Source organism: Aquarana catesbeiana, linkage group LG01 (genome assembly GCF_042186555.1).
Source record: "Aquarana catesbeiana isolate 2022-GZ linkage group LG01, ASM4218655v1, whole genome shotgun sequence".
NCBI lineage: Eukaryota > Metazoa > Chordata > Amphibia > Anura > Ranidae > Aquarana > Aquarana catesbeiana.
The window spans coordinates 20,776,065-20,848,153 of record NC_133324.1 but is presented as its reverse complement, the minus strand read 5'-3'; the positions used below and the strand labels follow the sequence as shown (position 1 = coordinate 20,848,153).

Genomic DNA, 72,089 nt, shown 5'->3' with positions numbered 1-72,089 from the left:
CCCTCCACTGCCAGAATAGGGCTGTATTTTGTTTGTTTTTTCGCATTAAAAAAGTGCCCCCCTGCACTTCATTTACCTAGGCCAGTGATGGCGAACCTTGGCACCCCAAATGTTTTGGAACTACATTTCCCATGATGCTTGTGCACTCTGCAGCGTAGTCGAGCATCATGGCAAATGTAGTTCCAAAACATCTGGGGTGCCAAGTTTCGCCATCACTGGCCTAGGCAAATGACATACATTATCCTCTCTTATACCTACTAGGATATATGATGTTCATATTCCAGGAGGCATAACGCTTCATTCAGAAAGAAGAAGGGGTGCCTGCCTAATGCTGCATTATCAGGTGGTGTGCCAGCTGAACCAGGAAGAACCAGCCTGCCTCTTAATGATGTCACAATCAACATGGCGGCGTGGGGCCAAGAGCTGGCAGAATACAAGTGGATCTCAGTGGGACAAGGCTGGACCTCTGGGTGGCTGAGCATCAGAAATATTCCACCCGGACCACCCAGACCAAAGATCTGCTTTAAAGCTGGGGTCCACCTATCTATCGTTTTTTTTTTTTTTGAGTTCATTCACAAACTTTTCTTCTCAGCATTACATACTCACATATTGTGTGTAATATGTCCGCCTGTGTCAGATTTCGTCGGAAAGAATAACTTATATTATTCACTGCAGGCGGTTTCCATCTTCATTGTGGCCATTTGAAGCCCACAAGCATTTATTTCCTGGATGTGGTGAATGCTGTGCTCCCAGCATTCACCGCTCGTTCCTGCACATGCTCAGTGGCATCCTGGGAAGCCTGAGACTAGCTCCCAGGAGTCTGGGAGAGGCTAGAAACACGCCTACTCCCACGGGAGGAGAACCAGGAAGTGCAAAGAAGAATAGAAAAATAAAAGGTAATTACGGCGATTTAAATTTTTTTAAACGGCATGTCAGCATCTAGGCAAGGAAGAGAATACATACAGATATTGTTCAAAATTTGGGTGGAACCCCGCTTTAACTTCCTATACTGAAAACACAATACGAAGTAAGAAAAAATCTCTCCAAGGAGAAGGAAATGCCCTGTAGGACAGGTGTCCCCACTGGAAGATTTCCCTTCTATTCCTGTTTTGGTGACAATCTCAAAAATCTGAATTATCCATTACTTTCAGTATTTCAGGCAAAATAATGTCAACATCACAACTCAATTGCAAGTTACAGTAGGAGACTGTTTAATGCATTTAACTTTTCATTGTATAGGCTTTAGAGCAGGAGGCCACACATGGTACATCTACTATCCATGATAAAAAAGTACAACAACTAAAGAACATCAATGGCTAGAAAAATATCTATGGCTAGAAACCTATTGAGTGGTCATATGAATCCTCATTCCAATAGAATCAATATGGAAGTACAGTTAACATACGATATAATGTCTTTGAAACTATACATAGAAGAATATATTTGTCCCATAACCATGGACAGTTGTACAATGTCCTGATACCTCTCAGCATGCCCTGGTAGAGTAACTCCCATGATGTTTATCAGCTATTAAAACCAAAGGTGATCAATATGGTGCTGTACGGTGGTTTAAAAAGCTTTCTGGCTGCTAAAAGTATATGTTTAAAAAGAATATGTGATTTATCTCTGAACAGGAATGTCATACTGGTAAAACAAAGTTCTGAAGTCAATGAATTTTGCAAATGTAAATGGTGCATAGGCAGTGGTGGTTCTTCTGAAGCCCATCTTTAGATATAACTTTGAGGCATCGTACTGAGATAAGGAGGTGCTTAACACCACTGCACTACTGCCTCTCTTCCGGGCATAGTCGATGACCGTGCTACACAAGGCCTTAGCGATCCCCTTCCCTCTGTGTTTCGTGGGAACAGACAATCTCTTAAGCTCCACTTGGTTTTCTCCAGTGGGAGAATTTGGAGGAATGGCAGCAACCATTCCCACAACTTCCCCTGCCAGCTCTGCCACCCAGAAGCAGTAACCATCCCGTTGTAGGTAATATTTACAGATATTCATCATGTCCGTGGCTAGGCTATCTGCAACATAAGTACCATACACATGCCTGTTTGTGAGCCATAGTCCTGCTACACTGAGAGATACCACCATGGTGGAGAGGAGGTAAGACCCCGTGGTCTGTAGCAGTGCCAAGAACACAGCCAGCAGCAAAGCCCAGATGTGAGGGAGACTGAGAGTATGAAAGAAAGCAGTCTTGGTGTGTTCTTTAATGCCTCGGGAAAAGATATCTCGGACCACCTCATAATCGGAGTCCTTGTACAGCCGAATAACGTAGTCAGGCATGGTCTCCTCCTGGAAAACAAAGTTTATACGTAAACTTCATAAAACTTCTAATCAAGACATGGAATGTTCATAGTCAAGGACTACACACTAAGAATAAAGACTATTAGCATGTTGATGAAGGAACCAGGGAAGGCAAAATATAAACGTATTAAACTTCAGTTTTAAATAATAATAGGACTGCATGCTATGAAAATTTGTATTGTGTAATTTTTGGTTGGCATCCTTTGCATCTACCAGCACAGTAGGGAAATTGAAACACATAGATATTGATAAAGGACAGGAAGATGTACACTTTTACATCCTGCCTCGTTCACACCTCAGCGATGTCACACTTTTTCACACTTATTTTGAGCGGTTTTTGTGGCGCACTTTTGGAGTGGCACCATTGACTGACTTTGAAGAGGCCTCCCTCCACTCTAAAACGTGCCAAACAAGCTCATGTACCGGGTTTTGGCACAAAGACAGTCGTGTTTGGCGTTGCATGTTGTGCTGTGATTTTTGCCCGTTTTGTCATGTGACAATCACAGCAAAATTGCACCGCATTTGGAGTCCCATTAAGAAATAATGGCACCACAAGCGCCTTGCATGTTCTCCTGTGATTCCAATATGTTCAAGTGTGAACGGGGCCTTATAGAGTTCTCAACAGCCTCTCATTTCTTCATTCCTGTATATAATCTAGATCTCTCAGATTACCTTTCTGGCATATGGAGTGAAAGATCCAGTTAAAGCTGTTGAGGGTAAACCCCAAGCAGATAAAGCCTTCTGCACATCAGTACCAATTGGTTCCCTTTTACCTAGCAGGACCCTGTGCCCTGCTCCCTACAATACACCTCTTGGTGTATGGGCAGCCAATAGAAAAGGCTGTGGTGCCTGGCTGCCCAAGCGTGTGCTGTGCCTTGACAGGGGCGAGGGTCTTTAGCATTGTGTAAGTTCTAACCCAGAGCCAACCTGGAACTTGTTGAGGGGTTCCATTGGGTGAATGTAGTAATGCAGGGAGAGATGGAGGTAAGTATAACGATCAAAGCGTGCCTGCTATCCAGCCCTGCCTATTATATTTCCCCAAATAGGCAAAATACAGGTACACTTTAAAGTGAGTCTATACCCCATTAAAACGTTTTTTAAAAAACAATTAAGGGGTAAAAGAATCCTTCTCTTACTCTTATTACCCAGAAAAGCCTCTTTTGTGCCCCTCTCTAATTAACATTTTTTATTAAAGAGAAAGAAAATTACATAGTCGAAAGATCATAGATGCAATGTTGTACAAAATATGGATAACCGTTGCAAATCGGTCCACAATGGACCAAGATTTTAACCTTATATCAAAAGCATATCGGACTATATGGAGTATTAAAAGGTGTAATCTTTTAGCAGAGATTATTGCATATGAAATAGGAAACAAAACCATACAGTAAAATAGAATGAAACAATAGTAGAGAACAATCAGTGAGGATTCTTGGTGAGGGTGTCTAAGGTCAGAACAGTCCAGCAGTGCCACTGCAGGACTCAACGCGTTTAAGTGGAACGTAGAACAGTTGGTAGGGGGAGTAGTCGGTCAATGATTTAACCATCTGCAAATGGGAAGACACAGCAACCAGTAGAGCGGGGGGGGGGGGGGGGGTTTCACCCAGTGTCTAATTGTATATAATAGTCAAATTACCAGAAAACCAGCCAGGGAGACCACATTTTATAGAATTTTTCAGAGGATTCCCTAGCAATGGCCACCGTTTCCTCTATATTGTAGATATCTTCTATGAAGCGTAACCTTTCAGGGATCGTGGGGGCACATTTCGATTTCCAGTGTCTGGGGATTAAAATTTTTGCTGCATTTAGCAAATGTCTGGTTAGGGACTTCTTGTACAATTTCATGGAACAATCTGCAATGTGCCGGATGCAGCAAGTAGGAGTAAGAGAAATTTTTGTTTCTGTAATATGTGTAATTAGTTTGCGTACTTTGTTCCAGAAAGACATTCGTTGAGGGCAATCCCACCATATGTGCAATAGGGTACCCCTTGCTTGTTCGCATCTCCAACACGAATACAAGGACAGTGGGTACCACTTTTTGATTTTGTCTGGTGTGGCGTACCAGTGGGTTAGGAGTTTGTAGGACATTTCCTGTATTCTTGTACCAGTTGAACATGTTTTAACAAAAATTTAAGCTTGCTTCCATTGTTCATCAGTAAAACTTGTTTTGAGTGTTTTTTTCCACTGTGCTCGGGCTCGGTGGGGTTCTTCACATATTGCCCCCTGAAGCCAAGAATACATAAGTGAAGTAGATTTGGTTATTGTGGTTCCCAAAAGGCAGATGGATTCAAAGGGAGTCATAGGTCTGAAAAATTTGCATTTCATCGTGAGAGGTATACACATAATTGTGTAGCAGGCAGTAAGTCCAGAAGGAAGGGGGTCGCTGGGGACCCAGGTCCAACTTTAAGGAGTCATAAGATTTCAGCTTGTTGTTGGCGATACAGTGTGTCATTAAGAGGGGCGAGTGTTGGTCTCTGGGCGAAGTAAGGTGGATATCCATACCTGGGAGAAAATCCAGATTTTGGGTAATAGGAGTGAGCAGACTGGGGAACGAGGATAGGTCATAACGTATAATCATATTATGAAATGCTCCCAGAGTCGCTCCCAGTAGTGGATGCTGTTGTATACTGCGTGGAATTTTCTTTCAAGGGATCCATGGGAGGAATTTAAGGGGCAGATTCAATAGGGCCCCTTCCAGGGAGACCCAGTCTTTCTCCTCACTGTGACAGTTCCTGTCTAGGATTCTAGCTAGGTGTACCCCGTAGAGGTAAAGTTCAAAAGATGAAAGGCCAATGCCCCCCCCCCCCCCCACTCATTTTGTTTGGTGAGAATGCTAAGCTTAATACGTGGTTTCTGACCCACCCAAATAAAGATGCGAATGATTGCATAATATTTTTGAAAACTTTGTGGGGTAGTGGAATAGGCAATGTATGGAAGTGATATAAAATTCTGGGCAATATAACCATTTTGAGTATGGACGCCCTACCAAACCACGAAAGGGGCCTAGTCGTCCATCTTTTCAAGTCTTGTTGTATATTATTTAACAGGGGTTGGAAATTGGCGTGGTAGATGTTTGCGAGTTTGGCGGTCAGTCTAGTTCCTAGGTAAGTAAGGTAAGTGCCAAAGTTTCCCATTGAAATGAGCAAGAGGAGCATGCCCTAGATAACGAATTAGGGGACAGGGTTTGGTTAAGGGCTTCTGATTTAGTGTAATTAATTTTCGTGTTGGATATGTATCCAAAAAGCCGAAAAGCTTTGACCAGGTTTGGGATGGAAGTATGTGGCTGTGTAAGGAAAAAGAGGAGATCATCTGCGTAGGCCCCTATTTTGTATGTGTTAGGACCTAACTGGAAACCCCCTATGTCTGGATTAGAATTAATCGAGGAGAAAGGGGAGCCTTGCCTTGTACCGTTATTTATATATACCGTTTCAGAGAGGTTGCCGTTTATTTTTTAAGTTGGGCCTGTGGCTTATGGTATAAGGCTGCAATCCAAGAGAGCATATGCGTCTCCAGGCGTATGAAAGCGGCAAATAGGTAGCCCCAGACCACACAATCAAAGGCCTTTTCCGTATCAGTGGACAGGAGAAGGCCTTCGAATTTGTGAGCACAATGAATCAGGTTGAGGGCTTGTATGACATCATCAGGAGCATAAACCCCACCTGTTCGAGACCAATGAGTTTGGGTAGAAAGGCCGACAGTCTAGTGGCCAAGATTTTTGCCAAGATCTTTAAATCTAGATTCAGTAGCAAAATTGGCCTGTAGCTAGCACAATCTGTAGGATCTTTAGTCGGCTTGGGGATAAGAGCTATATGAGCCATCGTAAAGGCCTCAGGTATAGGTTGGTGAGACTTTAGATGGTTAAGGGCACCTAAAAAGGGTGTCTTTAGAGTGTCAGCGAAGGCTTTGTAATAATGTGCCGTAAACCCATCAGGGCCTGGGCTTTTACCTGGCTTTAGAGTCCTAATTGCCAACATAACTTCTTCCTCAGTAATGGGGGGCCTCAAGAGATTCAATTTCAGTAGTTGTTAAGGTAGGCACTCTCTGTTAGATAGTTACGAAGGATTTGATCCCTATCCCCCCGGAAGTCTGATGGTTTATAGGGCAAGGGCAGATTATAAAGCTTTGTGTAAAACGCGTGAAACTTCGACGCAATCTGTTCTGTTTTGTGCAAAGGTTTACCATCTGCATCCTTGATAGACAGAATTGTTTTGGTTGTAGGTTAGTGTTTTAAGGGCTTTTGCAAGGAATTTGCCACACTTATCCCCATGTTCATAATAAAAGCCATTTTTAAAGTAAAGGATGCACTTTCGCTTTGAGATTGAGCAATGATGGTAATTTTTCCATGTGTCTCCAACAATTCCACGGAAATGGCTAGCAATTTTCTCTGCTAATGTCATGAAGATTTTATTGGCTTCTTTTTTCTTTTGAGCCCCGAAACGGATACGTTCGCCACATATGGCACATTTGTGCACCTCCCAAACCATTATGGGAGACATGCCATCTGTATTATTAAGTTGAATCGTATGACTTAATTGCAGGGGCGGACTGACTATTCGGGCACTCGGGCACTGCCCGAGGCCCCCATGCCACTAAGCGGCCCCATCAGGGTTGCTAGCCTCAATAAAACCAGGGAAAGTATGTAAAAATCTGTGTTTTTTAAAAAAAACCCCAGCTATGGAAGCGTGAGGACGCACCGCCGGGAGCTCTGCACTGGAACGGGCTGAGAACCACCCGCAGAACCGAACAGTCAGGCCAGTTTCACATGCCAGGGGGCCACAAACACCCACCGGCCACCGAGGAACGGAGGGGACCCGAAATCACCCATTATTCCCTGAGGCAACAGCCGATTTCCTCACCGGCCGGACGGAACAAGATGGCGCCGCCGCGAGTCTCCACGGCGCACACTGCTGTTACAAGTAAGAGGGGTACACAGCCAGCTATCCCCGCAGCTGAGGAGGACTTTCCACCTTTACCTCACAGGGCACCCTCGCCCATACAGTCTCCCGCCATCCCGTTTGCGGACGCTCCATCAACATCAGAGGGCACAGGGGATGGCTGCGGCCTGGTGGAGGGCTCACTGATGGACATAGTGTCGGGTCTACCCTCTAAACAGGACCTAAATGCAATGGCCACTTCAATTGTTAACGCCCTCACTAGGGAACTGCATGATTTAAAGCAGCAAGTGGACACAGTGGAGGAGCGGGTAACTGTTATTGAGTCCTCCCATGCAGACACCGAGGCCCGCATTACATCCCTGGAGTCTGAGCACAGGGCCTTTCGCCGCCATCTTGTGGATGTCCACCTGCGACTCGACGACGGCGAGAACAGGAGTAGGCGGAATAATCTACGCCTCAGAGGTATCCCAGAGGCTACGATGGGCCCCGATCTCCGGTCCACTGTCACTGCTATCTTAAACCAGGTCCTGGGGAAACCACCCACCGCAGACCTGGAGTTAGACAGGGTGCACCATATACCGGGCCCCAGGGCCCCTTCCTCTGCACAGAGTATACCAGCTGACACTGATCTCCCCCGGGATGTTTTGTGCAGAGTGCACTTTTTTACAATAAAGGAGGACATTCTACGTCTAGCATGGGAGAGGGGCCCGATAGACTTTGACGGAGCCACCATTCGGGTTTTCCCAGACATATCTAAGCTAACACGTGTCATGCGAGGGATGATGAGACCCCTGCTGGATGTAATTCGTGAGGCAGACGCCACTTACCGCTGGGGACACCCCTTTCATCTAATAGTCAAGAAAGAAGGATCTGAATTTCACCTTCGCACGCCGGATCAGCTCCCCGCATTGTTCCACTTCATTGCTAGACCGGCGATGGATATACCTAGCTGGTTTGATTATTTGCTTTCACAGGACACACCTAACACATCTGTACCCCGGCAACAGAGGGTCCGACGCTCCCGATCTCGCCAGCCTAACCGAGAAGCCATCAGATCTCATCCGACATCCTCCGAGGACTAGCCACTCCCTAACATACAGGAACTCCATGTCTTCAACACATGTCTTCAACACCCTTTGTTTTCTCCTGATTTGGCGACCCACCCAGGATTATTCAAGTTGACAGCTCAAGAACTTGACTATACCTAGGAGACGTGTTCACACGGGCTCATTACCACTACACTTTTTGTGGCACCGCCTGACCCAGCATGTCTCCTCACTTGTTATTCTCAAATTTTTGTTTTTATCTTTCCATTTGGAGCTGTGCGGGTGGGGGTGGGGCTGCATTGAATACTTTGCCTCGTGGGGTCACAGCGGGGGTTTGGCACGTGTGGGTCTGCGCGTTGCTCCCTTAATCTAGTTCTACTTGGGACTGATGGGGGCGCGGGCTGATCCACATGGATCTCGCCATCATGGGGTCTACTTACCTGGGGCACAGTCTCAGGCCGCAAGGATGTCTTTATGTTTTTTGTTCTCCCTCTTGGGAGGGGGGGGGATCTTTGTGAGTACATCACTCCCTTTCGCATTTTCTTTTGCCCATGTTACAGCGGGGTTGTGTTCATGATTATATTGATATGGTGTCTGTGTCCCTATTTCTCCTTGCCCGTTCCTGGCAAATGTCCCATAGGCTTGGAAACTGCTGTCTTGGCTTTGTTGCACTGGGAGACGGGACATAGGGGACCCTGCGCATGCATGGCTCATGAACGCAAGTGGCCTGTGCAGATCCCCCTTGTCCACAGGTCGCCTCAGCGGTGCATCAATACCGGGCGGCCCTAAGAAAACAGGTATCATTATGTTCCACATGATTAGCAGAAACACACTGGAGCTACGATTTTTTATTTTTTAAGCTGGTTAGACTGTTATTTGTATAATCATTTTTTATGGTTCTCATTGTGCTCATCTAGTGCACCTCCCCCAAGCAGAGTAGTTTTCGTATTCACCTGTAAGATTGTATACATACTTTACAGAACAGTGATCCTCGCTGCACCGTCCACCCCCATATAGGGCGGCCTCCCGATTGCTATATTGTTGGTTAATCGGGGGTTCATAGAGTAATTTTACTACAGCCTAGTTTTCCCTTTCCTATTTTCCCTACCCCTTACTTACTCTTGACTTACCCCCTGTTCCCTCTGTCTCTTGCTCTGTTTCCTTCTCCTCTTTTCTCTTCTTGGTGGTCCTGCCCCCCGGTTGGGTGGCGACGTGGCTTAGAAGTGTTTGCCCTTTTCATCCTCCTAACAGCGTCTGTCGTGGTGATAGACGACGGGATGGGTCTCCTAAAGGTTACCTCACTCAATGTCCGTGGCCTTAATATCCCGGAGAAGCGATCCCAACTTTTAGCGGACTTACGTAGAGGCAAAACCCAAGTTGCCTATCTACAAGAAACTCACTTTCATGGTGACCGTATCCCCAAATTGACTAACAGTTCCTTTCCGACGGCATACCACAGTGTTTCGCCCATCTCCAAATCTAAGGGGGTCAGCATTCTAATAGCAAAATCTGTACCATGGACGTTTGAGGCACAGCGAGTAGACCCTCAGGGCCGCTTCCTCCTGCTCAAGGGAAGGGTCTTCGACGTGCAGGTCACCTTTGCCAATGTTTACTTCCCCAATGTAGATCATGTAAAATTCCTGTGTGGGCTGGTACCTCAGCTTTTGGAGTTCTCAGAAGGGATGCTCATCTTTGGGGGGGATATGAATTTTGCGTTGGACCCACTGCTAGACACCTCACGGGGTGCCTCACACCTCTCCTATTCCCGCCTTAAACGGTTGAAGGCGGACCTTCACACCCTACGCCTAACAGACCCATGGCGCTTACTGCACCCCCAAGACAGAGACTACTCTTATTTCTCGCAAGTCCATCACTCGTATTCACGACTGGACTATCTGCTATTGTCCCATAAAGACCTAGCAAGGGTGGTGGCATCTTCTATTGATGTCATCTCCTTCTCGGACCATGCACCAATACACCTAACACTTCAACTGGGACCAATGACTAAATCCCCACCCTCGTGGAGACTAAATGAGGCCCTGCTACAGTCTGAGGAGATCCGTGCAGAGGTATTGGCCAAGCTACAGGAGTATTTCTCTCTAAACGCGACCTCGGTCTCAAACCCCTTAGTGATGTGGGAGGCACATAAGACGGTCATTAGGGGCTCTCTAATCAGTATAGGGGCTCGCCTTAAGAGGGAGAGAACTCGCCGAACTGAGGAACTTCTCCTCCAGATTCAGACCTTAGAGCGCTCCCATAAGGCTAGTCTAGCTCGCTCCACTTACCAGGAGCTGCTCAAAGCTCGTGAAGAACTTCGCTCACTCTTATTACACAAAACAAAAGAGAAATTGGCTTGGACACGACGTACAATGTATGAGTTCTCTAATAAACCTGGCTCCCTCCTCGCGAGAGCACTAAGAGGCCCTCGCACTAAAACTCACATCTCTCACATTGTGTCCTCATCAGGACGTAAGGTGTTTACATCCGCCGACATGGTAGAGGAGTTCCGATCATTTTACAGGGATCTCTATAACCTAGACAGGCCTCCACCAGATGATCCTAACTCACCCGGGGGTTTCACCCCATGCACTTATTTAGCCTCTTCAGGCATGCCCTCCCTACCGGCGGAAGCCCAGAAGGAGATGGAGGAACCCATCACAGTGGAGGAGCTGGGTATAGCATTGGCAAATTCAAAGCCTAAGAAAGCCCCAGGTCCTGATGGCCTTACACCAGCCTACTACAAAACCTTTTTCGAGACGCTTTCTGTACCATTTGTGTCTGCGCTTAACTCGATTACGAAAGGAAACTCTTTCCCCTTGGACACTCTTAGAGCTTATATATCACTCATCCCAAAGGAAGGGAAGGATTTGCAGCGCTGTGGGAGCTATCGGCCGATAGCCCTACTGAATACTGATTTAAAATTATTCGCCAAGATACTGGCGAACAGGCTGCTTCCACATATACCGAGCCTAATTCACAAAGACCAAGCAGGTTTTGTGCCACAATGGGAACCCCGTGACAACACCATTAGGGTAGTCAACCTGATCCACGCAGCCAGGACTTCACGGCGACCCCTTCTCCTGCTGTCAACAGACGCGGAGAAGGCCTTCGACCGGGTGGATTGGACTTTCATTAGAGCCACTCTAGAACATATTGGCCTTCGCACCTCGATGCTCAATTGGATATTGTCACTCTACTCCGATCACACAGCTACGGTGAAGGTTAACGAGACGAGGTCGGGTTATTTCAATATACGGAACGGTACCCGGCAGGGCTGTCCCCTGTCCCCGTTGATCTTTATACTTGCCCTGGAACCCCTACTCTGTAGGATACGGGCAAATCCAAATATTGTAGGCTTCCGTAAGTCCTCTGGGGCTCACAAGGTCGCCGCCTTCGCGGATGACCTTATTTTCTTCCTGGCGGACCCACTTGCTTCGCTCCCTATTCTGCTTCATTCTCTTCAGGAATATGGGGCCCTATCCCTTTTTCAAATAAACATGACCAAGTCCTCCCTGCTTAACATTACGCTTGGCTCAGACACGGTGCGTCAATTGCGTTCAGGGTACCAATTCCATTGGGCAACCAATACTATTTCCTATTTAGGAGTGGCGATTACACCTGATCCCGCAGATCTGTATCAAGCCAATTTCACCCCAATGCTTCAGAGTCTCAAAACGGATCTACAACACTGGCACTCCCTCACCCTAACATGGTTTGGTCGATGTAATGCCATCAAGATGACCGCATTGCCAAGGATTCTTTACCTGTTACAGGCTCTCCCCATTCGTCTCCCATCACCCTTCTTCAAGCGAATTGACGCACTGTTCCGAGAGTTCGTCTGGTCGCACCGAAAGCCACGCATCAAATTGCAATTACTCCATATGGCAAAGCGTAGGGGGGGGGTTGGACTCCCGGACATGAAGGCATATTATAGGGCAACGCATCTTACCAGGCTAATCGACTGGTACTGCCATGCAGAGGCAAAACAATGGGTAGCGATGGAGTTGGAGGATTCAGATGGCACAGCCAAGAGCTGGCCCTGGATTACCACCCCTATACCAAAGGTCATTACCGATCACCCCACCCTAGGCAGCACATTACAGGTTGCTAGAGAAACCTTCCACAAATCTTCGGTGTCCCCCATACCCTCTCCCATGGTGCCAGTTCTGGGTAACCCGGACCTCCCACCTGGCTGCCAGGGTCCGATCTACAGGTCCCTGTCAGCGGAGGGGAGGTGGCCACACCTGCATGACTTCCTAGGACCAAATGGACAGCTTAATGCAGCTGCCGGATTGGCAGGATCCAACCCACCTCTGGACTTCTTGAGCGGTCTCCAATTGCGTAATTATTTACGCCGATGCGCACGGACTTTGGGCAGTCCACGTCCGCTCACTGAGCTGGAACAAATATGCCACAGAAGGGAACCTACGCGCCACTCCTTGTCCTCAATCTATTCCTCCCTAATCGCCCCGGTGGAGGGATTTATTCCCCCTTTTATTTCTAAATGGGAGGATGACCTAGGAGTTCACTTTGATGACTCCCAGAGGGAGAAGATTCTACATTTCGCCCAAAAATCATCCTTAGCCACCAGGGTTCAGGAGACCTGTTACAAAATTGTAACTAGATGGTACAGAGTGCCATCCACTCTGCATCGGTATTTTCCACAGGTACCAAGTCTATGCTGGCGTTGTGGGTCGGGGGAGGGAACAATGTTCCATATTTTTGGGGATTGCCCTAAAATTAAACCCTATTGGCGGGAGGTGACACACACGATCGAATCTCTGACTGGTGCTAAGTTGGGGGGAGACCCTGGAGTGTCTGTTGCACCTCTCTAGACGTCCAATTAAGAAATTTAAAGCCTCCCTAACTATACAGTTACTGAACGCAGCCAAGGCCTGCATTCCCTTATTTTGGAGATCGGAAACCCCGCCAACTAAAATTCAGTGGTATGCCAAGGTTAATGAGTTGCGCGATATGGAGGATCTTACTGCCACTTTATACGGTAGGGAGGAGGCCTTTAGCGAGACGTGGCGTCCCTGGCAGCACTTCATATACTCTGAGGTGTACCTTCGTGAGGTAGCACTGAATGAATGACCCCAGGGCTGGGGGCGCTGCATGATCGGGGGGCCCGGCCGCCGCCCTTAACCTTCTGCTGTACCTCCTCCTTCTTCTCCTTTCCTCTCCCCCTCTCATCTCCCTTACACGCCCTACCTCTATTTCCCCCTCTCTCTACCCTTTACTTCTCCTTCCTCTTTTGTTATTTTATCCCATTCTTTATGTTTCTTCAGTGATAGGAAGGTCTACCCAGATATGTTGTATATCATGGTGTGCAGTGCACTTTGGCAGTATCCCATGGCTGAACCCTATTGACTTTTTTAGGGAGTCTTCACTCCTGGTCTGAGGAGTGTTTTTCTTTCATTATTTGAATATGAAAGGTGCACGATTTAATAAAAATCAGGGTTACTCTCAGGGAACCTCCACGGTTGTGTAGTCGGTCAATTACCTAGTATGACCCTTTTCATTTTTCTTTCTTTGTTTCATATATGTTTCATAGATCGTGCAAGCAGGAGAAATGTTACTATACAGTTTCGAAATGACAAATAACTCTGTTAATGACTTATCTCTACTATGGTTTTTATTGTAAACCCATAAGTTGTATGACATTCTATGCTTTGTCAACTGAGCTGTAACATTTATTTTTGGAAAATAAAGGAATTACAAAAAAAAAAAAAAAAATCCCAAGATTATAGCTGCCCCGCCTCTCCAGTACCTTTTCAGTGTGTATGTGTATTCTGTGTGTGTATAGTGTGTGTGTATATTGTGTGTCTGTGTGTGTATACCGTGTGGCCCCATAATCTATTGCCTGGGGGCCCCATAATCTCCTATTGCCTAGGGGCCCCAGAATCTCCTATTCCCCGGGGGCCCCATAATCTTCTCCTATTGCCCGGGGGCCCCATAATGTCCTATTGCCCGGGGGCCCCATGAGTTGTCAGTCCACCCCTACTTAATTGCTATAGCTGTTTGTTGGGAAATATTGGGGTCTGTCAGCAGGGTAGGATTCAGCCGCCAGCTGCACATTTAATGAGGCACATCTGTCAGATTTAAAGAGATTGAAACTGGACAGTGATCAGAGAGGGTTTGTATTGCTATGTGGGCAGAATGGAGTAGAGGCAGGTCACGTTGAGTAATAAACACATAATCAATACGTGAATGTTTTTTATCCAATGCAGAATAATAACTAAAATCTCTACCTGTGGAGTGGACCAGGCGCCATGCATGCACTAGGGACAATGAATTCAATAGGGTTTTGATCTTTTTCAGAATGGAGTATGAGATGCTATACTTGCCGTTGGAGGTGTCCTAGAGAGGGTGCAGAGGAATATTAAAGTCGCCCCCCCAAAAGGACACATCCAGTAGCAAAACCCTTTAACTCAGTCATCAATAATTCAACGTCACAATGCAAGATGTCCAGAATTAGGGAAGTATACATTGGCCAAAGTCAGTGGCCTGTTTTGCCATTTTCCCTTTAGGAATAAAAATCTACCTCGAGGGTCCACGTATTGATGGGTTAATTCAAAATTTGCATGTTTATGTATCAAAATGGACACTCCTTTAGATTTTTGGTTTGGATTCCGCGCCTGGTACACCTCAGGGGGAAATGTCTATCAAACAGTTTCTAGTCAGACCGATCCTGAAAGTGCGTCTCTTGTAAATATACTGACATGGACTTTCACTGTATTGTTCATTTAAGCACAAGAGACTCCATTTTGTTCACACTGTTGAAATGTTTTCTGTAACCTTCACTTAATAAACAGACACAAGTTCTGCTAGAAGCTCTCTCTGTCTCTACTCCCCCCTCCCCTCAAGGTTTTATTTTTGCAACTGTTCTATTCGCTAGCTTTTAATAACATCTCACACCACCCCTTTCTTATCTATGTATAAAATAATATGTAATGATACATTTTTTCATGAACGGACATTTTAAACACAGTGATTGCGTCCAGTGAGGCCCTGGAACAGAAAGAAAAGAAGAAAGTAGTGCAGGACCTGGCATGACAGGGTGCAGGGGAAACAACAAAGGATTAACAAAAGGTGAAACAAGAACGTGTAACAGGAAGGGGTTGGAACGGTTTGAGAAAGACTGAGGGGGTGGAACATTATTTAAGGAGGAGGCGGGAACTTCTGGGCAGCAGAGGAAGGGACAGAGAGGAGGCTGCTGTCCTCAGACATTATGGCCAACATTGACATCATCCTGGCGCAATCGCGGGCGGCTGCCGCGACTCAGGGACCGGAATGACTGCATAGCCAGGTGTCTTCCCTCATAGAGGATCAGGCATCAGGATCATCGGCGGGAGGTGAGGTGTCTAGGTCTAGGCCTCTGGAGCGTTTCTCACCAGGGCCCCCCACTAGAGCTGCGCGCCACACCAGGAGCCCCCCACCCCGGGACCCGTCGGGCCCCGGGCTAAGCGAACACCTGCCTCCGCCGGTGCGGGGCCTCGGTCAGAATCCACTGCGCTGGCAGAGCTCGATGGGCGGGGCTACAGGCCGCCACCTTCCCTGCAGGGTACAGGATCTCGCGGTCTGCCCACCCCTGGTGGTTCCCACGCAGGAGGAGACTCGGTGGGGGAGAAATTCAGCCAGGGGTGCAGATCAGACAAGGGGGAAGGCCTTGCCAGGGCTCCACAAGACGGGGCATGCGCAGTAGCAAAGCAGCAAACAGGTCCGGTGCTGGTGGGAGGTCACATTCATGGCAGGGATCCACGGCCTCCAGGCTCTCCTCACCTGGGGGGGCTGCAGAGTTCATCGCCACAGGTTTCTGAAGTACGGTCCGAAGGGGAGCTGTCCGGTTAGGAGGAAGAGGAGTCTCAGAGGCTCGCGGCAACGATGGAGGTGGGAGCGTCGACTGCGGGTGTCATTCCTGGTCAGACCCGGTAAGTTACCTGTTTTACATACTTCTTTAAATGCTGCACTTTGTGGTTTGTTGGGATTAGAAGAGGGGGCCGGCAGGGACTGACAGAGCAGACACACAGCCACCTGCAGCCACGGCAGCTGCCCCTAGGGTGGTGGGCATGTCGCCCGCCAGTTCAGGGTCAGAAGCACAGTTGCTAGACTTGCTGGGGGGGTTGCGGGATCTGATCCAACATTTTGTGGGGGGCCAGGGTCAGCCCCCACAGGTGTCACCATGGGTACAACCAGTGGTGGGGGGCAATGCGGGGGGGATAGCCTGGGATGGGGCCACAACTACACCGTCCCTGGTCACGGGGGTCCCCACAGGCCCCTCCCTCGGAAGCTACAGCAGCAGTGAGTTCCAAAGCTGGGGAAGAAGTGGGAGCGACGCAGGAGGGCACGGGTAGGAAGGATGTGATGAGGATCGCAGATGCTGCAAAATGAGAAGTGTATGTGTGCTTTGAGGGGCCATTAGGGGCACATTTGAAGCAAGAAGTCCGGGACAAAGACATCAGCCTGTGGATGCGGCTTATGTTATCGAATCGAGCACCGAGCCAGTCTTTTCATGGGGGGGGGGGGGGGTGCGCCTTCCTTGGGACTGTCGGCCTGAAAAAATGGGGGATCTGCTGGCAGTATAATGAGGGCTCCTGTAAGTTTGGGGGGTCCTGTCGTTTCAAGCACAAGTGCTCCAGATGCGGGACCGCACATCCCCTGTCCCGATGCTTTAAAAAGGGTAAGTGTGCCACTGAGTTTGCTCACAAGAAGGATGACACCTGGCAGATTAGAGAGTTTGGAGGTCATTTCTATTATTGGAATTATTGTTTTGATATGTCAACAACCAACATGTATGTGTATATACATGAAATTTATGAGTTATACTACCATTATCAATTATTGTTCTTATCTTGCTAATCATGGTCCTATTGTAAACAGATCTATATTTTTACTATTGATAGTTGGTTGTCCCAGAGACTGCAAAATTTTATACATGTGTATGTGTATATAGATCCAATCCAAGCATTATATTACCACTATCATTTATTGTTCTTACTTTGCTAATTATGGTCCTATCGTATTCATAAAAGTATTTATACTATTGATAGTTGGTTGTCCCTGAGACTGCATACTTCATATAAAGTCCCATCTGCCCCAATTGTCCCCTCCTTTTCCCCACAATTCTCAATAGATAGGGATGGAGATGACCTTTTTGGTCTTTACCTCATACAAAGTTCCAAATAATTGTCTTCTTCTCAGGTTCAGAGAGTTGGCTCCTGTGGCAGAGAAGGTATGGATTCCTTGCCCGGGTTGGCTATGGGAGATTGAAGTCATCGCGGGATGGATCAGAAGGTCGGTGAGTCCACATGGACGGCATACGCCAAGGTATGGCAGCAATGGTTGGTTTTAGTTCAGCAGGCGGGGGGGGGTACAAGGGAATGTCGAGGTGAAACTGCTTGTTCTATATTTCGTGTCGCGAAACATGGAATGTGGGGGGTCCGTGTCTGCCATTGAATGGAAGTTGGCAGGTCTTGCCTTCAAGTTACAGGGCATGGCGGATTTCACTAAGGATTTTTGGGTACGACAGGCAGTTAAGGGTTATAGGAAGGTTCATAGGCACAGGGACTCTAGGCGTCCAGTGTCATTTGCTAACCTTCAGGCCATTTTTGGTCATTTAGGATCCTTGTGTACATTGGATTACGAGGATTACGAGGATTTAGGGTGGCGTTTTCGTTGGCGTTCTTTAGGGCATTTCGTGTGAGGAAATTAGTAAGCCCGTCTAAGGGATTAGCAGGTGTATTTAGGTCCTGGGACATGAATTGTGTGGAGGACAGGGTCTTGTTACTGCTTCAGGGATCGAAGATGGACCAAATGGGGAAAGGAGTGAGTGTGCAGCTGTTTCCATTGCCGGATTCTCTGGTTTGCCCGGTGCGGGTGGTGCGGGAGTTCTTGGCGGTTCGCCCAGACATTGAAGGGCCATTCTTGATACATGGGGATGGGTCATATTTGTTGAAGTTTCAGTTGCAGTTTTTGGAAAAGCCTTTAGGCAGCGGGTTTGGATGACGCACAATACGCCTCACACTCCTTCCGCATCGGGACAGCCACAGAGGCGGCCCGATGTGGGTTAGATGAGGCGGCAGTGAAGAGAATTGGTAGGTGGGAATCAAAGAGATTTCGGACGTACTTTCGGCTGCATCTCTTGGTTGAGTAGGGGAGTAGGAACAGGGGGGAAAATGGTGTACTTTCAGTTTGTTCTGTGTTCATCATCTGTGGTGCAGTGAAAATGTTATAGTGTTGGTGCTATTTGGTGTTTTGTCCTTTGTATTAAAGATGGAGTGCACACACTCCTTGTCTGGATTATGATGGAATTCATATGGGGGGCCAGGAGAGCTGATGTTAGACCAGATGACAGACAGCTAGGTATCTCTAGGAGAGCGGCTTGCATTCGCTGGCTGGGGATACCGGGGATGATGTGGGGTAGGGTGGTACCGGAAGTGCACCGTTATGCTAGGCTAGACCGGCCGCCAGACATTTTGGTGTTGCATGTTGGGGGAAATTATTTGGGAGTCAGGTCTATAAGAGATCTGATTTTGGATGTGAAATCCGACTTCCTGAAACTCTGTATGGCTTTTCCTGACATGCTGCTGTTGTGGTCCGACACGGTTGCTCGGAAGGCTTGGTGCATGGCACGATCAGTAGCGAGGCTCAACAAGGCTCGCATAAAAGTGAACAAAGTGGTGGGGAGATTTGTTTCTAGGAATGGGGGTATGGTAATCCGACACATTGGGTTGCAATCCAATGTTGGCCTGTATTTAAGAGGAGATGGGGTTCACCTCTCAGCAGTGGGGATTGGCCTGTGGGTGCTGGGTCTGCAAGACGGGATTCAGTGGGCGCTGTGGGTGTGGAGGGGCCCTTAAGGTTAAGGTGTTATCCTTGCGGGCTGTGGCAGCATTTTTGGTCTTTTAAGGTGTCAAAAAACATATGAGTGGAAGTGTTGGGGGGGCTCATTGATAGTATGTTCCCCTCTGGTGTATTCCAGTAAAACGGTTAGCTGGAATACAGTAATGGTTGCACTGCGGGAAGGTGGGTTGTCTCTGAGCTGGTGGTACGGCTGAAGGCCTATCATGGAAAAAGGTCCCGCAGTGTGGTGGAAGAAGTGTGAAGTTCAGGGTGCCGTCAAAGACCAACAGACTGAGAATGAAAAGTTGTTGTTACAGATGTTATGTTTAAAAGTTTTGAGTTATTGATATTTTGTTAATAAAAGGCTGTTATGGCAAATACTCCAAATTCAGGTGTGGTCTCATTAATTTAGAATGGTAAGAGGGTGTTGGAGGAGTATGAGTGCTTGGGCAGTCTAAGAAGGTTGGGGACATATGGACTACACTGGTCATGTGAATCTGTTCCTGCAATTGCAGTATTAACTTTTGTGTTTAGAGTCACAATCAGAAATATTCCCATAACATATACGAAGGATGGTTTAACTTTTTTCAGCTCCCTCAGAAGCGACACCCTTCTCTCTGGAATATTAAGACCCTGTAAATTGTGTGAAACCAAGGTGGGGTTTTTCCCAAGAGAAGAGTAGGCCATTCTGACAGAGTTGAGGATTAGTATGGGTGTAAGGACTCTACTCAGTAGTGAATAACAGAAGTGCAATAAAAAAAACACTATATAGAGAACATAGGGGGGGGTATGTTGGAGGTACAAGCTGTAGGCTCTAAAGCTAAGTATTGATTCGGGGCTTGGGGCCAAAACCGAAAAGGGAAGTCGCTTGGTGGATCTTTCCTGCGACCTCACGTCGTGGAACCTCCATCTTATATTCAAGACACGATGGATCTACTGAGAAAGTTATAGGACATTAGTATTCCATCTGACAGTTTATTAGTCTCCATTGATGTGGAGGCACTGTACTGTAGTATACCGCATTTATTTGGTATTTCAGTAGTAGAGATTTTTTTGAATGAAGGGGATGAGGTGGCCAGGCCTCATAATGCCTTTGTGATGAAGCTGTTGCATCATATTCTAACTAGGAATGCATTCGTATTTGATGGCTCCCACTACCTCCAGGTGCAGGGGTTTGCAATGAGGACATTTGTGCCTCATCGTATGCCAACCTGTACCTGGGGGGGTGGGAGTGTGCTTTGTTTGCGGATAAGTCTCTATCTGTGTACCTGTCCAGCATCTTATGCTGGTACAGGTACATAGATGACATCTTTATGGTCTGGAACTCGAGTGAAGGGGAACTCCTGAGATTTATGGAGAGGTTGGCAATTAATAGATATAATCTTAAATTTACTAAGGAGCATGATTTGCGACCAATAGCATTTCTTGATTTAACCATAATTAAACAGGAGGATGGAACATTGGGAACGTCTTTATATAGGAAACTCACGGCGGGGAATACTGTACTTCACGCATCCAGTGCCCACCCCCAATCATTAATTAAAAGTATACCATATTCACAATATTTATGTATTAAGTGCAACTGCTCCAATGAAGGGACCTTCAAAAAGGAATCCAATCTACTAAAATCCAGATTATTAGAAAGAGGCTATACCAAAACGACCTTAAAAAAGGCCTTTAATAAGGCATGCCAAAATGAAAGACATGAACTATTGTTTGGGAAGAGAACTAACAAACGGTTAGACTCTGTGAGGATAGTCACTACCTACTCAATTAACCATGATATGGTAAAAGAGACGATCGGTAGACATTGGCATCTCCTTACTGGTGATCCCATCCTGAGTCCCATCCTCATCCCATCCCATATCAGTGATTAACCGCAGATCACGTACAAAAAATGTTGATCTCTTAAGGATCGATTGGTTCATAGCCATTTTCAGGAACCCTCAATGACCAGCGAACAAAGCATGGGTATGCACAAATGTGGTGCATGCAAATACTGTAATTGGATTTTGGAAGGAGCATCATTTACTCTGTCTAATGGAAATATACACAATATTAAATACCACGACGATTGCCAGACAAAAGGCGTGGTACATATTGTTTTCTGTAGATGTGGATCATTTTACATTGGTAAAATGTTTCAGAATTTTTGGCAACGAATCTATGACCACATTTATATACTCCAATTGGCAGACACGTGGCTCTTAATCATAAAAAATGACACTTCAATGGTGCAATTCACGGTCCTTCAAAGGGTTCCTGAAGATCCAAGAAGGGGTAACACAGACCAAAAACTACTTCAACGTGAGACGAGGTGGATTTTTAAATAAAATGCCTCCTGCCCACCAGGCCTCAATGAGTCCTTGACTACAGGCCCTTTTTAGGGTAATCTCAGGCTTGCCGTCCGGGCTTGTGGCTCTCAGACTCATATATTTTATAAATTATTAGTTATGTAACCATATGTTAATCTGATGTATAAATCTGTATTTGTCCCTATATGTCCTATGTATGAAGACACTTCATGATGAATATTAATAATTGGTGTACAAAATTATTTTACACAGAGTTACTGTTTACGTTTGGATATGGAGGTAACAGAACGTTTTATGGATGGTACCCAAGCAGTTCAATCCTAATACCTTGTTCCTTTTTTGTTTTAGATGGAATTTCTATATAGGCATACATGACGTAACGGGTGATCTTGAGATGTGCGATTAATAACCAGTTCCTGAAATGTGGGACCCCCGGCATGGTTTCAATCAGGGGGTAAGGGGGTTGTTTTATTAGTCCCTTTGCCTGATCAAGGTGGTGGGGTTGAGATGGTAGGAGCCTGGGGATTCCCATTTGTCAGGCTCTTTATGGGGTAGTTTTTTGTTGCATAGCAACGATGTGTGATCTGTCCGGCTTGGAGAGAGTGGGATAGTGTGGGTTGATGTGCGGATGTACAGGGTTGTAGCTGGGTGTTTGATGCTCGCCCCTCTTAGTCCATTCTAGGACAGCCCGGATGCTTGCCATTCAATATTGCGACACTCGCGCTGGCTCTAATGCACACACGCCAGCTTTCGGTTTCGTTTTTGGCTGGAATTTGATTCGGCGCAAACCCCTCATCTGCCAGTACTTTCCCACTATCTCACCTGCACCTTATATTAATTAGGACGCCGTTTGGCACCAAAAACGGCTATATAATCAGTCTGGGGTGTGAGGGCTGGGTGAATGGTGCCGTGTTTGTTGATGGGAGACATAGGTGAGTCTGTTTGAGGTTTTGTCAATGGATAGATGGTTATGATCATTATGTGAGCTGACTTTAGCTTACTAGATATGTAATTATATGTTTCATAGATTCTGTGGATGAGGAATGTGGATGAAAGATGAGGCAGGATACACTGGCTAGATAGTAGTATCAGCAGGGTGTAGAGGCTCATTTGCCACCAGTTAGATGGTAAGTGGTCACCATTCTATACCCTGTTTTTAGTGATTTTTTTTGTGCTCACTAGTACTCCTATGTACATTTATTAAATGTGAATAAGAGTCCTCTTATTATGCATTTTTCTATTATCTGTAGAACATACCTGTTACTCTGTCCTCACAAGTGAGCGAGCAACTTCATGATAAACAGAATTAATAAATAACATCTTCATAGTATTAAGATACACTTTACTATATTCTTTATGGTCTGTTTCCGTGCTTTAGTAGGGATATTAACCCTATCCCTATTATGTGGAGTAATAACTATATATTGGATTTATTTAGGGACTTGTTGCTGGAGTAATTGCAGGGTTTTCTGTGTTCTGGTGTCTGCCTACACCCTCTTTCCCTCCTTTTCCAACTGGGACTCCATTCTTTGTAAGTACTTTATTATTATGGTCAGCTTACCAACCCATGTCTTATCTATTGATCCCACGCTTACTGGCATTTTTAGAATCAATCACACGATTTATTGATGGTTTCATTTATATTGATGAATTTTTTGTTTAAAGACACTGGTTGCTGGATCGCCCTTTCAGGACACCTGGTGCGTCATTCTTTGCGGGTCTCTCCTAGATGCGAGTCCCCATATATGCTACTCTTCACCTAAGTGGATGATATTTTGAAATGAATTCTAAAGCGCTCCTATGTAATCCAAATGTAAACAATACTTATGTGTTTTTCTCTGTTTTTGAACAGGATCTCTGTTCTAAGTCAAAAACATACGGTCCTGAAGAAGCAAAGATGTGAAACACGTCGACCTCTTGACATTTGTAATAACAGAGATCTCTAAATTACTGATACCCGATCCTTTTTCGTATTATTTTATATTTGTATTTGTATCGGAAAAAACGCTCATCTGTATGCTGTTGCGACGCACCAAAAACGACGCATGCTCTGAAGCAAGTACGAGACAGAAGCTATTGGCTACTGGCTATTGAACTTCCATTTTCTAGTCCCGTCGTACGTGTTGTACGTCACCGTGTTCTGGACAGTCAGAATTTGGTGTGACCGTGTGTATGCAAGACAGCTTGAGCGGAATTCCGTCGGAACGCCGTCGGAAAAACCTTCAGAGTTTATTCCGACGGCAAAACTGGTCGTGTGTACAGGGCATTATAGATTAAAATTTATTCATGTAATAAACATGCTTCGCGTTTATAGAACTACACCATCTACATGAATGACACGCTAATTGAAATCATGTTGATAATATTTTTTCTTATTTGTTCAATAGACACAAATATTAGATACAAGTATTATATTTATAAAAAAAAATGTTTATGTCTTCATTAATCTTGAAATAAGTTTATTATATTATCTGAATATTTTTAAACATCATTTAATTTATTTAAAAAAATACAAATGAAAAATATCATAGTAGTATAGATGTTGTTTATATAAGTTAATGCATTTATATAGTTTATTATTATTAATTATTAAACATTAAATATCATTTTCAGGAATCACCAACAACATATGACATTGAGCCATCATTACCACATGATGGAATTTCCATTACATCAAGCTCAGAGGTATGTTTTATATTTAATGTTTTAATATATTATTGGATTTTTCACCAGCCATTTTTATTATGCAATTCAAATTTTGATTTGAAAATAATAATGATTAAACATGTTTTCAACTGTCCTTGGAACTTGCCTTAAATCCGAAATCCATCTTATTTCAGAAGCGTATCAGAATCAAAGCTTCTTTTGAAGCTCAGGTTGAAGAGGGAGATCAGTCTAGGACCAACTACAGATAATGCCTGGGAAGATATTCTTCGATCTGTGCCCCCCTTGCATAGATGGACTCAAATGTTTAGTCTTCGCAGAGTCTTTCCTACTCCTTTATTCCTATATAACCTAGAACAAGCCTGAGTACAAACCCTCTAGAATTGTCAGCTCTCCAGGAGCCCCTAAAACTAGCCAATGGATTATGTAAACACTAACGTCCTAGTTGTGGTCAATTTCAAGTCACTTCATGCAGTTCCTTATTGGTTCTTCAATGTAATGGGTTGCCCCACTAACCAAGAGCCAGGCCAAATGCCATTTTTTTGAGTTTAGGGGCACCTCTTGATACCTTTAACAGACTGATCTGTTTGTATATTTTCTGCTACTTTGTGGTAAAGCAGGGAAACGAAAAAAAAAAAAAAGCTTGTGGTATAACAGTTGAGCCTTTACTTAAAGAGGAACTGCAGTCTGCCCACATAGTTTGTAATAAAAACATCTTTGCCATTCTTAAGCTTCCCTCCAACCACTTTGCATATTATTTTATGTATACTGTAATTCTGTACTTGCCAAATATGCTGCAGAAATCTCCCTCCACTGAGTCTGGCTGCAGCCATTTTAACTGTGGGCAGCTGAAGCTGCTGCCTGTTCACTTCCTGGATTTACACAGACACACAGAGGCACACCTCCAGCTCTGCAGTCCTGCAGTTCTTTCTCATTGGCCCTCTTATGACTCACCCCCCCCCCTACCTTCCTGGCAAACTCCCACGAGAGCGAGAGCTGTGCATGATGTCATAAGCCTAGGCTTTTTACCAGACAAGAAACAGGAAGTGGGCTGTATAAGGGATTTACTGGCAGAAAAAAAATATTTTATTATCCAAAGAAACAGCAAGGGCAGAGGATTTAATAACTTGAAAGATGAAAAATGACTGACGGTCCGCTTTAACAAGAATGTTGCATGTATGATGGACAAACTACTTACAGTTGTAGGGAAAACAATACAAAACATACAGAGTGTCACAAACATGCATACATACACACACGCTTACCGGCCTTTCCTAGCAAATGAAAATTTGCCAATAGCCTGTAAGCAGTAAGGGTACACAAAAATCACTTAGCTTCTGTTATAGCTGGTCCATCATTTCCTCATTGAACAGGACTTCAGGCATTAAGCGTTTGCAGGAGGTTTGTTGATCTGGAGGTTTGCAGGAGGTTTGTTGATCTGGAGGTTTGCAAGAGGTTTGTTGATCTGGAGGTTTGCAAGAGGTTTGTTGATCTGGAGGTTTGCAAGAGGTTTGTTGATCTGGTTCTCATTAGTGTAGATTTAATGTTGCTCCAACGTTATGCCCCCCCCCCCTCCTGTGTGTGCTTCTGGCTTTCTATTTGGAAAGTTTGTTAGCCATTCCCATATGGGTATAACCCTTTGTACTTCCATCATCTTATTACATCAATTTCTCTGGGGTAAACATTTTCTTACTCCAAACCCTAGATGGCACTATACTTGCCATGGGTAAAATATGTCAAAAGGTCAAGCTATTGTTTACCTTTATTGACATAGCTTGAGTCCAGTGTTTGACAATATATCCTCTAAAACAATGGCAATGGCTAAAAAAAGATGCTCACTGCCTGATCATTTACATCACACATTGTCAAAATCAATATACTATATTAATTAATATACTACAGGGTTTTTCATTTTCTTGCTCTACCATTATTTTGCTCTGTATTTTTTAAGGTTCTTTGAGGTAAAAGCAAGGACGCATAAAAACTTCTGTAGTGTATTAATACGCTTTACTAAACAAAAATGCTGTACATATAATTGCAGGATAAACAACTAAAGACATACAACATGCATGCACACACACTACCATCCAAGCTTATGCGCATGAACAATGGTCTGTATACAATAGGAATATGCTAAAAGTTACTTAGCTCAGATGATAGTAGTCTCTCACTATGAGTGATTGCAGGAAATCAGACCCTAACGCCATCCTCAGGTGAAGGTTATTCTGGCACAGACCTTTCTTGTTGAAATGTCATTATGCAATCCTACTGTCAGTTTATGCTTCTAGCTTTTTATTTGGAAAGTTTAGGTAGACAATCCCACATGGGTGTTCCCTTTCTTATTACTTCCTTTATATTTGTCTTCTATGGGTAAAACATTTGGAGATTAGCTGAAAGGATATAGGCAAAACACAGACTAATTCTGCAACATTCCCTACTGGTTTTACAGTATGAATTCAATCAATGTGGCAGATTTACATTTCACAGCAAATTGCCCTTCTTTTGGTTTCCTGGTCTGAAATAAAACTATAATTTTTTTAAATCTAATACACCATCAACATTTTGTCATTGTATATTCCCCTTGACACATAGGAAAGGGCGCAAGTACTTGGACAGAAAGCACCAGATCACATCACATTTAGCAGGACAGGTATGCATAGAAATAAATCATGGATGAAACCACAAATAAATCACGTGGATGCACATTGTAAATTCAAATCAATAGGTGACACATATAAGATAAAGTATTTTGAAATGTATTCCTTTTTTTTCTTCCAGGTCGGTCTTTCATTTTCATTGTTTTTGCAATGCATACAGTGCCTTAAAAAAGTATTCATACCCCTTGAAATTTTGCACATTTTGTCATGTTACAACCAAAAACGTAAATTTATTTTATTGGGATTTTATGTGCTAGACCAAAACAAAGCGGCACATAGTTGTGAAGTGGAAGGAAAAACTGTTTTTTTTTACAAATAAATATTTGAAAAGTGTGCTGTACATTTGTATTCAGCCCCCTTTACTCTGATACCCCTAACTAAAATCTAGTGGAACCAACTGTCTTCAGAAGTCACCTAATTGGTAAATAGAGTCCACCTGTGTGTGATTTAATCGCAGTATAAATACTGCTGTTCTGTGAAGCCCTCAGAGGTTTGTTAGAGAACCTTAGTGAACAAACAGCATCATGAAGGTCATGGAACACACCAGACAGGTCAGGGATAAAGTTGTGGAGAAGTGTAAAGCAGGGTTAGCATGTAAAAAAATATCCCAAGCTTTGAACATCTCACAGAGCTCTGTTCAATCCATCACTTGAAAATGGAAAGAGTATGGCACAACTGCAAACCTACCAAGACATGGCCCTCCGCCTAAACTGACACTAATCAGGGAAGTACCCCACACTTTTCACATATTTATTTGTAAAACCTTCTGAAAACCATTTATCATTTTCCTTCCACTTCACAATTACTGTATGTGCCACTTTGTGTTGGTCTATCACATAAAATCCCAATAAAAAACATTTACATTTTGCTTGTAAGATGACAAAATGTGGAAAATTTCAAGGGGAATGAATACCTTTTCAAGGCACTGTAGCTATCGGTTTTTAGGTTTTTCAGATATTGTCACTGAAGTTTTGGAATGTTGTAGCGGTAGAATAAAGTTTTTAAGTCCAACAGTTTAATAAATCTTATTGGCAGATAAAATGTGTGGTCGAGCTTGAATCCCATTTTTTCATACATCTTCCAGGCATTGATCTGTACTATGTTTGTTGTCAATATCACGGCTTCGCAGCCTCTCCTCTGCCGGGCAAAGTCAATCACCGTCCTACACAAGGCTTTGGCGATCCCTCTACCCCGGTGGCTTTTGGACACTGAAAGGCGTTTCAGCTCCAGGTGTTTTTCTCCACCAGCATACGGAGAAGGAGCGGTAGCCACCGTCCCAACCACTTGTCCTCCGGACTCCGCCACCCAGAAGCAGGCGCCATCTTGGTTCATATAGTACTTCTGGATGTCCAACAAGTCATCGCGCAAACAAAACTCAACGTAAGACTTGAAGAGATGACGGACTACAAGCCACACAAAAGAAATGTCCACGGCCAAGGCAATGATGGAGGTAGTAAAGGACACAATGCCAAACAATGGAAGAATGAGAAAGGTCAATAGTGTGACCCCAAAATGTGGCCGTCTTATGCCACGCTTAAAGGCTCCATTTGCATGCTCGTTAGTTCCACAGGCAAAGAGTCGCCTGACCGCGACGTAATCTGAATCCTTGTACAGACGTATTAAGAAATGGGACATGATATCTCTCTGTGAAGGAATAAAAAAAGGATAACTAACACTGTACAGCACCACGGCAGATGATGGCACTACGTAAATTAATAATAATGACACTCTGGGGTCTATTTATTTAACTGGTGCCACACAACAATCCAATTAGAAAACTATGGAAAGCTGTGTGAATGTTGGTAATATAGTGTATGTTTTCACACAAAACGAGAAGGCCTGGCTTGCAGTCTCCGCTCTAATTCATCCCACAGGATGAATTTGGTGAAAGGGGGATTATGGTGTGGGGGTTGTTTTTCAGGGGTTGGGTTTGGCCCCTTAGTCCCAGTGAAGGGAACTCTTAAGGTGTCAGCATACCAAGACATTTTGGACAATTTCATTCTCCCAACTTTGTGGGCACAGTTTGGGGATGTCCCCTTCCTGTTCCAACATGACTGCGCACCAGTGCACAAAACAAGATCCATAAAGACATAGATGACCAAGTTTGGGGTGGAGAAACTTGACTGGCCTGCACAGAGTCCTGACCTCAACCCGAACACCTTTGGGATGAATTAGAGCATAGACTGCAAGCCAGGCCTTCTCATCCAACATCAGTGCCTGACCTCACAAATGCGCTTCTGGAAGAATGGTCAAACATTCCCATAGACACACTCCTAAACCTTGTGGACATCCTTCCCAGAAGAGTTGAAACTGTTATAGCTGCAAAGGGTGGGCCAACTCAATATTGAACCCTACGGACTTATGCCCCGTACACACGGTCGGACATTGATCGGACATTCCGACAACAAAATCCATGGATTTTTTCAGACGGATGTTGGCTCAAACTTGTCTTGCATACACACGGTCACACAAAGTTGTCGGAAAATCCGATCATTCTGAACGCGGTGACGTAAAACACGTACGTCGGGACTATAAACGGGGCAGTAGCCAATAGCTTTCATCTCTTTATTTATTCTGAGCATGCGTGGCACTTTGTCCGTCGGATTTGTCTACACACGATCGGAAATTCCGACAACGGATTTTGTTGTCGGAAAATTTTATATCCTGCTCTCAAACTTTGTGTGTCGGAAAATCCGATGGAAAATGTGTGATGGAGCCCACACATGGTCAGAATTTCCGACAACAAGGTCCTATCACACATTTTCCGTCGGAAAATCCGACCGTGTGTACGGGGCATAAGACTGGGATGCCATTAAAGTTCATGTGCGTGTAAAGGCAGGCGTCCCAATACTTTTGGTAATATAGTGTATATACAAATAAGCCCCTTAAAGTGTATGTCAGATCATTTTTTTTTTCATTTTTGGGCAAAATGGGTAAGGGTTAGCACCCCCTGGCTGGTTGGTTCCAACTGCTATCCTTTGTTAGGGTGACTCTACCTTACATTCTGTCCCACTGACAATAATTTTATTAGACAAGAAGTGAGGGTAAATCTGTAAGCGCTCTTTCACAGTTATGGTTGGGGGGGGGGCAGTAAAAAACAGGCAGTTGAGACATGTTTTCACCTTCCTCCCACAACACCCTTCCTTAACCCCTTGGAGCCGGCACCTCTCGGCCCTTTAAGGGGTTTAGGATGCTGGGAGGCGGGGTGGGGTTTAGAATTATGTGACCGCCATGATTGGCTGTCATTGCGGCCACATGATCGAAAGCTCCTGACCGTTCAACCGTTAGCCACCAGTAACTGTGCCGGGAGAATGCAGGCCCCTCGCTCTCGGCACAGCTGTTTGTGCCGATGGCAAGCAGCCATTAGTCACCTGTAATTGTGGTGGGGGCTGTTTTTGCACAAATGCACGCAAATATGGCGCCGCTCGGCCAAGAGGTTGCGCTGTAAAGTCAGCTGCTTGTTTTTTCTGCCCCATGGAGAGGCTTAATGGCTGAGTCTGATAGGTCAGCGTGTTGCAATAAACACTCGCTACTTTATATTGTAGCAAAGTGTCATTTCTTCAGTGTTGTCACATGAAAAGATGGAATAAAACAGGGCTTTTTTTCAGCGGGTACGCGGGGGAACGCAGTTCCGGCACCTCCACAACTGAATGTATTTATTGGTAAGGATTGCCGGGGTGTGCTGGAGGGTCTATTGATGCTGGCTGCTGGGGATCTGTTGTCATTGTTGGGAGTCTATTTTCGTGTGGGGGGGGTCTATTGTTATTGGGCAGGTCTATTGTTGCTGGCAGGGGGTCTACTGTTGCTGGGAAAGATCTACTATTGAGGGAGAGGTCTACTGTTGCTGGGAAAGATCTACTATTGAGGGAGAGGTCTACTGTTGGTGGCTGCTGCAGGATCTGTTGTTGCAGGTGGGGTCTATTGTTGTTGGGGTGGTATTTTGTTGCTGGGGGGAAGGTCTGTTGTTGTGTGGGGGATCTATTTTTGCTGGAGGGTCTACTGTTGCTGGGGTGGGGTCCGTCAAATTCCATACAAATGACTTAGTAGCACAAAATGATACTTGGTTTTGTATTCTCTAAAAGGGACAATTTTGGGAAGTGGGTAGGGGTTGGAGCCAAGAGACAGTGCTCAGAGGTGGGTAGGGGGGCAGAGACGAAGGGTGACTCGGGAGGAGGGGGTTTCTGCACCTATTTTCTGAGAAAAAAAGCCCTGGAATAAAATATTTACAGAAATGTGAGGGGTGTACTCACTTTTGTGTAGGTATTTAGTAAAAGTCGTGTCCTGCCATTTTTTTTTTTCCTCTGTGCTTTTACAATAATAATTAGGTGTTGCCTCCACCTCCTCAGAATCAAAGCATATTTCTTCTTTATATGAAATAAAAAGGGTGGGTGTGCTTTAAGCTCGTAAGGGGGCCTGTGATCGGGCAGATGTTGACACCAAGTTGTACAGTCACACCCCGCTTCTTCTTGGATGGAGCACCCCATTTCATTGCCTTTGTAGACACCATATTGGATGGAGCACCCTTGCCTTTGTAGACACCATATTGGATGGAGCACCCTTGCCTTTGTAGACACCATATTGGATGGAGCACCCTTGCCTTTGTAGACACCATATTGGATGGAGCACCCTTGCCTTTGTAGACACCATATTGGATGGAGCACCCTTGCCTTTGTAGACACCATATTGGATGGAGCACCCTTGCCTTTGTAGACACCATATTGGAAACGTTTCTCCTGGCCATAAGACCATTCATGACATCCCCAACCAGAGGCCTTAATATTCAGAATAAATTGATGTCCACACACAAATGCATTTCCAGCACTTTACTGCAACTTCACAAAGCTTCCCGTGACATATCACATTTGACATACTATCAAAATTCTGGGTGTAGAATGCCACGTGCAAGGTTCTGAGGTGGGGCCTGGCGGTGGAACCTGTCGCAAACAAGTGAGATACACCTGATGGATTTTACATCGATGTTTTTATATTCCTAAATAAATGTGAGTTGAAGATTAGCCGGGGTGGTGAGGTTCTGTTTTTAATCCCCTGGGTACTGCACTATCGGAAGAATTTCTGTTTTTATATGTCGCTGTGGAACTCCCGGCAAACACCGAGGAGCCCAAGTTGAACCAGCTCACTGGGAGGTCATTCCATTTGCTGTGGAGCTTTATCTATCTAGAGCAGGGGTCTTCAAACTGCAGCCCTCCAGGTGTTCAGGAACTACAATTCCCATCATGCCTAGTCATGTTTGTGAATGTCAGAGCTTTACAATTCCTCATGGGACGTGTAGTTCTGCAACAGCTGGAGGGCCGTAGTTTGAGGATCCCTGATCTAGAGGGACCATAAGGAACTACCCAGGACCACTGTGGAGCATTCCCCATAGGAGAGGTGTGCTGGGTGCAAATTGGTGTTTGACCCCCCCTGCCGGGTCTTGCGGTGAGGTGAGCGAGCATTGCACGTGGCAGTGGGAGCACTGTTGTTGGTAGAGCAGTGAAGCGCGTGGAAACAGCCTTTTTTTTTCTTGTATTTCGTTTTACTTGCTTTTTTAGCAGAAGGTTTGTCACACACATTTGGACGTTTTTAATTGAGCACTATTCACTTGTATATATATATGGACGTTATTCATTGATTATTATTTTTCCTATGTTGATTTTTATATTTATTATTTTGAGCTTACTATATATTCAGCGCGGTCACGTTCACTTTATTATCATGTGCAAGGTTAAACATCCTGTAACAGCCATTTCAGTGCAGAGCACAAGTGCACATCGTTAGGCCAACTTACCTCTCCTCATTGGGAGCACCATAGCATTGGGACCACCTCTCCACGTATACTTATGCTGGCCATACACTATACGAAAAATCGGTCATTTAGAGCGTTCGTTCGTTTTTTTCGGCCAGTTAATGGGCACAAAATCGTTAATCGCTGGGACGTTTTTGAGCTGAAAAAACTAAGGACAAGGTTGGACATTTTATGCCGAACGAACGATAAATTGAAAGGTTAATGTGTTTCCCGTCCGAACTGTCTGCACTAGGTAGATGTAAAAAAACAAACCAAAAAAATATTTATTTATGTCCACTGAACGATTTATCGGTCATTACATGATGGCACGATCGTTTGCGGTCACGGCCGAACGTTCGTCTTTCGAAAATGGGTTCGGCCGATTTTTCGTATAGTGTATGGCCAGCATAAGTCCACAGCATTGGGCTTCCATTACCAAGACCCGCAGCTGTGGGCCAAGAGGGACAAGGTGCTTCTGTTGGTATACCAGCCTCTTATATTATTATCATTAACCCTTTCACAACTAAGCCTATTTTTGACAATTGGTGTTTACAAGTTAAAATCCGTATTTTTTGCTAGAAAATTGCTTAGAGCCCCCAAACATTATATATATATAGATCTATATATCTATAGATCTATATAGATCTATAGATATATAGATCTATATATATATATATATTTTATCATAGAATCTAGAGAATAAAATGGCGATTGATGCAATATACGGTATTTGTGCAGCGGTGTTTTAAACGCAACTTTTTGGGAAAAGGGACACTTTTGTGAATTAAAAAAACAAACAAACAGTAAAGTTACCCCAATTTTTTTGTACAATGTGAAAGATGATGTTACCCCGAGTAAATAGATCCCAAACATGTCACGCTTTATAATTGCACGCACTCGTGGAATGCCGACAAACTACGGTACCTAAAAATCTCCATAGGCGACGCTTTAAATTTTTTTTTACGGTTACCAGGTTAGAGTTACAGAGTTGGTCTAGGGCTAGAATTATTGCTTTCGATCTGACGATCGCATGTGTGATTTGAGCACCGTTTACATATGCGGGCGCGACTTCCGTATGCGTTTTCTCTGCTGCGCGAGCTCACGGCGACAGGGACGCTTTAAAATGTTTCTTTTTCTTACTTATTTTTATATTAATAAATTGTGTTTAAAAAAAAAAAAAAAATTTGATGACTTTACATTCCTTGTGACAGCAATAAAACATCCCTTGTGACAGTAATAGGTGGTGACAGGTCCTCTTTATGGAGGGATCAGGGGTCTAAAAGACCTCCAATCCCTCCTTTGCACTTCAAAGTATTCAGATTGTCATTTTCGGAGATTCCAAATATTGTATATTTTTTTAAAACCGGCGCCATTGCCAGCCGATAAACGGGAAGTGACATCATGACGTCGCTTCCGTGTTTACAATTAGGAGACTGGAACGAACCCACTTATGGCTTTGTTCCAGTCTATCCCAAGCCGCAGGAGGCGGTGGATTGGTGATTGGTGGAACGGGAGGCCCGGTAAGAACAGCGGGAGGAGGGGACGTCCCCTCCCGCTCCTCCGGTATAACAACCAAGCGGCTTTTAGCCGCATCGGTTGTCATCCCTGGAAAGCCGATCGCCGGCTCTAAACAAAAGGTAGCGGGATGATGCCCGCAGCTGCGGGCATCATCCCAGTATAACCCCGGAATGCTGAGTACCGACATCTGCGTACGCCCGGCGGGAAGGGGTTAATATACAGGATTTATATAGCGCTAACAGTTTGTTGCTTTACAACATGAGGGCAGGCAGTACAACCAGGGCCAGATCATTTTTTTTTTCTTGGGGGGGGGTTCAGGTCTTTCAAACTTAAAGGCATCATTTACACTTTAATGTTGGGGGAGATACAGTAAAAACACGTGACAGCAGAGTGGGGCCATGAGGCTTTGCAATGCAGTGCAGCAAAAATGCGCTGCGCGTCCTCTCAGGTCCCTGCTGTGTTCTGTGTCTCACAGAATACAGCGGGGGAGGACGGGGTAGGCGGCGGAAGTGGCGTAGGTCACCGCAATCACCGCGGTGATCTATGCCAGGAAGTGGGAGAAAATACCTGTATTAGACCGGTATCTGCTCCCTCCTCCTCCCTGAAAGGTGCCAAATGTGACACCGGGGGGGGGGGGGGGGATCCAAAAAGTGGAAGTTCCATTTTTGGGTGGAACTCCACTTTAACACCCAGTGGTCCCCATGTTTAAGCTCCGGGGGACAAAGCAAAACACATTGGGGTGTGGCCTGGTGGGAACCCAGGCTGAGATCTCTCCCATCACTACTACACATAGGACTCCGTGGATGTGCGGAACAAGGAATTTTTTTTTCTCCGGCACTTCTGCAGCACATTCGGTATCATCTACATTACTCCCCACATCGATTGAGCCTGAGCGACACACTAAAGCCGCGTACACACGATAGGATTTTCCGACGGGAATTGTGTGGTGTCAGGCTGTTGGCGGAAAATCAGACCGTTTGTACGCTCCATCAGACAATTGTTGTTGGACTTTCCGACAACAAATGTTGACTAGCATGTCTTCAAATTTTCCGCAGACAAATGTCTGTTGTCGGATTTTCCGAGCGTGTGTACACAAGTCCGTCGGACAAAAGTCTAAAGTACAAAACACGCATGCTTGGAAGCAAGGACGAGCCGGAAGCGGTCGGTCTTGTAAACTGGCGCTCGTAATAGAGAATTAACATTGGTGACGTGGCAAATTATGAAATCTGGAAATCCAGCGCACAATTCTCTTCTTCTTTAATGGGAGAATAATGAAGCTGCTTTGCTGGTGATACTGATGGAGTTATTGCAAATTAATTTTCAAAGGCTTTTTTTTCCCTAGTGATATCAAGAATAATATTATTATGTTTTTTTTTTTTTTTTTTTATTTGGCCAAGTTACCACAACACCATTATCCCGGAGTTTATAAGATCAAAGATACAACTATGTTGGTGTCCCTTGTTAATTTTACATTGTATTTTTTAAAATGTAACTGCCTACTCCCAAACTGTCATTTGAAGTAAAACGCATAGCCAAGTATTATTGTACACAATTTTTTTATTGTGCATTAAAAAAAGAAAACAAATAAAATTAGACATGTTATCTGCCAATAGAACTTAACCAAAAAGTGCATTCTATGCATCCAAAAATATAGAAAATATAACAAATCAAATCATTATTATTCAACCAAAAAATAATGTCAAAAGCAATAACTCCAAGGCCAATAATAAATAACATGTTATCTCCACCGATTTTGCAACATGGCTGGTTGAAGAACGATTGTTCAGAAACGAACTGAAAAGTGCAAAATGAAAAACGCGAACTAAAAAGCACGAATCAACACTCACCAAACTTCTACTAACACGAAATTAGCAGAAGGAGCCCAAAGGGTGGCGCTAAAGAGCTGAAAAACAACGTAGTACATAACTATGTTCATAATTGTTGGCCAACATATTGTGTGCCGTGTGTATGCAAGACAAATTTGGGCCAACGCCCTTCGGACAAAAGTCCACAGTTTTGTTGGCCAACAATCCGATCGTGTGTATGACCGTGGGTCACAGTGGTTACTTGCTATTAAGGACACATTTCTGACCCTGGATGCAGAGAGATTTTATCCAAGGGCAAAAATGTATCCCTACCTGCAGGTAACCACTGGATGTGCAGATACAGGTGGATAGATGTTTACAGCAGCAGACAGCCTTGGCTCTTTTCAGCCCATCACTCAGGTGTACAGGCTGAGCAGATATTGGAACATCTGAGATCCCGGGTTCAGGTATTTGCAGTATACTTGCTGCACCATGGTCATGTAGGATGTATGAATGAGACCCAAGACTGGATTTTAGCTAACCTTACTGTGTACGTTGAGCAGGTGCAAGGGGCAACATATTGTGGTGGGCAGTAAATTCAGTGATTTATTTAAACCTTAAAAAAATGTGTCCTAAGAAATTTTATGAAATGTTTTAAGAGATGAAAAAATAAAAAATATTGTGCACTGCCTACCACAGGATGGTGCCCTTTGCACCTGGTCAATATGGTTGGCTTTTATTCAGTCTTAAACTGTAGCAAACCCAACTTTTGAACTTGTACCTACAAGTCAGGCTCGGTTCACACTGGGACGACTTGTCAGGCGACCAAGTTCGCCTGACAAGTAGCGTCCCGTTCAGTACAATGGAACCGTTCTAATCGGAGCGACGCAAGTCGCTCCGACTTAGAAAAAGGTTCCTGTACGACTTCGGGGGCGACTTGGGGCGACTTGCATAGACTTCTATACAGAAGTCTTTATGCAAGTCGCCCCAGCAGTCGTGTGCAGGTCGCCTCGGTGAGGCGACCTGCAAGTCGTGCCGCCTCTGGTGTGAACCGAGGCTAAGCCTTTAAAGAGGAAGTAAACCCTGATAAAAAAAAACAAAAACACCCTGCAGGACAAAGGCATAATGAGCTAGTATGCATAGCATACTAGCTCATTATGAATTACTTACCTGAGATCGAAGCCTCCGAAGCGACCCTCGTTCACGTCCCCCGTCGCCGCCATGATACCCGGAGTGACTTCCGGGTATCGCTGCTCCGGCGCTGTGACTGGCCGGAACAGCAATGACGTCACTCTGGCACGATCGCCTTCACTAACGGCACGCTCAGACATCGGTGCCCGTTTTTGGGAAAGTATCTCCTTAACTGTGTAGGTTAAGGAGATATTTCTTGCACCTACAGGTAAGCCTTAATCTAGGCTTACCTGTAGGTTAAAGTGGTCTGTAAGGGTTTACAACCACTTTATTAATGCTTACCTATAGGTACAGTGAATATCTTCTAAACTTGTGGTGTTTAGGAGGTTTCACCCAGATGCCTGGACCAGCAGCTCGCTCAGCCTCTCAGTGAGCCGCAGAGACTCTGAGCCAGCCGTTCCTGCCCCCTCCACAGCCTGGCATTCCAGTAAGCTTGGGAGGTGGGGGGGCAGAGCCAGGGACTGACAGTCACCACTCTTTTCTCACTGAAGGCTGAGAACTGAGTGATCATCTGTCTTTGATCGCTCTGTTGTTGGGCTTAGAAGCAGCTGGGGACAGATGCAACATTGGATTGATGCTCCATCCACATAAGTAAGTATAATTTAAAAAAAAAATAAACATCTCTTTTAAAGGAAAACAAATCCCCCTATCCCTCCTAAGAACCCTCTCTTCCCAAGCAAATTCCCACTGTAAAATATCCCCCTCCCTCATATAACCCCCCAAAAATGAAACCCCTCTGTCTCTAAGCCGACCCACCAAAGCAAAAATATCTCCCTCAGTCAACACCCTCTCCCCCAGCAAAGATTCCTAATTATAAAGAAAATCTCCCTTCATCCAATCAAACTCCCTCCCAGAAGCAAATCCCTGCCATTAACCACCCCCTGTAAACTTCTCTACAAGAAACACCCCCCCCCTTCTCCAAAAGCAAACCCACCCCCCTTTCCTTAACCCCCCCCCCCCCCCACCAAAAGAAACTCCCCCAGACTGGAATTCTTACTTCCTCCTTCCTAAAACAGAAAATTGATGCCTCCCCACTTACCAGACCTCAGATTCAGCACAGTACAGAAGCAGGAAAACTTCTGCATCCCCAGTCTCCCTTCGGCTGTTCCATATGATACCTCGAGGAGGAGTCTAGGAGTTCCCTCAACTGTGAACTGTCAATTGCCGGCATACATTCATGAGATCTCTAGGGAAAGGCTGAAGACTTAAAGCGGAGCTCCGCCGAAATGTTTTTTTTTAAAAGTCAGCAGCTACAAATACTGCAGCTGCTGACTTTTAAAACATGGACACTTACCTGACCAGGGCGCCCGCGATGTCGGCACCCGAGGCCGAACCGTCTCTCGGTCCTCGGGTGCTGCCGCCTCCATTTTCGGTAAGGGAATCAGGAAGTGATCTGGGACCCGTGTGTCTCTGGGACCCGTGTGTTTCCCAGCAGGCAGCGGGGAGGAAGCAGGAAGTGGCGTAAATAACCGCAGATTCTGCGGCTATCTATGCCGGAAGTGGGTACAGATACCTGTAATATCCAGGTATCTACACCCCCTCCCCCCTGAAAGGTGCCAACTGTGACATCGGAGGGGGGGAGGAATCCGATGAGTGGAAGTTCCACTTTTGGGTGGAACTCCACTTTAAGCATACTGCTGTCTTCAAGGGAGACTGGCTATATGTGGCAGCCCCCCCCCCCTTTGTTAGTCCCCACAGTGTTGCTTTACTCACTCTGGCACTAATCCTCCCAGTAACACCAATGATGGGGCGCTATTCCTCCCACTGACACCAATGATGGGGCACTATTCCTCCTACTGATACCAATGATGTGGCACTGTTCCTCCCAGTGATACCAATGATGGGACACTATTCCTCCCACTGACACCAATGATGGGGCACTATTCCTTCTGATAATACCAATGACGGGACACTATTCCTTCCACTGACACCAAGGATGGCACACTATTTCTCCCACTGACACCAGTGAGGGGCACTATTCATACAGGTAATACCAATGATGGGGCACTATTGATCTTTTATTAAAAGAATCAAGCAACCAATTTTATACAAAAGTAAAAAACAAAACCAAAGTACAAAACTTCAACAGAAATCCAAGGAATACACATCCATGTTCAGAATATATACAATATATACATAATCCACTACCAAAATTATTTACATAAAGCAGCAGAGAGGGCCTAAGAGGCACAACCCATCACCTATGTACGCAGCCATTTATCAAAAATTAATCCAAAAAAAAAATAATAATCTAGGGTGATAAGAGACAGACAGCCACACCCGGGAAAGAGACTCCTGGCAGTCAGGGAGGCCTGAAACCCCTCCACGCCTTCAACCAAGCCCCCTGACTCCGCTTGTCTCTCTCGAGCACCCGAATCTTCTCCACCTCATGCAGAATGTCATACACCACCACCTGAACAGGAAGGATTTTACGCCGAATGCAGACCTGACACCGTGCGTTCCAAGTGAAATAACGGACTACTAGGCTAACTAGAAAAAGTGTATCTAAACAAAAAACCCCACCAGTATTGAATGCTCCGTACACCCACTCAGCATAACCCAGCCTGGAGAGGAAAGGGACACAGAGGGCCCGTCCCACCTGTTTGTACACCTCTATGTTAAAAGGGCAATGAAGCAGAAAATGGTCCATAGTCTCCTCCTCACCTGCACACTCCTCCCGAGGACAGCTACGATCCACCCCACTGCGGAATTTCAAATTGCCCCTAACATAGAGTCTCCCATGGAAGCACAACCAGGCCAGATCCCTAAATTTAGGGGGTACTCTGTCCAAATTAATAAGTCTTAACCCTGCCCTCAAAACTGGGCCTGGGCAATCCCTTAAGGCCAGTGGGTCATGAAAGACTTCGCTCAAGACTCGACTCATAAGGACTTTCCTCGGAACCGATCTGAGATCTTCAGCCGACAATCGCCACTGCCGTAATAACTTCAGGCACGGAGCGACATAGGCTGGTAGCTGACCACGATGACCCCTGAGATTCTTCACTTGGCCACCTTCTTCCCAAAGTCGTAGAAAAGGCCTAAACCAAGATCTAAATATGCCTGCCCATCCAGGAGGTTCCACTGCAAGCATATTACCAATATTAAACTTGAGAAAAAGCAGTGAAAAGAAAAGAACTGGGTTGACCATACCTAAGCCACCCTCCCTCCTGGATAGATAGGTGACATTCCTCTTGATGGGGTTCAGTCTGTTCCCCCACAACATCTGGAAGAACACACTACTGACCCTAGCATAGAGAGACACTGGCAAGATGCAGACAAAGCTGACATACAAGAAGATCGGAATCAGGTAAGTCTTAATCAGATCAACCCTTTCCCTCATAGATAACTTCCATCTCTTCCAGCTGACCACCTTAGTATTGGCAATTTCCAGTCTGCCTTCCCAGTTTTTTAGGCCATAATCGCCAGGTCCAAATTCAATGCCTAAAATCTTAATTCTTTCCTGGGGCACTGGAAAGGTGTCCGGGAGATCAAACCCCTCACCTTCCTTTCCCATCCAGAAAACTTCACTCTTTTCCTGATTGATCTTGGAGCCTGATGCTTCAGAATACCGTGATGTCAGAGAGACCACCTCCTCTGCTTCATCCGCCCCAGTGACAATCACCGACACATCGTCCGCATAGGCAACAACCCTCAAAGGTGGCTCACCCGGAAGCCCCACTGGCACCCCACACAACATGCCGCTCTCTAGCCTCCTGATGAAGGGGTCGATTGCAAACACATAGAGCAGGGGACTCAGGGGACAACCCTGGCGCACCCCGGAGCCAACCTCAAAGGACTGCCCAACCCAACCATTAACAAGAGGAAAGCTCTCTGCCCCCTCATACAAGACTTTTAACCAATCGACAAAACCACCCGGCAGACCGTACTTACTAAGGAGCAACCACAGGTACTCATGGTTAACACGATCAAAAGCCTTTGCCTGATCCAATGTCAGCAAATACTTTCCCCAGCCTGCAGCCCTGCACCGCTCCAAGGCCTCCCGGACAGCTAAAACTGCTGTGAAGGTGCACCTACCCTGGACCGAACAGTGCTGATGGCGAGAAAGCAAAGACTCTGCTACTGACGATAGGCGCCAGAAAATGATCTTTGCCAGTATCTTTCTATCGACATTAAGAAGGCTGATGGGGCGCCAATTCTCAATCATCGAAGGATCTTTACCCTTTGAAAGAAGAATCACAGCTGAGTGCCTCATGGAAGAGGGAAGTACCCCCTCAGCAAGGCAACTGTTAAAAACCTCTACCAAATGTGGGGCCAGAATAGACTTAAAAGCTTTGTAAAACTCAGCCGTCAAGCCATCCGGTCCAGGTGACTTTTTGATGGCAAGCTGTTCAATTGCCCTTATCACCTCTTCAACTGTGATCTCCTCTGTCAAATTCATCAATGGGACATCTTCATCATTTAGACCTGGAGTAGAGTCCAAAAAGCTTTCCATCTTGTCACGGTCAAGCTCTTTCCTCCCAAGAAGGTCAGCATAAAAGGACCTCACGACCTCCAGAATCCCTGACCTGGACTTTGTCAAGGAACCTGTACTGTCCTTAAGGCCAACGACCGTTTTAACAGCTACACCTTGTTTGCAGTTCTGGTAAGGGTCAGGCGAGTGGTACTTCCCATAGTCCCTCTCCAGAACCAAAGAGGCATGCCGGTCATATTGACACTTCCTGAGAAGGAGTTTCACTTCGGAGATTGCCCCAGGATCTCCTCCTCTCGAGACAAGAATATCCAGCTTCCTCTGTAAACGTTGGTAGGTCATGTATTTATTAAACTGCTTTCTATTGGCTAGGCCCCTGAAGAATCCAGCAATCCTCTTTTTGGTCAGCTCCCACCACTCAGCCTTGCTGCTACAAAAGTCCAGGATGGTCACCTGTGCCTGAAAGAATTCCTCAAAGGATTGTCTAACATGTTCTTCCTTGAGTAGAGTCGAATTCAATCTCCAGATGCCCTTGCCCCTCTGAGGGGCGTCTGAAGCATTCAGGACCACAGATAGCATACAGTGATCAGAGAACTCTACTGCCTGCACCACTGGGGGTGAGAAAGCAGAGGTCTCCTTCAAAAAAAACCTATCTATTCTACTCTGACTATTACCTCGATGAAAGGTGAACCCAGTGTCATCCGGGAGGTGCTTAATGTGCACATCCACAAGACCAGCATCCCTAACCATACTATTTAAAAAAACGCTATCATATCCCAGCCTGTCCTTGAAGTCCTTCCTGTCCTTGGGCCTAGTTACTGTATTAAAGTCACCTCCAAAGACCACTTGCCGGGATGTAAAAAGAAATGGCTTGATCCTTGTAAAAAGGCATTTCCTGTCCCACTTTGTGTGCGGTCCATAAACATTAATTAGGCGCAGGTCCTGCCCTCCCACAAGGACGTCTAAGACCATACATCTCCCAATCTCCACCTCAATAACCCGCCGGACAGTTACCATGCCGGTTTTAAACAACACCGCCACACCGCCGTAAGGCTCGGCCGCAAGAGACCAGTAAGATGGACCATACCTCCACTCTCTCTTGGCCATATGAATATCTGCCAAGGAGGTGAGCCTAGTCTCTTGCAAAAATAAAATTTCAGCATCTAATTGGCTGAACAAAAAGAAGGCCATAGAACGAGCTCTTACTGACTTAATGCTGGCGACATTTATTGTCACCACTTTTAACGGAGGGGGAACCGCCATTTGGGTTATTGGGTGGTTTGCTTCTTAGCTCCCCTCTGCTGCTCATCACCAGAAGCCTCTCTCTTTCTTGAGGCCGCCTCAAACTCCATTTCGGAATCAGAACTTCGCTCCGAAGAAGCTCCAGATGAAGAGATATCCCAATTAGAGGACCTATACCGGTTGGAGACAGGCACTGGAGCCTGTTCTGTCCTCACCACCTGCTTCTTCCGCTTCCCAACCTTCCTTCTCTCCTCCAGGTACTGCAGGTCAGCTTCAGAGATGCCCTCATCTCTTACTTTTTTCTGTGAAGTCTTTACAGAAGACTTCTTTACAGAGGAAGAAGCAACCTTTTTAGTACCCACTACCACTGCTGGTGGGGGGGGTGCTCCCTTTGAATCAGACTTAGGAGGGGTAGACTCCTGGGGGGTAACTGACTCAGGGGGCACAGACTTGGAAGGTTCTGACACAAGAGGAGAGGGTACAGTAGGCTGGGGGGAGACAGATACAGAAGGAATACTTACAGACACATGAGGGGTGGCCACAGGAACTGGAGAGGGATCCTGAGCAGGACCAGGGGAGTCAGTCACCGCAGAGGAGGATGGTACACCAGGGGCCTCACCCTCCATCCTGTCCAGCCTTGACAAGTCATCTATTACCTCCTTCTCCATATTGTGCCAGGCTTCAGGACATCTGCTGTAGGGGTGGCCAAGGCGCAGGCACAGGTTGCACCTGATCATTTCGGTGCAGTCCTTAGCCATATGACCCTGACCTCGACACACTGAACATATCAAGGCTGAACAGGAGGAACTCAAATGCCCCTTTTCTCCACAGCGGTGACACAGCTTCGGCTGACCAGGGTAAAAAACAGTCATCCTATCCCTCCCTATAAAAGCTGAGGAGGGCAGGTGACGGACAACATTCCCATCCCTGGCCAACCTGACTGTAACTGACCAACCCCCAGTCCAGATGTTACGCTCATCAAGGATTTTATTGGGCTTGGTCAAAACCTCCCCATAGTTCCTTAACCAAACCTCTAGATCCCGGGCAGGGACACTCTCATTAGTGAGGATAATTGTGATTTTTTTTACTGTAGACCTCTGAGAAACTGCAACTGGGGCCAGACCTTCCCATTCAGGTCTTGACCTGCAACGAGCCTCATATCTCTCCCAGAACAGGTCAAGACCCTCTGGCCTGGTGAAGCTAACTGTATAATCCCGGCTCCCAGCTACATGTATAAAGGCATACAGATCATTTGCCCCAAAACCCATCTCTAAAATCATGTCCACCACTGCACGCCGTGCTGGAGGGATCGCACCACCTTCCCATTTCAGAATAACAACATTACGTCTGGGACCCCCAGCAGAAGCCAGAGACCCAAGACCAGATCCTGGGGTGCTCAAAGTGGTAGCCTGTAGGGGAAAACCCCGCTTGGGGGCAGAGCTACCAGGAGCAGAGCGTACCACCTGAGCAAAGGTAAGTTTTTCAGGGCCAAGGCCCCACACTGAAGTCATAGCAGTCTGTACATTACTATTATTATTCACTGCTTGAACGGAGTTGGTAGGACTGTCCATCACACTTGAACTGGGACCATTGTTCATCACACTGGTACTGGGATGATTTTTATCAGTCACACAAAACTTCACATTCCCATCAGGAATAGTCACAGTTTCTGATGCAATACCAGCTGTCTCCTGAAGCTGTGCTGTAGAGTCCTCAGCAGCTGTGGGGCAAACAGCTTCAGCTAAAGGGGGGTTAATAGGCTCTGCTGAATCTTGTAGTTCATCTGCAGGAATGTCATTTTTTAAAAGCAAACTTTGCTGTACTGCAGCATCAGCAGGCACAGCATTACTACACATAGGACTAGCAGCCTGACTCTCACTGGGCACATTGTCTGTATCAGTCACAGTGTTGAATGGCACAAAAATTGTTTTATCCACAATATGGGACTTGACAGGCTTTACCTTGTCAGGCACATTGTCTGTAATGTCCTCATCATTAAATGCCAGCTGATCCCCCCGCATAGGAGACTCCATTACCTGGATGGCCCTGAGCATGCCTCCTGAGTCCTGGGAAGGCATGGGGCTGCTTACCTCTCCCTGAGGGGGCAGGGGGTCAGAACTGGGGGTCTCCTCCTCCACCTCCATCTTTGTCATCCTCGCAAATCTTTTATCGTTACAAAACTTTTCTTTGAAGGGCCCATCTCTGCCTTCCATCATGGACACAATGGTCTCCTGGTGTTCCACCCGGACCTTGGCCAGTTGGATCTCCGGATCCATGGACCCTCGTTTCTGGCTATGCAAGCCCTCACGTTGCCTTCTCAGGCGCTTCAGCTCCGCTCTGAGCTTGTAGAGCTTGTCTCTTTCCCTATTCAGGACCTTAATCCCGGCCACCACTCGCTCCCGGATGGCCCCGGAACCTTCATCTTCACCAGGGGCAGAGAGATCACCAACCATGGGTTGTATAGGGGCAGGTATGTTACCTGATGGCCCAGGAGATGGCTGTGAGCTTCCAGCAGGAGAGGCCCTGCTGTCCTCCATGGCTTCCCCAGAAAGGGGCCAGGAGAGCTGGGATAGATTTCCTCACCAGTCCCCTCTCACACAGATCTGCAGCAGCTCCAGAGAGACAGCCTCCTCCTGACACACCTGTGCTCCAATGATGGGTGGGGCACTATTCCTCCCACTGACACCAATGATGGGGCACTATTCCTCCTACTGATACCAATGATGTGGCACTATTCCTCCCAGTGATACCAATGATGGGACACTATTGATCTTTTATTAAAAAGAATCAAACAACCAATTTTATACAAAAAGTAAAAAACAAAACTATAGTACAAAACTTCAACAGAAATCCAAGGAATACACATCCATGTTCAGAATATATACAATATATACATAATCCACTACCAAAATTATTTACATAAAGCAGCAGAGAGGGCCTAAGAGGCACAACCCATCACCTATGTACGCAGCCATTTATCAAAAATTAATCCAAAAAATAATAATCTAGGGTGATAAGAGACAGACAGCCACACCCGGGAAAGAGACTCCTGGCAGTCAGGGAGGCTTGAAACCCCTCCACGCCTTCAACCAAGCCCCCTGACTCCGCTTGTCTCTCTCAAGTACCCGAATCTTCTCCACCTCATGCAGAATGTCATACACCACCACCTGAACAGGAAGGATTTTACGCCGAATGCTGACCTGACACTGTGCATTCCAAGTGAAATAACGGACTACTAGGCTAACTAGAAAAAGTGTATCTATACAAAAACCACCACCAGTATTGAATGCTCCGTACACCCACTCAGCATAACCCAGCCTGGAGAGGAAAGGGACACCGAGGGCCCGCCCCACCTGTTTGTACACCTCTATGTTAAAAGGGCAATGAAGCAGAAAATGGTCCATAGTCTCCTCCTCACCTGCACACTCCTCCCGAGGACAGCTATGATCCATCCCACTGCGGAATTTCAAATTGCCCCTAACATAGAGCCTCCCATGGAAGCACATCCAGACCAGATCCCTAAATTTAGGGGGTATTCTGTCCAAATTAATACGTCTTAACCCTGCCCTCAAAACTGGGCCTGGGCAATCCCTTAAGGCCAGTGGGTCATGAAAGACTTTGCTCAAGACTCGACCCATAAGGACTTTCCTCAGAACCGATCTGAGATCTTCAGCCGACAATCGCCACTGCCGTAGTAACTTCAAGCACGGAGCGACATAGGCTGGTAGCTGACCACGATGACCCCTGAGATTCTTCACTTGGCCACCTTCTTCCCAAAGTCGTAGAAAAGGCCTAAACCAAGATCTAAATATGCCTGCCCATCCAGGAGGTTCCACTGCAAGCATATTACCATTATTAAACTTGAGAAAAAGCAGTGAAAAGAAAAGAACTGGGTTGACCATACCTAAGCCACCCTCCCTCCTGGATAGATAGGTGACATTCCTCTTGATGGGGTTCAGTCTGTTCCCCCACAACATCTGGAAGAACACACTACTGACCCTAGCATAGAGAGACACTGGCAAGATGCAGACAAAACTGACATACAAGAAGATCGGAATCAGGTAAGTCTTAATCAGATCAACCCTTTCCCTCATAGATAACTTCCATCTCTTCCAGCTGACCACCTTAGTATTGGCAATTTCCAGTCTGCCTTCCCAGTTTTTGAGGCCATAATCGCCAGGTCCAAATTCAATGCCTAGAATCTTAATTCTTTCCTGGGGCACTGGAAAGGTGTCCGGGAGATCAAAACCCTCACCTTCCTTTCCCATCCAGAAAACTTCAGTCTTTTCCTGATTGATCTTGGAGCCTGATGCTTCAGAATACCGTGATGTCAGAGAGACCACCTCCTCTGCTTCATCCGCCCCAGTGACAATCACGGACACATCGTCCGCATAGGCAACAACCCTCAAAGGCGGCTCACCTGGGAGCCCCACTGGCACCCCACACAACATGCCGCTCTCTAGCCTCCTGATGAAGGGGTCGATTGCAAACACATAGAGCAGGGGACTCAGGGGACAACCCTGGCGCACCCCGGAGCCAACCTCAAAGGACTGCCCAACCCAACCATTAACAAGAGGAAAGCTTTCTGGCAGTTACCATGCCGGTTTTAAACAACACCGCCACACCGCTGTAAGGCTCGGCCGCAAGAGACCAGTAAGATGGACCATACCTCCACTCTCTCTTGGCCATATGAATATCTGCCAAGGAGGTGAGCCTAGTCTCTTGCAAAAATAAAATTTCAGCATCTAATTGGCTGAACAAAAAGAAGGCCATAGAACGAGCTCTTACTGACTTAATGCTGGCGACATTTATTGTCACCACTTTTAACGGAGGGGGAACCGCCATTTGGGTTATTGGGTGGATTGCTTCTTAGCTCCCCTCTGCTGCTCATCACCAGATGCCTCTCTCTTTCTTGAGGCCGCCTCAAACTCCATTTCGGAATCAGAACTTCGCTCCGAAGAAGCTCTAGATGAAGAGATATCCCAATTAGAGGACCTATAACGGTTGGAGACAGGCACTGGGGCCTGTTCCGCCCTCACCACCTGCTTCTTCCGCTTCCCAACCTTCCTTCTCTCCTCCAGGTACTGCAGGTCAGCTTCAGAGATGCCCTCATCTGTTACTTTTTTCTGTGAAGTCTTTCCACAAGACTTCTTTACAGAGGAAGAAGCACCCTTTTTAGTACATGTTACCACTCCTGGTGGGGGGGGTGCTCCCTTTGAGTCAGACTTAGGAGGGGTAGACTTCTGGGGGGGAACTGACTCGGGGGGCACAGACTTGGAAGGTTCTGACACATGAGGAGAGGGTACAGTAGGCTGGGGGGAGACAGATACAGATACAGAAGGAATACTTACAGATAAAGGAGGGGTGGCCACAGGAACTGGAGAGGGATCCTGAGCAGGACCAGGGGAGTCAGTCACCGCAGAGGAGGATGGTACACCAGGGGCCTCACCCTTCATCCTGTCCAGCCTTGACATGTCATCAATTACCTCCTTCTCCATATTGTGCCAGGCTTCAGGACATCTGCTGTAGGGGTGGCCAAGGCGCAGGCACAGGTTGCACCTGATCATCTCGGTGCAGTCCTTGGCCATATGACCCTGACCCCGACACACTGAACATATCAAGGCTGAACAGGAGGAACTCAAATGCCCCTTTTCTCCACAGCGGTGACACAGCTTTCGGCTGACCAGGGTAGAAAATAGTCATCCTATCCCTCCCTATAAAAGCTGAGGAGGGCAGGTGACGGACAACATTCCCATCCCTGGCCAACCTGACTGTAACCGACCAACCCCCAGTCCAGATGTTACGCTCATCAAGGATTTTGCTGGGCTTAGTCAATACCTCACCATAATTCTTTAACCAGACCTCTAAATCTCGAGCAGGAACACTCTCATTAGTGAGAATAATTGTGATTTTTTTCACTGTAGACCTTTGTGAAACCGCCACTGGGGCCAGACCTTCCCATTCGGGTCTTGACCTGCACCGAGCCTCATATCTCTCCCAGAACAGGTCAAGACCCTCTGGCCTGGTGAAACTAATAGTATATTCCCGGCTCCCAGCAACATGTATTAGGGCATACAGATCGTTTGCCCCAAAACCCATCTCCAAAATCATGTCCACCACCACACGCCGTGCTGGAGGGATTGCACCACCTTCCCATTTAAGAATCACTACATTTTGTCTCGGACCCCCAGCAGAAACCAGAGACCCAAGACCAGATCCTGGGGTGCTCAAGGTGGTAGGTCGCAGGGGGAAAACCCTCTTGGGGGCGGAGCTACCAGGAGCAGAGCGTACCACCTGGGCAAATGTAGGCTTATCAGGGCCAAGGCCCCACACTGATGTAACATTAGTCTGTACATTACAATTATTATTATTATCTGCTGGAATGGAGTTGGTAGGACTGTCCATCACACTTGTGCTGGGAAGATTCTTATCAGTCACACAAACATTCACATTCCCATCAGGAATAGTCACAGTTTCTGATGTAATACCAGCTGTCTCCTGAAGCTGTGCTGTAGAGTCCTCAGCAGCTGTGGGGCAAACAGCTTTAGACTCAGCTAAAGGGGGGTTAATTGGTTCTGTTGAATCTTGTAGTTCCTCTGCAGGAATGTCATTTTTTAAATGCATTTTTTGCTGCACTGCAGCATCAGCAGGTACAGCATTGCTACACATGGGATTAGCAGCCTGATTGTCACTGGGCACATTGTCAGTATCAGTCACAGTGTTCACAAAAACAGTTTTATGCACCACATGAGGCTTGACAGGCTTTACCTTGTCAGGCACATTATCAGCAATGTCCTCCTCATGAAACACCAGCTGATCCCCCCCGCATAGGAGACTCCATTGCTTGGATTACCATGAGCATGCCTCCTGAGTCCTGGGAAGGCATGGGGCTGCTTACCTCTCCCTGAGGGGGCAGGGGGTCTGAACTGGGGGTCTCCTCCTCCACCTCCATTTTTGTCATCCTGGCAAACCTTCGGTCATTGCAGAATTTTTCCTTAAAGGGCCCATCTCTGCCTTCCATCATGGCCACAATGGTTTCTTGGTGTTCCACCCGGACCTTGGCCAGTTGGATCTCCGGATCCATGGACCCACGTCTCTGGCTATGCAAGCCCTCACGCTGTCTTCTCAAGCGCTTCACCTCCGCTCTCAGTTTATAGAGTTTGTCTCTTTCTCTATTCAGGACCTTAATCCCGGCCACCACTCGCTCCTGAATTGCCTCTGAGCCTTCATTCTCACCAGGGGCAGAGAGATCACAAGCCATGGTTTGCACAGGGGCAGGCATGTCACCTGATGGGCCAGGAGATGGCTGGGAGCTTCCAGCAGGAGAGGCCCCGCTGTCCTCCATGGCTTCCCCAGAAAGGAGCCAGGAGAGCTGGGAGAGATTTCACCACCACTCCCCTCTCACACAGATCACCTGCAGCAGCTCCAGAGAAACACCTTTCCTCCTGATACACCTGTGCTCCAATGATGGGTGGGGCACTATTCCTCCCACTGACACCAAGGATGGTGCAGTATTCCTCCCACTGACACCAATGATTCCTCCCAGTGATACCAATGATGGGACACTATTCCTCCCACTGACACCAATGATGGGGCACTATTCCTTCCGATAATACCATTGACGGGATAATATTCCTTCCACTGACACCAAGGATGGCACACTATTTCTCCCACTGACACCAATGAGGGGCACTATTCCTACTGGTAATACCAATTATGGGGCACTATTGATCTTTTATTGAAAAGAATCAAGCAACCGATTTTATACAAAAGTAAAAAACAAAACCATAGTACAAAAACTTCAACAGAAATCCAAGGAATACACATCCATGTTCAGAATATATACAATATATACATAATCCACTACCAAAATTATTTACATAAAGCAGCAGAGAGGGCCTAAGAGGCACAACCCATCACCTATGTACGCAGCCATTTATCAAAAATTAATCCAAAAAAATAATAATCTAGGGTGATAAGAGACAGACAGCCACACCCGGGAAAGAGACTCCTGGCAGTCAGGGAGGCTTGAAACCCCTCCACGCCTTCAACCAAGCCCCCTGACTCCGCTTGTCTCTCTCAAGCACCCGAATCTTCTCCACCTCATGCAAAATGTCATACACCACCACCTGAACAGGAAGGATTTTACGCCGAATGCTGACCTGAAACCGTGCATTCCAAGTGAAATAACGGACTACTAGTCTAACTAAAAAAAGTGTATCCAAACAAAAAACACCACCGGTATTGAATGCTCCATACACCCACTCAGCATAACCCAGCCTGGAGAGGAAAGGAACACCGAGGGCCCGCCCCACCTGTTTGTACACCTCTATGTTAAAAGGGCAATGAAGCAGAAAATGGTCCATAGTCTCCTCCTCACCTGCACACTCCTCCCGAGGACAGCTACGATCCATCCCACTGCGGAATTTCAAATTGCCCCTAACATAGAGCCTCCCATGGAAGCACAACCAGGCCAGATCTCTAAATTTAGGGGGTACTCTGTCCAAATTAATAAGTCTTAACCCTGCCCTCAAAACTGGGCCTGGGCAATCCCTTAAGGCCAGTGGGTCATGAAAGACTTCGCTCAAGACTCGACTCATAAGGACTTTCCTCGGAACCGATCTGAGATCTTCAGCCGACAATCGCCACTGCCGTAATAACTTCAGGCACGGAGCGACATAGGCTGGTAGCTGACCACGATGACCCCTGAGATTCTTCACTTGGCCACCTTCTTCCCAAAGTCGCAGAAAAGGCCTAAACCAAGAACTAAATATGCCTGCCCATCCAGGAGGTTCCACTGCAAGCATATTACCAATATTAAACTTGAGAAAAAGCAGTGAAAAGAAAAGAACTGGGTTGACCATACCTAAGCCACCCTCCCTCCTGGATAGATAGGTGACATTCCTCTTGATGGGGTTCAGTCTGTTCCCCCACAACATCTGGAAGAACACACTACTGACCCTAGCATAGAGAGACACTGGCAAGATGCAGACAAAACTGACATACAAGAAGATCGGAATCAGGTAAGTCTTAATCAGATCAACCCTTTCCCTCATAGATAACTTCCATCTCTTCTAGCTGACCACCTTAGTATTGGCAATTTCCAGTCTGCCTTCCCAGTTTTTGAGGCCATAATCGCCGGGTCCAAATTCAATGCCTAGAATCTTAATTCTTTCCTGGGGCACTGGAAAGGTATCCGGGAGATCGAAACCCTCACCTTCCTTTCCCATCCAGAAAACTTCACTCTTTTCCTGACTGATCTTAGAGCCTGATACTTCAGGATACCGTGATGTCAGAGAGACCACCTCCTCTGCTTCATCCGCCCCAGTGACAATCACGGACACATCGTCCGCATTGGCAACAACCCTCAAAGGCGGCTCACCCGGGAGCCCCACTGGCACCCCACACAACATGCCGCTCTCTAGCCTCCTGATGAAGGGGTCGATTGCAAACACATAGAGCAGGGGACTCAGGGGACAACCCTGGCGCACCCCGGAGCCAACCTCAAAGTACTGCCCAACCCAACCATTAACAAGAGGAAAGCTTTCTGCCCCCTTATACAAGACTTTTAACCAATCGACAAAACCACCCGGCAGACCGTACTTACTAAGGAGCAACCACAGGTACTCATGGTTAACACGATCAAAAGCTTTTGCCTGATCCAATGTCAGCAAATATTTTCCCCAGCCTGCAGCCCTGCACCGCTCCAAGGCCTCTCGGACAGCTAAAACTGCTGTGAACGTGCACCTACCCTGGACCGAACAGTGCTGAAGGCGAGAAAGCAAAGACTCTGCTACTGACGATAGGCGCCAGAAAAATATCTTTGCCAGTATCTTCTTATCGACATTAAGAAGGCTGATGGGGCGCCAATTCTCAATCATCGAAGGATCTTTACCCTTTGAGAGAAGAATCACAGCTGAGTGCCTCATGGAAGGGAGAAGTACCCACTCAGCAAGGCAACTGTTAAAAACCTCTACCAAATGTGGGGCCAGAATAGACTTAAAAGCTTTGTAAAACTCAGCCGTCAAGCCATCCGGTCCAGGTGACTTTTTGATGGCAAGCTGTTCAATTGCCCTTATCACCTCTTCAACTGTGATCTCCTCTGTCAAATTCATCAATGGGACATCTTCATCATTTAGACCTGGAGGAGAGTCCAAAAAGCTTTCCATCTTGTCACGGTCAAGCTCTTTCCTCCCAAGAAGGTCAGCATAAAAGGACCTCACGACCTCCAGAATGCCTGACCTGGACTTTGTCAAGGAACCTGTACTATCCTTAAGGCCAACGACCGTTTTAACTGCTACACCTTGTTTGCAGTTCTGGTAAGGGTCAGGCGAGTGGTACTTCCCATAGTCCCTCTCCAGAACCAAAGAGGCATGCCGGTCATATTGACACTTCCTGAGAAGGAGTTTCACTTCGGAGATTGCCCCAGGATCTCCTCCTCTCGAGACAAGAATATCCAGCTTCCTCCGTAAACGTTGGTAGGTCATGTATTTATTAAACTGTTTTCTATTGGCTAGGCCCCTGAAGAATCCAGCGATCCTCTTTTTGGTCAGCTCCCACCACTCAGCCTTGCTGCTACAAAAGTCCAGGATGGTCACCTGTGCCTGAAAGAATTCCTCAAAGGATTGTCTAACATGTTCTTCCTTGAGTAGAGTCGAATTCAATCTCCAGATGCCCTTGCCCCTCTGAGGGGCGTCTGAAGCATTCAGGACCACAGATAGCATACAGTGATCAGAGAACTCTACTTCCTGCACCACTGGGGGCGAGAAAGCAGAGGTCTCCTTCAAAAAAAAAACCTATCTATCCTACTCTGACTATTACCTCGATGAAAGGTGAACCCAGTGTCATCCGGGAGGTGCTTAATGTGCACATCCACAAGACCAGCATCCCTAACCATACTATTTAAAAAAACGCTATCATATCCCAGCCTGTCCTTGAAGTCCTTCCTGTCCTTGGGCCTAGTTACTGTATTAAAGTCACCTCCAAAGACCACTTGCCGGGATGTAAAAAGAAATGGCTTGATCCTTGTAAAAAGGCACTTCCTGTCCCACTTTGTGTGTGGCCCATAGACATTAATTAGGCGCAGGTCCTGCCCTCCCACAAGGATGTCTAAGACCATACATCTCCCAATCTCCACCTCAATAACCCACCGGACAGTTACCATGCCGGTTTTAAACAACACCGCCACACCGCCGTAAGGCTCGGCCGCAAGAGACCAGTAAGATGGACCATACCTCCACTCTCTCTTGGCCATATGAATATCTGCCAAGGAGGTGAGCCTAGTCTCTTGCAAAAATAAAATTTCAGCATCTAATTGGCTGAACAAAAAGAAGGCCATAGAACGAGATCTTACTGACTTAATGCTGGCGACATTTATTGTCACCACTTTTAACGGAGGGGGAACCGCCATTTGGGTTATTGAGTGGATTGCTTCTTAGCTCCCCTCTGCTGCTCATCACCAGATGCCTCTCTCTTTCTTGAGGCCGCCTCAAATTCCATCTCAGAATCGGAACTTCGCTCCGAAGAAGCTCCAGATGAAGAAATATCCCAATTAGAGGACCTATAACGGTTGGAGACAGGCACTGGAGCCTGTTCCGTCCTCACCACCTGCTTCTTCAGCTTTCCAACCTTCCTTCTCTCCTCCAGGTACTGCAGGTCAGCTTCAGAGATGCCCTCATCTCTTGTTTTTTTCTGTGAAGTCTTTCCACAAGACTTCTTTACAGAGGAAGAAGCAACCTTTTTAGTACCACTACCACTCCTGGTGGGGGGGGTGCTCCCTTTGAATCAGACTTAGGAGGGGTAGACTCCTGGGGGGGAACTGACTCGGGGGGCACAGACTTGAAAGGTTCTGACACATGAGGAGAGGGTACAGTAGGCTGGGGGGACACAGAGACAGATACAGAAGGAATACTTACAGACACAGGAGGGGTGGCCACAGGAACTGGGGAGGGATCCTGAGCAAGACCAGGGGAGTCAGTCACCGCAGAGGAGGATGGTACACCAGGGGCCTCACCCTCCATCCTGTCCAGCCTTGACATGTCATCAATTACCTCCTTCTCCATATTGTGCCAGGCTTCAGGACATCTGCTGTAGGGGTGGCCAAGGCGCAGGCACAGGTTGCACCTGATCATCTTGGTGCAGTCCTTGGCCATATGACCCTGACCCCGACACACTAAACATATCAAGGCTGAACAGGAGGAGCTCAAATGCCCCTTTTCTCCACAGCAGTGACACAGCTTCGGCTGACCAGGGTAGAAAATAGTCATCCTATCCCTCCCTATAAAAGTTGAGGAGGGCAGGTGACGGACAACATTCCCATCCCTGGCCAACCTGACTGTTACTGACCAACCCCCCGTCCAGATGTTACGCTCATCAAGGATTTTGCTGGGCTTAGTCAAAACTTCACCATAGTTCCTTAACCAGACCTCTAGGTCTCGAGCAGGAACACTCTCATTGGTGAGTATGATGGTTATCTTTTTCACCGTTGACCTTTGCGAAACCGCAACTGGGGCCAGACCTTCCCATTCAGGTCTTGACCTGCACCGAGCCTCATATCGCTCCCAGAACAGGTCAAGACCCTCTGGCCTGGTGAAACTAATGGTATAATCCCGTGTCCCAGCTGCATGTATTAGAACATACAGGTCATTTGCCCCAAAACCCATCTCTAAAATCAAATCCACCACTGCACGCCGTGCTGGAGGGATTGCACCACCTTCCCATTTGAGAATTACCACATTTCTTCTCGGACCCCCAGCAGAAGCCAGAGACCCAAGACCAGATCCCGGGGTGCCCAAAGTGGTAGGCTGCAGGAGGAAAACCCGCTTGGGGGCGGAGCTACCAGGAGCAGAGCGTACCACCTGAGCAAATGTGGGTTTATCAGGGCCAAGGCCCCACACTGAAGTCACAGTAGTCTGTTCATTATTATTATTTGCTTGGACTGAGCTGGGATGATTGTCCATCACACTTGTACAATTGCTATCAGTCACACACACACGTTCAATTTCCCATCAGGAATAGTCACAGTTGCTGCAATACCAGCTGTCTCCTGATGCTGCACTGTAGAGTCTCCAGCAGCTGTGGGGCAAAGAGCTTTAGACTCAGCCAAAGGTGAGTTAATAGGCTCTGCTGACACCTGTAGTTCCTTTTCAGAAATGTCATTTTTTAAATGCAGCTCTTGCTGCGCTGCAGCATTTGCAGGTACAATATCGCTACACATTGCATTAGAAACTTGAGTGTCACTGGGCACACTTTCAACATTGCTCATGGTGTTAGATGACACAAAAACAGATTCATCCCCTGCTTGGGGCTTGACATTATCAGGCACATTATCAGTTATGTCCTTATCAAACGCCAGCTGATCCCCCCGCATAGGAGACTCCATTACCTGGATGGCCCTGAGCATGCCTCCTGAGTCCTGGGAAGGCATGGGGCTGCTTACCTCTCCCTGAGGGGGCAGGGGGTCAGAACTGGGGGTCTCCTCCTCCACCTCCATCTTTGTCATCCTTGCAAACCTTTTATCATTGTAAAACTTTTCCTTAAATGGCCCATCTCTTCCTTCCATGATGGACACAATGGTCTCCTGGTGTTCCACCCGGACCTTGGCCAGTTGGATCTCCGGATCCATGGACCCACGTCTCTGGCTATGTAAGCCCTCACGCTGCCTTCTCAAGCGCTTCAGTTCCGCTCTCAGTTTGTACAGCTTGTCTCTTTCCCTATTCAGGGCTTTAATCCCGGCCACCACTCGCTCCTGAATTGCCTCTGAGCCTTCATCCTTACCAAGGGCAGAAAGATCACAAGCCATGGTTTGTACAGAGGAAGGCATGTCAACCGACGGCCCAGGAGATGGCTGCGAACTTACAGCAGGAGAGGCCCCGCTGTCCTCCATGGCTTCCCCAGAAAGGGGCCAGGAGGGCTGGGAGAGATTTCACCACCACTCCCCTCTCACACGGATCACCTGGAGGAGCTTCAGAGAGACACCTTCCTCCTGACACACCTGTGCTCCAATGATGGGTGGGGCACTATTCCTCCCACTGACACCAGTGAGGGGCACTATTCCTCCTGGTAATACCAATGATGGGGTACTATTCCTCCCACTGACACCAATGATGGGGCACTATTCCTCCCACTGACATAAATAAGGGGTACTATTCCTCCTGGTAATACCAATGACAGGGGGAATAGTCCTCCTCCTACTGACCACTGGCATTATGCAACTGAACACCACACCTGAGACATTGTTTACTCTCACTGATGCTACCCCCACTGACCACAATCTGACCCGCAAAACTATAAAGGACAGTAAATTGGCCCTTTGTTTGGAAATTTTGGAGACCCCTGGTATAGATCACAGAGGAACCTTGCCTGTCATTGGTATTGCTTGGTATTGGTAGAAAAACACTCTCAGACCAACCGAAACGAAAAGTATTCAGATGAAGCAGTTGTTCTATGTTATGTATTTATTTATTTTTTGTTCATCAAAGAGTTTCATTTCCATACCCAGTGCATATATCAAACTTTGTAAGTTAGATCTTTGGTGTTGGTACAAAAATGCTCAAAGGCCAACCAAAAAGAAAAGCATTGGTATATAATGTTCACGAGAATGAGAGTTTAATATTTATTATTACCAGCTCGTGAGATATTATCTCAAAGATTTTCCATCACGTTGAAGATGTCATGGATGGTTTCGGAGGTCATACTGGTAATCCAAGATTTTAAAGTCAAAAAATTTGAACTTAAAGTTTGGTAGAATAAATGCATTAGTTTGTCTGAATCCCATCTTTTCATACATCTTCCAGGCACTGATCTGGGATAAAGTGGTCGATAACACCACCGCCTCGCAACCTCTCTGCCGGGCGAAGTCCATCACCGTCCTACACAACGCCTTGGCAATGCCTTTACCGCGGTGGTTTTTAGACACTGAAAGACGTTTCAGTTCTATGTGTTTTTCTCTGGCGGGTTGAGAAGAAGTTAGGGCAGCCACCGTCCCCACCAACTCTCCTCCTGACTCCGCCACCCAGAAGCCGTAACCATCCCGCTCCAAGTAGTACTTCCGGATGTTCAGCATGTCGTCCGAGAGGGCAAACTGGACATACTCTGTATACAAATACCGGGATCCAAACCATAATCCGGCCAATGCTAAGGCCACGGCAAGGATAGAATTGCCAATGGACACAATGTGTAAGGCAGGAAGGAGCAACAGAGTGAACAACAGAAGCCAGATGTGTGGTAGCTGTAAGGTGTGTCTAAAGGCCTCACCGCTGTTCTCTACAATGCCACTAGCAAACAAATTTCGGGCCACATCATAGTCAGAATCTCGGTACGTTCGGATAATGAAAGGAGACATAGTAACGTTCTGTAAAGAAATTAACATACGACTGGTCAATATCTGTTATCGAAAGCTGCAGAAGCAATTGAAGCTTTAAAAGTGAGATGCAAGTTGTTAGCGTTTGTGCGTTTGTGGAAGATCTGTCTGATGTGAAGAGATGATAAAAGATTAATCTATAAGAAAAAATTATGGTTTATGGATTAAAGGGTGTTTGTGCTGAAAAAAAATGGATTCTTTCATTGCTGACCTTATCGTTACTGATTTTAAAAGTATATTTAGCCAAAACTATTCAAGGTTGTCAATCTCTGGCTACTCTGACCAGTGAATAAGCTGACGGAAAACAGGCTGTGCTTGATCAGCTTTAGTGGAGTGAAGAAGTAACATTAGGGGACTAATAAACCCCTGATGTCTCCCTAAAGAGAACCTGCCACCTGCTTTACTCCAGGCAAAAGTCAAAAGCATTTTTTTTCCACCCCCCCATCCCATCCTGACAGCTGATAACGTTTCCTTACCTGGCAAAGTCAGTTATACTCACCTGAGTTTGAGTCTCACCCTTACTGACCTCTAGTCCAGCGCTGCGTGTTATCCCTCACCAGCTGATCCCCTCTATTCCCCTTGGTCTGACATCAGATCTCTGCCGGATCCTAAGAGGACCCCATCGCTGGACAGCCAATGAGAATTGTCCACATCACATAGGCAGTGATGTCAACACCCGGAAGAAGGACCCATCAGTAAGTAGACTCCATTGCTGGCCAATCAATGAGAATTGTCAACCTTGTACAGACAGCGATGTAAACACCTGAAAGAAGGACCCACCAGTAAGTAGACTTCATCGCTGGCCAGTCAATGAGAGTTGTCAACATTGCACAGACAGCGATGTATACACCTGGAAGAAGGACCCACCAGTAAGCAGACTCCATCGCTGGCCAGTCAATGAGATGTCAACATCACATAGACAGCAATGTAAACACCTGGAAGAAGGACACAACAGTAAGTAGACTCCATCGCTGGCCAGTCAATGAGATGTCAACATCACATAGACAGCAATGTAAACACCTGGAAGAAGGACCCACCAGTAAGTAGACTCCATCGCTGGCCAGTCAATGAGATGTCAACATCACATAGACAGCAATGTAAACACCTGGAAGAAGGACCCACCAGTAAGTAGACTCCATCGCTGGCCAGTCAATGAGATGTCAACATCGCATAGACAGCAATGTAAACACCTGGAAGAAGGACCCACCAGTAAGTAGACTCCATCGCTGGCCAGTCAATGAGATGTCAACATCGCATAGACAGCAATGTAAACACCTGGAAGAAGGACCCACCAGTAAGTAGACTCCATCGCTGGCCAGTCAATGAGATGTCAACATCGCATAGACAGCAATGTAAACACCTGGAAGAAGGACCCACCAGTAAGTAGACTCCATCGCTGGCCAGTCAATGAGATGTCAACATCGCATAGACAGCAATGTAAACACCTGGAAGAAGGACCCACCAGTAAGTAGACTCCATCGCTGGCCAGTCAATGAGATGTCAACATCGCATAGACAGCAATGTAAACACCTGGAAGAAGGACCCACCAGTAAGTAGACTCCATCGCTGGCCAGTCAATGAGATGTCAACATCGCATAGACAGCAATGTAAACACCTGGAAGAAGGACCCACCAGTAAGTAGACTCCATCGCTGGCCAGTCAATGAGATGTCAACATCGCATAGACAGCAATGTAAACACCTGGAAGAAGGACCCACCAGTAAGTAGACTCCATCGCTGGCCAGTCAATGAGATGTCAACATCGCATAGACAGCAATGTAAACACCTGGAAGAAGGACCCACCAGTAAGTAGACTCCATCGCTGGCCAGTAAATGAGATGTCAACATCGCATAGACAGCAATGTAAACACCTGGAAGAAAGACCCACCAGGAAGTAGTCCTTATTGCTGCCCAGCCAATGAGCATTGTCCCCATCATGCAGGCAGTGATGTAAATGCCTTGAAGAAGGACCCACCAGGAAGTAGACCCCATTGCTGCCCAGCCATCGAGAATTGTCCACATCATGCAGACAGTGATGTCTACACCTTGAAAAAGGACCCACCAGGAAGTAGACCCCATTGCTGGCCAGCCAATGAGAATTGTCCATATCATACAAGCAGTGATGTCAACACTTGGGAGAAGGACCCACCAGGAAGTAGACCTCATTGCTGACCAGCCAATGAGAATTGTCTATTTAATGCAAGCAGTGATGTCAACACCTGGAAGAACCACCCACCAGGAAGTAAACAATGAGGAAAAGGGCCCTGTTCTTTATAATCACTTGACTGCGGCTTCAGGTAAGTGAAAGAATTGGTTTAAAGAAGGAACTGGAACTAACTACACAGGAACAGGAACTGGAACTAACTACAAAGTATAGAAAGTGTTCTACATGTAACAACTTTAAACAGTGACATCTACAGGCCAGAGATGTGAACAGCACAGAGCTTATCTAAGGGCTTGTGATAGAAATACATTTTTAACAACATATTTGAGATCAGGTTTTTATTGCTGTCTGTGCCCCTGTTATGCAGATTCCCTCTCTCTATTTGTCCTGTTCACCATTATCATTAAAAGTCAAAGTAAAAGAAAATCCCAAATTTTGGGGTAGTCCCCAGAAAAGTGATAGAGGAGAAATCTTCCAATGGGAACACTAGTTCTGGTGACAACCAGAGATTCCCTCAATTTCCAGGGATTTCCTCTCACTTCCTGTTTGGCTATGGGACAGGAAGTGAAGGGAAATCTCCCCAATGGAACACAGATGGCAAAAAAAAAAAAATCTGACAGGGGTTATAACCCTCCCTTACCCTATCCAAAATTAAAAAAAAAAAAACGTTTTGCCTTAAGTTCTCTACTTTAATCATGCTTTGGGATTTAACCACTTTAAGACCCCCCATAGCAGTTTTACTGAGACAGGGCAACTCTCCTGTGCAGAATCATGTATACAGTATACACGTGATTCTGTACCACTGCCTGCAGGGGGCGCGCGCATGTGGCCGGCGGGCCGCTTCTGCTGTGATTATGCGCAGCTGAAGCCGATCTGCGGGTGCCGGGCACTGGATGTCCACCGCCACCCGCCGATCGTCGGTAATACACAAAGAACTGAGATCTGCCTATGTAGATCTGACAGGGGGAAGGGATGGATTTTGTGCTCCTGCAAAGCAAGGAATAAAATCTCTTCCCTCAGTAAAAGCATCACACAGACAGTACATAAACACTGGTTAGGCACACAGTTAACCCTTTGATCACCCTAGATGTTTAACCCCTCCCCAGCCAGTGTCACTAGTACAGTGACAGTGCATATTTTTAGCACTGACCACGGTATTAGTGTCACTGGTTCCCACAAAGTGTCAGAAGTGTCAGTTAGTGTCCGATTTCCGGCCGCAATATCGCAGTCCCACTATAAGCCGCTGATCGCCTCCATTACTAGTATAAAAAAATTAAACAAATAAGAATTCCATAAATATATCCCATAGTTTGTAGACGCTATAACTTTCGCGTAAACTAATCAATATACGCTTATTGGAATTTTTTTTTTTACCAAAAAATTTGTAGTAGAATACATATTGACCTAAATGTACAAAGAAATTAGATTTTTTTTATTGGAAATGTTTTATAGAAGGAAGTAAAAAAAATATTGTTTTTTCAAAATTGTCGCTCTTTTTTTTGTTTATAGCCAAAAAAAAATAAAAAACGCAGAGGTGATCAAATACCACCAACAGAAAGCTCTATTTGTGGGAAAAAATACATAAATTTTATTTGGGTACAGCGTCGCACGACCGCGCAATTGTCAGTTAAAGTAACGCAGTGCCGTCTCGCAAAAAATGGCCTGGTCATGAAGGGGGGGGTAAATCTTCAGATTAAGTGGTTAACCACCTGCTGACCATTAAACGTTCACAACATCTTGGCTGTAAGTGGGCTTAACAACTTATAACATGAGCTGGGTGTCATTTTTATAGCCACCTGCATACCTCCCAACTGTCCCTGATTTCGAGGGACTGTCCCTCATTTGGAACGAAGTCCCTCTGTCCCTCTTTCCTCCTCATTTGTCCCTCATTTTGGTCTGATTTATGTAGTTGTATATAAAATGCACTACTTATCTATCAAAAAGTGTTTTACAGTGCTAAACCTTTCATCCAATTTCTAAATGGCTGTATTTGTAAATTCGAAAAGCCAATATAAAGGCATACTAGTGGTAAAAAAAAGGGGGGGGGTGAAACGCGTTGAAAGCGTGGCCTGGATGAGGGTGCCCCTTACACACCCATCTTAGCAGCATCTATGTGCAGCTACAGGGAGTCCTTTCTTAACCTTCAGTGGTAAAAAAGCACTTGGGAGTTTAACCAATTGTTTTTTTTGTACAATTCTTCTTTAAGGGGGTGTGGCAGGGGGTGTGTCCTATGCCTACATACTTTTGCTAATAGGTGTCCCTCATTCCCATTTCCAGGTCAACAGCTCCCATTCCCTGGTTGCTATAGCCAGGGAAGTAGCTAATCAAACACAGTCTGTGCTTGATTAGCTGCATTGGAGGGCAAATGAGACATTAGGAGTCTATAGCCGGCCATACACAGAGCAAATTTCTTTCCTGCAACCCACGGGCGGTATTGATGTGAGAATCCCTCCTGCTAGGCCATTGTGTTCTCCCTCCTGGTGGGGTCAGGCTGGGGAAGCCATTCCTGCCGGGAGAAGACAGTGATCATCACTAGAGTAGCTGCTAACAAGAGAGTCCGGTAGGCTGGTTGTACACAAGTTGACCAATCGATCAACTCGGTACATTCAGCCTGCCGGTGGTAATTCAAATCTCGACCGGTTCCTGCTGAATCATGTATAGACCCCTGACGTCTACATAAAGAGTACCTGTCACCTAACTCCTTAGCTTCCTTGTGATAACTCAACCCTTCTCTTCTCTACTCTGCTACTGATCACCTCTATGACAAAATCTCACCCCTGTCCTGCCCCAACCTAGCCACTTTCATTTACAACAGCTCACTGTCTTCCTTCCTAGACAAGCTTGCCCTCCCCCCCCCCACACTACACGCAGAATTAGGCCCCGACTGCTACAACCCTGGCAAACAGATGACACCAGAAGTCCCAGAAAACGTAGCCCCGCTCTTGAGCGCCTGTGGCATAAGACTAAGACCCAGGAAGACTTCACACAATATAAATCTGCCCTCCTAAAATACTACTCCTGCCTTCACACCGCCAAACAGACCTACTTTATCACACTCATTAACACCTTCTCATCCAGTCCACTTCAACTCTTCTCTACCTTCAACACTCTACTCTGTCCTCCACTGCCTCCACCCACCAAGTCACTCACTGCCCAGGAGATTGCCAATCACTTCAAAACTAAGATTGATACAATTCATGAGGAGATCTCCAATGCGCAAAAACCTCCCCCATGCAACACCCCATGTCCACATATACAATCATTACTTCCCTCATTCAACCCTGCTACTAATAATGAGGTTGCTAAACACTCATCTAACAACCTGCCCCCTGGATCCTGCTCCCTCGCAAATGTTACGCTCACCCTCTGACTCGATTCTACACTCTCTAACTCACATTTTCAACCTCTCCCTCTCTTGTGGCTTCCTCCCAAACTCTCTAAAACATGCGCTAGTCACCCCCATGCTTAAAAAGCCCTCACTGGACCCCACCAATCTTAATAACCTACGTCCCATCTCCTTCTTCGCCTTGTCCTCCAAACTTCTTGAAAGACTGGTCTACAACTGACTAAGCAACCATCTGACCATGAATAAACCTCTTGATCCCCTTCAGTCCGGATTTTGCCCTCAACACTCCACGGAAACTGCTCTCCTTTAACTCTCAAATGACTTACTAATGGCTAAAACCAGTGGACACTATTCTGTACTACCTCTCCTGGATCTCTCTGCTGCCTTTGACACAGTGGACCACCCCCTCCTCCTCAATAAACTCCACTCCTTTGGTCTCAGTGACTGTACTCTTCACTGGTTCTCATCCTACCTATCCCACCGCTCCTTCAGTGTTACTTACAACTCTACTTCCTCTTCTCCTCTTCCTTTCTCCGTTGGGGTCCCCCAAGGTTCTGTTCTTGGACCTCTCCTTTTCTCAGTCTACACCACCTCCTTGGGTCAGTTGATTGCCTCCCATGGCTTTGAATATCATCTCTACGCTGATGACACCCAAATCTATCTCTCCACCCCCCAGCTCTCTCCATCTGTCTCCTCACGCATTACCAACTTACTAGCAGACATATCAGCCTGGATGTCACATCACTTCCTCAAACTCAACCTATCCAAAACCGAACTCATGATATTTCCTCCCTCAGGTGCCACCTCCCCTGATTTCTCTGTCAATATCAACCCATCTCCCCACGCCAAAGTCCTAGGTGTAATCCTGGACTCTGAACTAACCTTTTAGCCCCACATTCTATCAATATCCAAAATTTGCCGCCTCAACCTCCGCAACATCTCCAAGATACGCCCCTTCCTAACCAATGTCACCACAAAGCTTCTAATCCACTCCCTGGTCACCTCCACTACTGCAACTCCCTCCTCATTGGTTTACCTCTAAATAGGCTATCCCCACTTCAGTCCATCATGAACGCTGCTGCCAGGCTCATCCACCTCACAAACCGCTCAGCGTCTGCTATACTCCTCTGCCAATCCCTCCATTGGCTGCCACTCAGTCACCGCATTAAATTCAAGATACTAACTATAACTTACAAAGCCACCCACAACCTGGCCCCCAGCTACATCTCTAACCTAGTCACAAAATACCAACCTAATCGTTCTCTTCGCTCCTCCCAAGACCTCCTGCTCTCAAACTCCCTCGTCACCTCATCCCATGCTCGCCTTCAGGACTTCTCCAGAGCCTCCCCCATCCTCTGGAATGCTCTACCCCAATCCGTCCGATTTTCTCCTACTTTATCCACTTTCAGACGATTCCCTGAAAACTCATCTCTTCAGAGAAGCCTATCTGGCCCCCACCTAACAACTGTGCATTTATCTTCTCCATCAGCACATCACCCACAGTTATTACCTCTTGTATCTCTTGACCTTCCCTCTTAGATTGTAAGCTCTAAGGAGCAGGGTCCTCTGATTCCTACTGTATTAAAGTGTATTGTGTTTGTACTGTCTACCCTCAAGTTGTAAAGCGCTACGTAAACTGTTGGCGCTATATAAATCCTGTATAATAATAATAATAATAATAATAATAATAATAATAACAATAACGTTAAATAAAAATGTAAAAAAGTGTTCAAAAAATATTCAGATGCCCATCTTGGCAACCTGAAGCCACAGTCCCATGATGACCCTTTTTATCTTCTTCTGTTTAGCTCCCAGAGTCCTTCTTCAGGTTGTCCACATCACTGCCTGCTTGATGTGGACATCTCCTATTGGTGAAGGCAACATGTCCTCTCTCATAGACTCCACAGGCAGGAGAACCCGCATGGGGCACTGAGCAGACCAGAGCCCAAGAAGACAATGGAGTTTATTTACTAAAGGCAAATAAATTGTGCACTTTTCAAAGCACAGTTGCCCTCTGCAAGTGCAGTTGCTTCAGAGCTTAGTAAATGAGGTGAGGTTTTTCACTTTGCAATGAATACCCAATCACATGCAAGGAAAAACAAAAAACAAAAAAAGCAGCATTTTTGCTTGCACATGATTGGATGATGGAAGTCAGCAGATCTTCTGCTCATTTACTAAGCTCCGGAGCAACTGCACTTTGCAAAGTGCACAGTCTATTTGCCTTTAGTAAATCAATCACATTGAACGGAGAAAAATGTCTGGTCCCTGGGGGAAGGATATTAAGCTTCGCTCATAGAGGAAGTTAAGAATTTAACCCATTACACTACAAGGTGGCCCGGGAAGAGCTTTATGGAATCCAGACTAGAGGACTAAGGTCATCGACACACAATGAACTGTTTAAATTATTTTTTTTTCCTGGAGTTGGGCTTTACCCAAACTTTTTCACTGTTTAACCAGATTGAAAGAGGACACAACGACCAATACAGCCGGATGCAAGCTCTGGCAGATAACGTTCGATTTGGTTAAATATGTAGGAAGTGAAATCCAGTGCAGTTCCTCAATCATACATGGAGAGGAGAACCTGGTCCGGTGCCAACCCTGAGATGACAGATCTGGAGTCATGTACTCACCTCCGCTATGCAACTCTATAGAGGGTGACGAGCTGAGGTCAGCACAGACAAGTCACCAAGCATGACCCGTGTGCACCAGCCTTACAGCACAAATTGAAGCTTTCATAAAGTAAGAGCTGACCACCATGCAACAAGCAGAAGATGGAAAGTGCTCAGAGAGGAGGAAGGACTGGAGACATGGAGGGGGGGGGGGGGGAGAGCTGGGGTTTACGTTTGGATGTGACGTCACATTCCCTCCCAGTCCTCCCAGTCCCCCCTCCATCTCCTCCCAGTCCCTCCTCCCATCACCTCCCAGTCCCCCCCCCCCCTCCTATCTCCTTTGACAGTTCCTCAGTAATACTCCCGATTGCTGTGTCATGGAGAAAGCATTCACATTCCTATGCGTATATTACTATTTAAGATTTATATAGCGGCAACAGTTGGTGTAGTGCTTTACAAATTAAAAAGAGGCAGTACAGCTACAATACCAACCACTTTTGCGTGGGAAAAAAAATAGCAAATAAAAAAAAATAATAATAATATAGCGTATACAACCGTGACACAAGTCATATTGTAATTGAATGTTATTAAAAATTATTTTTCCTTTTCTGTAGCCGCTGTAGGTTTCTGTAAGATACAATATGGCCACCTGGAGGCGCTCTGTGCACAGACGGTATACAGAACGCCCCCTCCTCCAAGAAATGTCATTTCCTGCTTGTGGGATTGGCTCACTGATTTTCCCAGAAGACTGCACTAAGATACCAATCAGATTTTGTGGATTCCCTGCAACACAAATGTCATTTTTGGTGAGATACTCCCAATAGGAAATCGCCTGTATAAAAGCACTCCCTTGCAGATTCCCTTTTCACATGGACACAGACAAACAAACAGCTTTTCAGAATGACAAAAGGTAGGAATTTGCAACAAAGTTTGTTAACCACTTCCGGACCGCCGCACACCGATATACGTCGTTACTTTGAAGGGGGGGTATCGTTGTTATGGCAGCAGCTAGCTGCCATAACCCCGGTATCCTCTTCTTCGGCTGGCGGTCCGCTTTCGGATAAAAGTGGTCTCTACGGCGGATTCACCGCAAGATCACCTTTATCAGCGATGGGAAAGGGCCCCCACCTACCGCCGCGCTCTGGTGCCCTTCGCCGCTTACCAGAGCCGTCAGAAGCAGGGGAGGCGATGGGATCTTCTCCCTTGCTGGGCATGGAGACGTGTGAGGGGAAGATTGCCCCAACCTGTCTCCATAACAATGCAGGGCGGAAGTGACATCAAAACATCACTTCTACCCATAGCTCTTAAAGGGCCATTTTTTTTTTCAAATGACATTTTCTATTTTATTTTATTTTTTCTATTTTTTTTTTTTAAATGACAATTTTTTTTTTTTTTTTTATTGCATTTAAGTGTTTATATTATAATTATTATTATACAGGATTTATATAGCGCCAACAGTTTACTTAGCGCTTTACAATATAAAAGGGAGACAATACAGTTCTAATACAATAAAATACAAGAGGATTAAGAGGGCCTTGCTCAGAAGAGCTTACAATCTAATAGGGTGGGGCAGGTGGTACAAAAGGTTGTACCTGTAGGGAATGAGCTGATGGAAGTGGTAAAAGATTAGTTAGAGACGCGATAGTCTTTCCTGAAGAGATGAGTTTTCAGGGATCGTCTTTTTGACCCCAGATCTCATATTTAAGAGGTCCTGTCATGCTTTTTTTTTTCTAAAATAAGAATAAAAGTGACACTTTTTTTTAAAAAAAAAGGTAAAATAAATAAGAAAAAAAAAAATTTTTTAAGTGCGCCCCGTCGAGCTCACGTGCAGAAGCAAACGCATACGTGAGTAGCATCCGCATATGAAAACGGTGTTCAAACCACACATGTGAGGTATCGCCGCGATCAGTAGAGAGCGAGAGCAATAATTCTAGCACTAGACCTCCTCTGTAAACTCAAAATATGCAACCTGTAGAATTTTTTAAACGTCGCCTATGGAGATTTTTAAGGGTAAAAGTTTGTCGCCATTCCACCAGCGGGCGCAATTTTGAAGTGTGACATGTTGGGTATCAATTTACTCGGCGTAACATTATCTTTCACAATATAAAAAAAAAATCGGGCTAACTTTAATGTTGTCTTATTTTTTTATTCAAAAAATTGTATTTTTACCAAAAAAAAAAGTGCGCTTGTAAAACTGCTGCGCAAATACGGTGTGACAGAAAGTATTGCAACGACCGCCATTTTATTCTCTAGGGTGATAGAACCTCCAAACATTATACATTTTTTTTCTAAGTAATTTTCTAGCAAAAAAAAACCAAACTGTTTTTAACTTGTAAACAACAAATCTCAAAAAAGAGGCTCGGTCCTTAAGTGGTTAAAATTCCTGCAATGTGCATAAAATAAACTTAAAGAGTAACTCCACTTTTTTGAGAAAGAAGCAATCTCCTCCGGGTGATCTACAGTGCATCCGGAAAGTATTCACAGCGCTTCACTTTTTCCACATTTTGTTATGTTACGGCCTTATTCCAAAATGGATTAAATTAATTATTTTCCTCAAAATTCTACAATCCCCCATAATGACAACATGAAAGAAGTTAGTTTGAAATCTTTGCAAATGTATTAAAAATAAAAAAAGGGAAAAAAAATCCCATGTACATAAGTTTTCACAGTCTTTGCTCAATACTTTGTTGAAGCACCTTTGGCACCAATTACAGCCTCAAGTCTTTTTGAGTATGATGCTACAAGCTTGGCACGCCTATTTTTGGGCAGTTTCTCCCAGTCTTCTTTGCAGGACCTCTCAAGCTCCATTAGGTTGGATGGAGAGTGTCGGTGCACAGCCATTTTCAGATCTCTCCAGAGATGTTCAGTCAGGTTCAAGTCTGGCCTCTGGCTGAGCCACTCAAGGACATTCACAGAGTTGTCCCATAGCCTCTCCTATGTTATCTTAGCTGTGTGCTTAGGGTCGTTATCCTTTTGGAAGATGAATTTTCGCACCAGTCTGAGGTCCAGAGTGCTCTGGACCTCAAAGATGTCTCTGTATATTGCTGCATTCATCTTTCCCTCAATCCTGACTAGTCTCCCAATTCCTGCCGCTGGAAAACATCCCCACAGAATGATGCTGCCGCCACCATGCTTCACTGTAGGGATGTTATTGGCCAGGTGATGAGCAGTGCCTGGTTTTCTCCAGACATGACGCTTGCCATTCAGGCCAAAGAGTTCAATCTTTGTTTCATCAGACCAGAGAATTTTGTTTCTCATGGTCTGAGAGTCCTTCAGAGGCCTTTTGGCAAACTCCAGGTGGGCTGTCATGTGCCTTTTACTGAGGAGTGGCTTCTGTCTGGCCACTCTACCATACAGGCCTGATTGGTGGAGTACTGCAGAGATGGTTGTTCTTCTGGAAGGTTCTCCTCTCTTCACAGTGAAATGCTGGAGCTCTGTCAGAGTGACCATCAGGTTCTTGGTCACCTCCCTGACTAAGACCCTTCTCCCCGATCACTCAGTTTGGCCCGGCGGCCCACTCTAGGAAGGGTCCTGGTGGTTCCAAACTCCTTCCATTTACGGATGATGGAGGCCTGTGCTCATTGGGACCTTCAATGCTGCAGAAATTTTTCTGTACCCTTCCCCAGATCTGTGCCTCCATACAATCCTGTCTCGGAGGTCTACAGACAGTTCCTTGGACTTCATGGCTTGGTTTGTGCTCTGACATTCACTGTTACCTGTGGGACCTTCTATAGACAGGTGTGTGCCTTTCCAAATCCTGTCCAATCAACTGATTTTACCACAGGTGGACTCCAATTAAGTTGTAGAAACATCTCAAGGATGATCAGTGGAACCAGGAGGCACCTGAGCTCAATTTTGAGTGTCATGGCAAAGGCTGTGAATATTTAGACCCATTTCACACTGAGGCATTTTTCAGGCGCTAAAGGGCTACAAAGTGCCTGAAAAGCGCCTGAAAAACGCCTCCTCTGTCACCCCAATGTGAAAGCCCGAGTGCTTTCACACTGGGGCGCTGCGCTGGCAGGACTTTAAAAAAAGTCCTGCAAGCAGCATCTTTGGGGCCCATTGAAATAAATGGAAAGTGCATCGGCAGCGGTGCTACACGGGCACTATTAACCCTTTCCTCGGCCGCTAGCAGGGGTTAAAAGCGCCCCGCTAACTACGGTAAAGCGCCGGTAAAACTAGCGGCGCTTTACCGCTAACACGGCCGCGGCCGCAATGTGAAAGGGCTCTTACTGTATGTACATGGGATTTTATTTGTTTTTTATTTTTACTTTAATGTGCAAAGATTTCAAACAAGCTTCTTTCATGTTGTCATTCTAGGGTATTGTTTATAGAATTTTGAAGAAAATAATGAATTTAATCCATTTTGATAAGGCCGTAACATAACAAAATGTGGAAAAATTGAAGCACTGTGAATACTTTCCGGATTGCACTGTAGATCACCCAGAGGAGATTGCTTATTTCTCAAAAAAAGTGGAGTTACGCTTTACGTTTATTTTATTGTGCTGAATAAACCACCTGAAGACCAGGCTTTTTTTTGGCTTTTCTTTGTTTACATTTGTATTTTTTGCTAGAAAATTACTTATAACCCCCAAACATTATACATTTTTAATTTTTTTTTTTTTTTTTAGCAGAGACCCTAGGGAATAAAATAGCAACGGTTGCAATTTGTTATGTCACACGGTATTTGCATTTGCACAGCAATTTTTTGGGAGAAAAAAATACACTTTAATTCATTTTCATTTAAAAAAAACACAATATATGACCTAATGTCTTGGTAAAATATAAAAGATGATGTTGTGCCGAGTAAATAGATACCAAGTCATGTTTTAAAATTACGCACACTCGTGGAATGGCGACAAACTGCGGTACTTAAAAAACTCTGTAGGCGACGCTTTAAAAAAATTTACAGGTTACCAGTTTACAGTTACAGAGGCGGTCTAGCGCTAGAATTATTGCTCTCGCTCTAACGTTCGGGGCGATACCTCACGTGGGTGGTGTGAACACCGTTTACATATGCGGGCGCGAATGACGTATTGCGTTTGCTTTTGCGTGCGAGCTCGGAGAGATGGGGGGGTGCATTACATTTTTTAACCCTTTAATTTTTTTTTTTTTTTAGTCACTTTTATTCCTATTACAAGGAATGTAAACATCCTTTGTAATAAAAATAAGGATGACAGGTCCTCTTTATGGAGAGATCTGGGGTCAAAAAGACCTCAAATCTCTCCTTTACCATTAAAAGCACAACATTTAAAAAAAAAAAAAAGTTTTTTTTGCTTTAAAAAAATAAAATAAATGTGTTTACTTCCACCCTGGAGAAGTGACGTCTGCTGCAATGTTTATTTTACTCATAGGCTACTATCAGCAGAGAATGGTCTTCATACGTGAATAGTGGAATTGAAGATCTGCGCTCCCCAACACAGTGTCAGTGCAACCCCAATCCACTCCCAGGCTCTTTACTTGGTCACGGGCTGAGGCTGCGTTCTTACTTAAGTGTCCTGTTTTTAAATGTTTTTTGGGGTGTTTTTGAGTGTTAATAAACAACGTTTTTAAAGCCTTTTTAAGCTTTGGCGTTTTTTTAAATTAGCCAGTAGAGAAAAATATAATCTGTTTCATCATTTGTTGCCAGGTATTTCAGCTTTTTCTTCTGCTTTTATTTATTATTATTTACTTATTCATTTTTTTTTTTTTAACTTTTTTTTGTAAGGGGTTAAGGGTTAGGGTTTAAAGGTTAGGGGCTAATTTATTTATCATTATTTATTTACTTATTGTTTGTTTATTGGTTTGCTTAGTTAAGATGAGGGGTTATTATAAGGGTTAGAGGTTAGGATTAGGGGTTAATATTAAAATTAGGGGTTAGGATTTAGTATTAGGGTTAGGGGTTAGGATTAGGGTTAGGGGTTAATATTAA

At 45.8% G+C, this 72,089-nt stretch overlaps 3 protein-coding genes across 3 annotated transcripts; all 3 read right to left on the bottom strand.

Moving 5' to 3' along the window:
* Window positions 1-1,620: 1,620 nt before the first annotated feature.
* LOC141124176 (N-acetyltransferase 8-like) lies at window positions 1,621-2,292 on the bottom strand. The gene has a single exon (XM_073612253.1). It carries the CDS (start codon window positions 2,290-2,292, stop codon window positions 1,621-1,623), a length of 672 nt encoding a protein of 223 aa, XP_073468354.1.
* A 25,400-nt stretch (window positions 2,293-27,692) lies between these two features.
* LOC141124174 (probable N-acetyltransferase CML1) lies at window positions 27,693-28,367 on the bottom strand. The gene has a single exon (XM_073612251.1). The coding sequence runs from the start codon at window positions 28,365-28,367 to the stop codon at window positions 27,693-27,695; it is 675 nt and encodes a 224-aa protein (XP_073468352.1).
* Window positions 28,368-57,137: 28,770 nt separating this feature from the next.
* On the bottom strand, window positions 57,138-66,376 carry LOC141124173 (N-acetyltransferase 8-like). The gene is made up of 2 exons (XM_073612250.1): window positions 66,200-66,376; window positions 57,138-58,051 (listed from the first exon to the last, which is right to left on the bottom strand). Exon 2 carries the CDS (start codon window positions 58,040-58,042, stop codon window positions 57,371-57,373), a length of 672 nt encoding a protein of 223 aa, XP_073468351.1. The 5' UTR covers window positions 58,043-58,051; window positions 66,200-66,376; the 3' UTR covers window positions 57,138-57,370.
* Window positions 66,377-72,089: the final 5,713 nt, after the last annotated feature.

Bases quoted from the DNA above. Each gene is read 5' to 3' on its own strand.
- LOC141124176 (XM_073612253.1), bottom strand. From the start codon at position 2,292: ATGCCTGACTACGTTATTCGGCTGTACAAGGACTCCGATTATGAGGTG.
- LOC141124174 (XM_073612251.1), bottom strand. From the start codon at position 28,367: ATGTCCCATTTCTTAATACGTCTGTACAAGGATTCAGATTACGTCGCG.
- LOC141124173 (XM_073612250.1), bottom strand. From the start codon at position 58,042: ATGTCTCCTTTCATTATCCGAACGTACCGAGATTCTGACTATGATGTG.